A 71,116-nucleotide genomic window follows, 5' to 3' on the forward strand; every position below is an offset into this window, starting at 1 on the left:
CGTTCGTGCACTCATGTACTTGGCTGAGATCAATACAAAAGTGGGTTTCATCATATTCTTGCCTCTTACATTCTGTCATTGTGTTATTGAGATTGAAAGAGTATTTGCTGCTGATATTTCTGCTAGGATCGACATGAAAGAATCACCTAATCATTTGAACTGGAACTGAAAGTGGAATCAACTAATACTTGAACCATATAACAGAGACAAATTCAAGTCCCTTGGGCCGAAACAAGATGACAAAATATAAATCCGTCTACTTTTCTAGTGCCCTGGTGCCTATCAGGTATCAAGTATTACATTAAAGTTGACAAGTTCATACAAAATATTGCATCCAACATCTTCAAACTACGTAAATCATGTCCAAACTCTGGTCCATCATATCATCGAGTTACGTTGTGACGTTTGGCACACCCAAAGCACTCCTACGGTATTCGGGAGTTGCACAATCTCATGGTCTAAGGAAATGATACTTGACATTAGAAAAGCTTTAGCATACGAACTACATGATCTTGTGCTAGGCTTAGGATTGGGTCTTGTCCATCACATCATTCTCCTAATGATGTGATCCCGTTATCAACGACATCCAATGTCCATGGTCAGGAAACCGTAACCATCTATTGATTAACGAGCTAGTCAACTAGAGGCTTACTAGGGACATGGTGTTGTCTATGTATCCACACATGTATCTGAGTTTCCTATCAATACAATTCTAGCATGGATAATAAACGATTATCATGAACAAGGAAATATAATAATAATCAATTTATTATTGCCTCTAGGGCATATTTCCAACAGTCTCCCACTTGCACTAGAGTCAATAATCTAGTTCACATCGATATGTGATTAACACTCAAGGTCACATCCCCATGTGACTAACACCCAAAGAGTTTTGGGTTTGATCATGTTATGCTTGTGAGAGAGGTTATAGTCAACGGGTCTAAACCTTTCAGATCCGTGTGTGCTTTAAATCTCTATGTCATCTCCTAGATGCAGCTACCACGTTCTATTTGGAGCTATTCCAAATAACTGTTCTACTTGGAGCTATTCTAAATTGTTGCTCCATTATACGTATCCGGTATCTCTACTCAGAGCTATCCGGATAGGTGTCAAGCTTGCATCGACATAACCCTTTATGACGAACTCTTTTACCACCTCCATAATTGAGAAAATTCCTTAGTCCACTAGTTACTAAGGATAACTTTGACCGCTGTCCTGTGATCCATTCTTGGATCACTCTTGTACCCCTTGACTGACTCATGGTAAAGCACACTTCAGGTGCGGTACACAGCATAGCATATTATAGAGCCTATGTCTTAAGCATAGGGGACGACCTTCGTCCTTCCTCTTTCTTATGCCATGGTCGAGCTTTAAGTCTTAACTTCATACCTTACAACTCAGGCAAGAACTCCTTCTTTGACTGATCCATCTTGAACACCTTCAAGATCACGTCAAGGCATGTGCTCATTTGAAAGTACTATTAAGCGTTTTGATCTATCCTTATAGATCTTGATGCTCAATGTTCAAGTAGCTTAATCCAGGTTTTCCATTGAAAACACTTTCCAAATAACCCTATATGCTTTCCAGAAATTCTATGTCATTTCTGATCATTAATATGTCAACAACATTTACTCATCAGAAATTGTATAGTGCTCCCACTCACTTCTTTGGAAATACAAGTTTCTCATAAACTTTGTATACACCCAAAATCTTTGATCATCATCAAAGCATACATTCCAACTCCGAGATGCTCACTCCAGTCCTCAGAAGGATTGCTGGAGCTTTGCATACTTATTAGCATATTTCAGGATAGACAAAACCTTCCGGTTGTATCACATACAACCTTTCCTCAAGAATCGTCGAGGAAACAATGTTTTGACATCCTATCTGCAAGATTTCATAAATAATGCAGTAATTGCTAATATAATTCCAACAGACTCTTAGCATCGCTACGAGTGAGAAAGTCTCATCGTAGTCAACTCCTTGAACTTGTCGGAAAATATCTTAACGACAAGTCGAGCTTTCTTAATGGTAATTCTTACCATCATTGTCTGTCTTCCTTTTAAAATCCATCTGTACCCAATGGCCTTACGACCATCAAGTATTTCTTCCAAAGTCATGGATCCGTTCTCGGATTTTATGGCCTCGAGCCATTTATCGGAATCCGGGCCCACCATCGCTTCTCCATAGCTCGTAGGTTCATTGTTGTCTAGCAACATGACTTCCAAGACAGGATTACTGTACCACTCTGAAGTAGTACGTATCCTTGTCACCCTACAAGGTTTGGGAGTGACTTGATCTGAAGTTTCATGATCACTATCATAAGCTTCTACTTCAATTGGTGTAGGTGCCACAGGAACAACTTCATGTGCCCTGCTACACACTGGTTGAAGTGATGGTTCAATAACCTCATCAAGTCTCCACCGTCCTCCCACTCAATTCTTTCGAGAGAAACCTTTCTTCGAGAAAGGACCCAATTCTAGAAACAATTCATATTGCTTTCGGATCTGAATTAGGAGGTATACCCAACTGTTTTTGGGTGTCCTATGAAGATGTACTTTATCCGCTTTGGGTTCGAGCTTAATCCTGAAACTTTTTCACATAAGCGTCGCAGCCCCAAACCTTTAAGAAACGACAACTTAGGTTTCTCTAAACCATAATTCATACGGTGTCATCTCAACGGAATTACGTGGTGCCCTATTTAAAGTGAATGTGGTTGTCTCTAATGCCTAACCCATAAACTATAGTGGTACTTCGATAAGAGACATCATGGTATGCATCATATCCAATAGGGTGCAGTTATGATGTTCGGACACACCATCACACTATGGTGTTCCAGGCTGTATTAGTTGTGAAACTATTTCCACAATGTCTTAATTCTGTGCCAAACTCGTGATTCAGATATTCATCTCTATGATCATATCATAGATCTTTTATCCTCTTGTCACGACGATCTTTCAACTTCACACTGAAATTACTTGAACCTTTCAATAATTCAGACTCGTGATTCATCAAGTAAATATACTCAACATCTACTCGAATCATCTGTGAAGTAAGAACATAACGATATTCACTGCATGCCTCAGCACTCATTGGACTGCACACATCAAAATGTGTTACTTCCAACAAGTTGCTATCTTGTTCCATCTTACTGAAAACGAGGCTTTTCAGTCATCTTGCCCATGTGGTATGATTTGCATGTCCCAAGTGATTCAAAATCAAGTGAGTTAAAACGGTCCATTTGCATGGAGTTTCTTCATGCATATACACCAATAGACATGGTTCGCATGTCTCAAACTTTTCAAAAACGAGTGAGCCCAAAGATCCATCAATATGGAGCTTCTTCATGCGTTTTATACCGATATGACTTACGTGGCAGTGCCACAAGTAGGTGGTACTATCATTACTATCTTTTGGCATGAACATGTGTATCACTACGATCGAGATTTAATAAACCATTCATTTTAGGTGTAAGACCATTGAAGGTATTATTCAAATAAACAGAGTAACAATTATTCTCCTTAAATGAATAACCGTATTGCGATAGACGTAATCCAATCATGTCTATGCTCAACGCAAACACCAAATAACAATTATTTAGGTTTAACACCAATCTCTTTGGTAGAGGGAGCGTGCGATGCTTGATCATATCAAGCTTGGAAAAACTTCCAACACATATCGTCAGCTCACCTTTAGCTAGTCTCCGTTTATTCCGTAGCCTTTTGTTTCGAGTTACTAACACTTAGCAACCGAACCGGTATCTAATACCCTGGTGCTACTAGGAGTACTAGCAAAGTACACATTAACACAATGTATATCCAATATACTTCTATCGACCTTGCCAGCCTTCTTATCTACCAAGTATCTAGGGTAATTCTGCTCTAGTGGTTGTTCCCCTTATTACAGAAGCACTTAGTCTCGGGTTTGGGTTTTACCTTGGGTTTCTTCACTAGAGCAGCAGCTGATTTGCCGTTTCATGAAGTATCCCTTCTTGCCCTTGCCCTTCTTGAAACTAGTGGTTTCACCAACCATCAACAATTGATGCTCCTTCTTGATTTCTACTTTCGCGGTGTCAAACATTGCGAATATCTCAAGGATCATCATATCTATCCCTGATATGTTATAGTTCATCACGAAGCTCTAACAGCTTGGTGGTAATGACTTTGGAGAAACATCACTATCTCATCTGGAAGATCAACTCCCACTCGATTCAAGCGATTGTTGTACTCAGACAATCTGAGCACAAGCTCAACAATTGAGTTTTTCTCCTTAGTTTGCAGGTTAAGAAAGTCATCGGAGGTCTTATACCTCTTGACATGGGCACGAGCCTGAAATCCCAATTTCATCCCTCAAAACATCTCATATGTTTCGCGATGTTTCAAAAAACGTCTTTGGTGCCTCAACTCTAAACCGTTTAACTGAACTATCACGTAGTTATCAAAACGTGTATGTCAGATGTTCGCAACAACCACAGACAACGTTCGAGGTTCAGCACACTGAGCGGTGCATTAAGGACATAAGCCTTCTATGAAGCAATGAGGACAATCCTCAGTTTACGGACCTAGTCCGCATAATTGCTACTATCAACTTTCAACTAATTTTTCTCTAGGAACATATCTAAACAGTAGAACTAAAGCGCGAGCTACGACATAATTTGCAAAGATCTTTTGACTATGTTCAAGATAATTAAGTTCATCTTATGAACTCCCACTCAGATAGACATCCCTCTAGTCATCTAAGTGATCACATGATCCGAGTCAAACTAGGCCGTGTCCGATCATCACGTGAGACGGACTAGTCATCATCGGTGAACATCTTCATGTTGATCATATCTTCTATACGACTCATGTTCGACCTTTCGGTCTCCGTGTTCCGAGGCCATGTCTGTACATGCTAGGCTCGTCAAGTTAACCCTAAGTGTTTTGCATGTGTTCCGAGGCCATGTCTGTACATGCTAGGCTCGTCAACACCCGTTGTATTTGAACGTCTGAATAAAACACCCGATCATCACGTGATGTTTTGAAACAGCAAACTGTCGCAACGGTGCACAGTTAGGGGAGAACACTTCTTGAAATTGTTGTAAGGGATCATCTTATTTACTACCGTCGTTCTAAGCAAATAAGATGTATAAACATGATAAACATCACATGCAATCAAATAGTGACATGATATGGCCATCATCACTTTGCTCCTTTTGATCTCCATCTTCGGGGCTCCATGATCATCATCGTCACCGGCATGACACCATGATCTCCATCATCATGATCTCCATCATCATGATCTCCATCATCGTGTCTTCATGAAGTTGCCTCGCCAACTATTACTTCTACTACTATGGCTAACGGTTAGCAATAAAGTAAAGTAATTACATGACGTTTAAGTTGACACGCAGGTCACAAATAAATAAAGACAACTCCTATGGCTCCTGCCGGTTGTCATACTCATCGACATGCAAGTCGTGATTCCTATTACAAGAACATGATCAATCTCATACATCACATATATCATTCATCACATCCTTTGGCCATATCACATCACATAGCATACCCTGCAAAAACAAGTTAGACGTCCTCTAATTGTTGTTTGCATGTTTTACGTGGCTGCTATGGGTTTCTAGCAAGAACGTTTCTTACCTACGCATTAACCACAACGTGATATGCCAATTGCTATTTACCCTTCATAAGGACCCTTTTCATCGAATCCGATCCGACTAAAGTGGGAGAGACAGACACCCGCCAGCCACCTTATGCAACTAGTGCATGTTTGTCGGTGGAACCGGTCTCACGTAAGCGTACGTGTAAGGTTGGTCCGGGCCGCTTCATCCCACGATGCCGCCGAATCAAGATAAGACTAGTAACGGCAAGCATATTGAACAATATCGACGCCCACAACTACTTTGTGTTCTACTCGTGCAAAGAATCTACGCAATAGACCTAGCTCATGATGCCACTGTTGGGTAACGTAGCAGAAATTCAAAAAATTTCCTACGAAACACCAAGATCTATCTATGGAGAGACCAGCAACGAGTAGAAAGGAGAGTGCATCTACATACCCTTGTAGATCGCTAAGCGGAAGCGTTCAAGTGAACGGGGTTGATGGAGTCGTACTCGTCGTGATTCAGATCACCGATGATCCTAGTGCCGAACGGACGGCACCTCCGCGTTCAACACACGTACAGCTCGACGATGTCTCCCACGCCTTGATCCAGCAAGGAGAGAGGGAGAGGTTGAGGAAGACTCCATCCAGCAGCAGCACAACGGCGTGGTGGTGATGGAGGAGCGTGGCAATCCTGCAGGGCTTCGCCAAGCACCTACGGGAGAGGAGGAGGTGTCACGGGAGGGAGGGAGGCGCCAAGGGCTCAGGTCTGGATGCCCTTCCTCCCCTCCACTATATATAGGGGCAGGGGAGAGGGGGGAGGCGCAGCCTTGCCCCCTACTCCAAGAAAGGGGTGCGGCCAAGAGGGGGGGAGGAGTACATCCTCCCCAAGGCACCTCGGAGGTGCCTTCCCCTTTTAGGACTCTCCCCTTTTTCCTATATCTTGGCGCATGGGCCTCTAGGGGCTGGTGCCCTTGGCCCATGTAGGCCAAGGCGCACCCCCTACAGCCCATGTGGCCCCCCGGGGCAGGTGGCCCCACCCGGTGGGCCCCCGGGACCCTTCCGGTGGTCCCGGTACAATACCGATGACCCCGAAACTTGTCCCGATGGCCGAAACAGGACTTCCTATATATAAATCTTTACCTCCGGACCATTCCGGAACTCCTTGTGACGTCCGGGATCTCATCCGGGACTCCGAACAACATTCGGTAACCACATACAAACTTCCTTTATAACCCTAGCGTCATCGAACCTTAAGTGTGTAGACCCTACGGGTTCGGGAGACATGTAGTCATGACCGAGATGTTCTCCGGTCAATAACCAACAGCGGGATCTGGATACCCATGTTGGCTACCACATGTTCCACGATGATCTCATCGGATGAACCACGATGTCAAGGACTCAATCAATCCCGTATACAATTCCCTTTGTCTAGCGGTATGGTACTTGCCCGAGATTCGATCGTCGGTATACCGATACCTTGTTCAATCTCGTTACCGGCAAGTCTCTTTACTCGTTCCGTAACACATCATCCCGTGATCAACCCCTTGGTCACATTGTGCACATTATGATGATGTCCTACCGAGTGGGCCCAGAGATACCTCTCCGTTTACACGGAGTGACAAAATCCCAATCTCGATTCGTGCCAACCCAACAGACACTTTCAGAGATACCCGTAGTGTACCTTCATAGCCACCCAGTTACGTTGTGACGTTTGGCACACCCAAAGCACTCCTACGGTATCCGGGAGTTGCACAATCTCATGGTCTAAGGAAATGATACTTGACATTAGAAAAGCTTTAGCATACGAACTACATGATCTTGTGCTAGGCTTAGGATTGGGTCTTGTCCATCACATCATTCTCCTAATGATGTGATCCCGTTATCAACGACATCCAATGTCCATGGTCAGGAAACCGTAACCATCTATTGATTAACGAGCTAGTCAACTAGAGGCTTACTAGGGACATGGTGTTGTCTATGTATCCACACATGTATCTGAGTTTCCTATCAATACAATTCTAGCATGGATAATAAACGATTATCATGAACAAGGAAATATAATAATAATCAATTTATTATTGCCTCTAGGGCATATTTCCAACAGTACTACCGCGGCTCCTACAGCGGTAGTACTGCTCCGGACCAAAAACTCGTCCCAAGTCTTGCGGTGGTAGGCCCGGATGTATTTTTTTAGTACCGCTCGCAAGCAGTAGTACCGCTACCATTTGCGATAGTACCGTGAGGTCAAGCGGTACTACCGTGAGGACGAGCGGTAGTACCGCTCCGGCGGTTCTTCTGGCCTTTTGCCTCATCGCTGTTGTTTTCAAAGGGGTACTTCCGCCCTAGCGGTAGTACCGCTCCTTGCAGCGGTAGTACCGCTCTGTGCGGGATATGAGCATAACGGTTGGATTTTTCCCCATCTATAAAAGGGGGTCTTCTTCCTCAATGAACCTAATCCTTTTTAGATCGTGTTCTTCCTCCATTGTTGACCTTCTTCGAGCTTGCTAACTCTCAATCCCTCCAATGATTCTTGCTAGTTCTTGAGGGAAAAGAGAGAGGAGATCTAGATCCACGTTTTCACCAATCATTTTCTCCTCTAAGTGAGGGGAACCCCTTGGATCTAGATCTTGGAGTTCTTCTTTTTCTTCTTTCGTTCTTCCTCTCATTTTCTTCCCTAGCATTAGTTGCTTTGGTGGGATTGGGAGAGAAGGACTTGGGCACTACGTGTGCCCTTGCCATTGCATTTGGTGCATAAGTTTGAGTTTTCCCCAGTGATACGTGGAAGTGAAGTTTGAGAAGCTTATTACTCTTGGGTGTTTGGGAACCCTAGAGCTTGTTCTTCTTGGGTGCCTTGGCGCCCTAGACGGTTGGTGGTGTTCGGAGCTCAATCATTGTGGTGTAAAGCTCCGGGCAAGCGTCGGGGTCTCCAATTAGGTTGTGGAGATCGCCCCGAGCAATTTGACGGGTACCGATGACCGCCCCCAAGGGTTGCCAAAGTGTACGAGTTCGGTGACCGCCCCCAAGGGTTGCCGTTTGTACGGGTTCGATGACCGCCCTCAAGGGTCCCTTAATGGAATCACGGCATCTTGCATTGTGCGAGGGTGTGAGGAGATTACGGTGGCCCTAGTGGCTTCTTGGGGAGCATTGTGCCTCCACACCGCTCCAAACGGAGATTAGCATCCGCAAGGGTGTGAACTTCGGGATACATCGTCGTCTCCGCGTGCCTCGGTTATCTATTACCCGAGCTCTTTACTTATGCGCTTTACCTTGTGATAGCCATATTGTTTCTTGTCATATATCTTACTATCACCTAGTAGTTTATCTTGCTTAGCATAACTTGTTGGTGCACATAGGTGAGCCCAGTTGTTGTAGGTTTTGTGCTTGACAAATTAACCGCTAGGTTTATTCCGCATTTGTTCAAGCCTAAACCGTAATTATTTTTAAAGCGCCTATTCACACCCCCCCCCTCTAGGCGACATCCACGATCTTTCAGCTCCGCCCTTCCGTACTTGGCCAAAATCACTATTTTGACCTTTCGATCAAAGTTTAGCATGATTTAACCTCATTTTAGAAGTTCAAGAATATCTGGTCCTGTTTGGTGATCCGAAGGGGTAATTAGCCAGGGAGGAGGGGTGGACCCATTCACCAAACCAAACCCATTCTGTCTCCTCTAGATCTCTCTACCACGTCAAATCCTCACTAAATCTCCAGGTTTTTTTCATGGATCTGGCTTTCCGAGGCAATCTCCCATGATTCATTTTTTTTTCATTTGAACCATCGTATTTTGTCTAGTTCTATATGTGATTGCCTAGATTTTTTGGTGATCATGATTGACCTTGTGTGGATGAATCCTCTACATCCATTGACTTAGATCCGAGATAGATTTTTTATACGATGGACCTGACATAGGAATCGTTTTCTGTATGGGTTGCAAATACATATGTGTGTATCATTTTGTAATAATGAAGTTGAGGCCATGTAGAAATATAACATTGACCTGTTCATTTTGCTTGTACTCCCTCCAGTCCTTTTTACCTTGTGCATAACTTTTTCAATTTTCCCTGCATTAGTCTACGCATTAGCATTTTTTGGCTGTTTTCCCCGTTTTACCCCTAATTATTCGTTGTGTATGCAACTGCTCACACGCTTGAGAGAGAGAGGCACTCCAGCGTGCGGCCAATCAGTTTACATGCGAAGACTCCGCATGGGAGCTTACGGATGGACTGAGATCCAGTGACTTGATAGAGGCGAGTCACCAGTGAAGAGTACGGTAACTTGCCCCCCTCTCTAACCCGTCCAACCTGGAACCGCGGACAGATCTGCGTGAACAGTACTCGATCCATAGTGACCTCATCTACAACGCTCGTCCACAATACCGTACCTTGAGTACAATACTTAATCATGGTTGCACATCCTTCATCCAATGGCTGGCTGGCCGCCAGGCCAGTAAGCTTGCACACATCAAGTAAAGCTGCTTCCAATCAATGCATGCAGCAATTAAAAGGTTATAGCTTTTCCGTGCGGGTCAACTAGTCCAAAACTGCTCACAAAATTCACTCCTTGTATGCGAGCCAAAGAGTTATACAGAGAGTAAAAAGGACTAGAGGGAGTAATAATGTATGTATGTATGTTTAATGTCCGCCTCATGATTTGTGTCAGATGGTTGATGACAATGTTGATTGTGTCATGTAGGATGGCATTGATCCAACCAATAGGCATAGGTATCTTAAGCTTAACAATGTTTAAACAAGGGGTCTCGTGGACAATATATCGAGAATGGACAAGTGATAAGCAGAATCTTTTTAATGTTACTTTATTGTTTATAATTCGAAGGAAGTGACCACAATTTGTGCAGTTTTGACAGATGGTACCAACTTTACGCATGAGGGGCCACACAAAAGCCACCAACATGCCATACAACGAATACAACTGGTCGTAATTCGATAGAGTGGGCAAACTACCCTTCATCCTCCGGTTCAAGCGTGCCCAACCGAGTATCGACCATGTTGTCCTCACTACCCTGCTGGACTGCTGGAGTCCTGAGACACACAGTTCCAGCCTTCCTTGTGGCGAGACGACAATCATCCTGGAGGGCTTCGCCATGATTGCAGCACTTCCCGATCAATGGCGAGTCTCTCCTTGAAAATGTGGGCAATCGATAGTGGTGTGCAAGGGTTACTACTCTCGTCGGTGCTTGCTCCCCCTCTATTGTCATAGATGGAAAGAAGTACAATAAGACATCTGGTGTCTCGTTCAAGTTCCTACTGGCTAACAAAGGGGTGGTCCCACCAGGACATCCCATCTGTTAGCCAGTACCCACCATTTGAACGGGACATTGAATGTCCTATTTTCCTTCTTTCCATTTGCAACAACAGAGGTGAGGCAATCATCGATGAGAGCAATAATTACCGCACGCCACCCTCGGTTGTCCACATTTCCAGTAAGAGACTCAATGTTAATCGGAAGGGCGATGATCACGGTGAGGTCTTGCAAGGTGAACGTCATCTCGCAACAAGTGAGGTGGAAACTATGTGTTTGTGGTCTCCGACGATTCAGCAATGCAGTGAGGCAACATGGTTAATATTTGACAAGGCACACTTGAACGAAAGGACAAAGGTAGTAGGCCTGCTATCTCGAAGTATGGTTGGCATCTTAGTGGCTTTTGTGTGCCCCTCATGCGAAAAGTTGGTACCATCCATTAAAATTGCACAAATTGTGGTCAGTACCTTCGAATTGCAAACAATTTTGCTTAATACGCATGTGTCCATTCTCGATATACTGCCCATAATGCCTCTTGTTGTAAGCATTGTTAAGCTCACGATACCAACACCCATCGCCTGAATCAGTGGCCACCCTACATCGACATTGTCATCAACTATTTGATAAAAATCACGAGACAAACATTAAACATACACGCATGGCAACATTCATACTTGCAAATAGAATGAACAAGGTAATCTCATATTTCTACATGGCCTCAACTTTGTCATCAGAAAACAATATACACATATCAACACAATTTCCCATGTTAGGTCCCCCCCCCCAATATATATCAAATCCAAGTCAATGTATATAGGATTTATCCACACAAAGTAAATCATTGCCACCTAAATGAAACTAGGTAATCACATAGAACTAAGGATTCAACAAAAACTAGGGTTTTACCTAGTGCTAAATTATTCATTAAAAATAAGAGGATTCAAATGAAAAAAAAAGGTGGAATCGGAAGAGATTACCTACACCAACGTAGGGGTGGGCAGATCCACGAAACCCGAAGATTTAGGATTTGAAACAACAGCACACGCTTATTTGACTTTTTTCCTCTACCAAACGAAATCAAAGTACATTCTGAATGTCAAGAGATCGAGCTAGATTTACTTGTGTAAGTCCTCTAGAACGAGCGACATAAGAGAATGTTTTTTTCGGTGCGTACAAAGTTGGTCCTAAGTGGGATATTGATCCAAATTGTGACGGATTGGAGGAATCAAACCTAAAACTTGAGCAGTTGCGTTGGAAAGGCTTACATGAAAGTTTTCTTAATTTCATAGTTGTTGAAACATCTAAACCACCAAGAAAAATAAATAAATAAAACCTCCAAAAACTAGGATGTGATTGGGAGTAATTTAAACTCTAGAATAAATTGGCTCCTGCGTTTGTTTTTGCTTGAAGGACCTTGGTCATTCACAGTTTGTTTTTTGAGCGTGTTTGTACGTCACATGACCCTCGGTTTGTTTGTTTGGTCGGTACATTAAAATCTAAATTCGTTTCAGGGTCATCAGCCTTCCTTGACCTGGAACCATCATGTCATTTCTGGGTCACCGACCCGAACCGGCAAGGGTTGTGTTCCACGACATACCGTATTGTTTCGGGACCATCAAACCAAATTGGTGTTGGTCAAGTACCTATCTAATCCAAGGTCATTGCCTGAAAGTTGTTAAGATAACATCTCACCTATCAATCTATTCCAAAGAAGTATATACCCTTGTTGTTCTTTAATTTCTGCCACCCAGCGCCGTTCCTATTTTCTACTCCCTTCAACCTTGGTTTAAAATTGCAATACTTGTTATGGACCAGAAGGAGTACCATCCATCCGCCCTCCTTCCAGCCCCTCAAATTGACTGACACGTGAACTTGACACTAATGATTTTGGACGACTGCCCAAGTTGAGGTACGTGTCCCAGAGCACAAATTGGGGGCATAAAAAAATGTCAGACACCACACTATTCTCTACACCTAGCCTAATAGCCGCAGCACACTGAACTCTCTCACACACGATACTTAGATGCCACTACAAATCTACAATGTTAACAAGTCTAGAGCTACAAGTACTGCGATCGAAGCTCGGCCAAGGTCCCAATCATGCAGATAATAACCGAAGCACATGAAAAATTCACGTACCGAGACAGGGAAAGCGGCCGCCGAGGCTCCATCGGCAGAGTACGATCGCGCCATGTGCACGAGACTAGGCTAAAGCACGATCGCTTTTGTTTTGGCAGACAGCCGGATACTGCTCACCATGTGCGACCGGCTAGGAGGTCACATGCCGTCCTCGCGATTCCGGAGCCGGGTGCGTATCGCCGTCGTTCCGATCGATCCGAATGTCGGGCGAGCGAATCAGGGGCCGATCCAAATCGGAAACCTAGCCAAAAAATAAGGATGATCGCGGCAAGCAACGGCAAAATGCAAACCGGATCGGGTCACATCTACGCGAACGCGCCCGGGGATCGACGAGGCGGCGAGCGGGGTCGCGTGGGTTACCTTGATTTCTGAGCGGATGGGTGGCGATTTCGGCGACAGTTTGGCGGTGCTGTCTGGGATTATCTGGGGTCGCGGCGGGGTTGCGGGACCGCGATCGCTGGAGCGCCGCAAGCCCGCGATGATCAGAGGTGGAATGGAATGGAAGTCGAAATCTATTCGTCTCAAATCACCGGTTGGTCTTTATATATGGGCTTCTCATGGGCTTTCCGTGATATTGGGAGCCCATTTTTGACATGTAGTAAGAAATTCCTACGGGATATTCAAGAAGATAGAGTATTTTTGTCTGAAAAAAGATAGAGTATATTTATTCTAAAAAAGAGTATTTGAAATTATCCCACTGGCCGTATTAACAAATTTTGCCCTAATATGTACACGCGACATGAAAGGCAAATGCATGCAACATATTAAAAAAAGGCATCCAACGGCAAAAGAAAAATTGCAACATAAAAGCAACCATTCGTATCAAACATTCAAAATCATTGCAGTAGAACGTGGATTTCTATGTAATAATAAACTACACATGTGAATGCGGTTTGTCGAAGCAACATTCACAATATCATAAAATCCTATAGTCACTAACCTTAAATCATCAACAAAGAGGCACCAAATTCGATGACTCTGGCTCGACGAGCACATATCCACCTTGCCGGAACCCTGTCCAAGCCATATTAGGCAACCTTGGATCCATTCCATGTAGACCCAACGTCTTCCTTGGAGCCCAGGAGTGTGACCTGGCAATCCATCACAAGTTATCCATAGTACTTGGGAGGAGGAGCCATTCATAAAAGAGACACGTGGGGAGGGGGAGATGCTCGTAAGGCTGGTCATAATGAGGAGTAACTTAGACCAGTGTCATGCATATGACACTAACCTAAGTTACTACCTTCACAATGTAAAGTAACATAATAGTAGTATCTTACATGGCTTCATTTATTAGCTTGTAGACTCATTTTGTATTGAAAAACGCTATGTTACAGTAACATATTATGTTACCACCTCTTATTAATTACTTGCCACATAAGCAAAAATTTCCTCAAGTGTGCTATGTTACTAGCTAAGTTACTCACACTATGACTAGCCTAAGGGCATGAGATTTAGAGCCGTGTGGGGGATGGGCCCAGGGAGAGACGCGGACACATACGAGCCTGCATACAAAATAAGTAAAACCCTTTGTTTCTCACATGAGAGTGGTCGGATTTTTCTCTCAGTTGGTTCGGTAGGATCAACACCATCTTTTGAGGGTGTGGTGTGTAATGTAATACAAATTAGATGGTACGCTGCACGTTGCTACGAGAACCGTTTGCAATACATTTTAATGTGTTTTGATTGTGTGGAATATAAAAATTTAGAACAACAACATATGAACCAGCTTAAAAATACATATGATTTATTATATTTGATTATGTATAGTTGTAAAATATTTATTTAATATAATTATAATAATAGAATGAATAATAGTTTTTCCATGCATGATTACATGTGGTGGTGCATCTTTTCAAATGCATGGTTGCATGTTGAGGTGAACCTTATCCAATCCATAATTGTATGGCGATGTGGCATGCCTGCATGTTGAGATAAATAAGTTAATGGACAGACTCCTAGTTTACTAGTCAAGAATATTGAGTAACATTTCCCGAGCAAACAAAATCACAAAGGATTCTAGGCAACCAGTTCGGAGCATTTGATCTGCATGCGCTATATCATTGGAGGTAGGGATGCTTGTGGCAATTGTTTCTTTCCATACTATAGCCTACTGAGAGGCGCGAAAAAAAGGCAAATAAGCTCCCTCATCTCACTATAGGGCAAACATTAGGTTCCCTCCCCATCCACCAACAAGAGGGGTGTGGGAGCCATGGATCTGCAATTCCGCGCTGTAAATAATAGTTTTAGGGTTTTGATTGATAGCGCAACTGCTTGACTACACGTGTGGGAAGGACTTTGCTGTTTCAGCAACGATGTAATTCCATATGCGACAACCATGGACACGCCGTTGTTGCATGGAGGTCTGAAAGGCAGAGGATTCCAATGAAGTTCGATATGCAATTGGTGTTGTTTCTAGTGTTTGTTTGGTAATACTATATCTCTTTTTAACACATAGCTTTCACTCTCTTGCAAAAAAAATTAACAAAAAAGAACATACTGTCCAAATGTTTTTTGGATGATCCCACAAAGCTATATAGCAGGTTCCACCACTAGCGACTAGCTAGTTCATAAAAAAATTGAATATAGTCGCAATAAAGTGCACATACCTTTTTATAGTAGTATTACTACGCTTAGGTTTTAAACCTAATATTATATTTGAGTTTAATGCAACTCTTGGTTTCACATGAAGGACTGTCATGGAACAAAACCCAGAATGTATTTTGAAACCATATGTGAAAGAAAGGTGTATGGACACTTGAATTTGTGGAAATTTACACGTCTACTAGGGGTGCAGACGTCACACTTGGCATAGAGCAATCAAGCGATAACTACTTTGTTTAAACAACAGGGCAGGATGACCGAGACATCGACCAAATTAGGAACTTCAACATCTTGTACACATGGACTAGTCTTGCCCATAAACATATATCGACTTTGACATGGAGAAAGGCCCATTTGAATTAACAAGAGCGTACAGCTACAGCTATTACCCTTTCGAGGTGCACTGGTTTTGTTGAAGCTTTTTTGTGCTCAGACTCTGAACAGCCCTCCCCCAACTCTTGCTCTATTCTTGTGTTTCATGTATCAAATCAAGCAGTGTGCACAGAATGACACAATCACCAAAACCACCCGTTGCCCCACCGACGGCTGTTCCCAGATACACGAACACTCGAACACGACGGTACAAACTGCACGTGCGACCGCCAGCTGGGCTTTGAATCACCCGCGGGCCCAACGCGACAGCGGCTGGAGAAATTATCGTCTATTGCAGCCTTGAAGGCTTGGCCTGGACCAGACTTGCTTGCTCCCCCGGCGTGTGCCCATCCGTACTTTCGCGTAGGTGGCTTGATTTGATTGAAACAAAATAAGACCCGACCCCATCCTCTTAAAATCAGGAGGGGAGATGATTAGATTAGAAAGAAAAAGAAAAAGACAACCGTAGGATAAAGTGGGAACATGGATCAGAGCATGGGGAGGGAGCAGGCAAGCCGGATCCGCTTGACCCCGGGGTCAGCTGCGCATCTGTGCGGGTACACCAGACGGGTGACTGTAGCGGGCCCGCCAGTGCGACCCCGCGACGGCTCACGGACATGTGGGCCGCCACAGCCGCGTGGACCCACCGCCAGTGGGTGACGAGTGAAAAATCACAAAACTGGCCTTTTGGCCGAAGTTCAGCACGAAATGGCCATCTTTTGAAAATATTTCACAAAATGGCCCTACACGCATGACGCCCGCACCTGGGGCATCATGCTAGACAGCATAACACCTCGGTCAAGGGCGCCATACTTGTCAGCGCTGACTTGCCACGTTGGCAGGGCATGCCACCATGGCGCCCCAAGACAGGGCGTCGTGCTTATGTCCATGACGCCCCTGCTCAGGGCGCCATGCCCCTTGCGTGAACAAAACAGAGTCTCCCCTGTTTTCCCCTCCACACACCCTCACTTTCCCCCTTCTCCACCCCGGCCGCCCCACTCAATCCCCTACCTAATGCCCACAAAATTTCGTGGATCGGAACTCCAAATCGGTGATTTATCCTTCCCTTCAACCTCAACAAAAGCTTTAAGCTTATTGTACGACTCTTCACCAGGAGGGTACTTGAGTGCCTCACCGGCGTCGTTCACATGCTTCGAGAGCTCGTTTTGCTGTTGGACACAATAGGACAAATCATTTTGGCACAATGTAGGCAAGCATATAGATATAATGGTAACGTACCACAAAGCGGATAGTTGGCGCCGATTCATATCGTCTTCCATCTCTAATAAGCGTGTTGTACTCCATATTGGCCATACGATCAAAACCTGGATTGGGTTCATGTAATATGTCCCCTGGCTGAAATGCGGGTGCGTTAAGTTGAGTACGGGCAACGGAACGAAACCATACAAGATAATTATTGAATGCTTCTGTATCAAAAGGCCGTGGGGGAGGCTTAGAAGTCGGTTGACGCAATGAAAGCTCAATCTTATTGAGCTTGTGCTTGAACTCCTGAATATACATGTCATACTCTCAATCCCATTTTTTTATACTCTTCTGCTTCATCTTGTCAAGACTGCATAGCATTTGACAATTGCATTTTTGTTAGTATTTTGAAAACAATGGAGAAAGCATTAGTCGCCGCTAAGCACTTACCTATGCAAATGTAGCAAAGTGTCCTTGTACTTCGGCGGGGTCTCTTGAAATAAGCCAAATTGTGTCATAACTCGTTGTGGCTGATAAAACTCAACAGCATAATAACAAATCAACGAGCAACGCATCCGCCATAAGTGTGCTTCCTGTAGACACTTTGGGTTAAGTCTGAAAGTAATAAAACCAGCTCCCTACCAATATTGCCCTTCGTTCCGTATGGTTCCCAGGTAACCTATAAACAAAGAGAACATTGTTAGTATGAATTTTGGAAAACCGAACAAACCGAAGAGACAAAGCAAGAGGCTACTAAGATACCTGCTCCGGGGTCATGATGTCAAGCTCGTTGCAGTAGTGCAAATACATGGTCTTTGAACTGCCAACAAAACCTTCAACCTTGTCCCACTTATACGCCCATGTAGGCATACGGTCCGGGTCATGATGATCATCCCACCAGTCGTAACCCTTTGCTGTCGGCCGCCCCACTGGCAAGTGCTCCCAACTCCAGATCGATAATAGAAGCATCGGACCACCGATGTTGGCTTCCTTTGACTCTACGATGTTTCTTGGATTCGCCCCCCTACGGCATGCCTTGTCCAGCTACACACAAACAAGAAATATGTCACTACAAACTAGAGAAAATTTCTACATGGTGAACACAATATTATTAGCAAAACTACTTACCTGACGATACAAATAAGCCAACGCCGCCGTACCCCAACTGAGTCCATGCTCCCACCCAGCAAATAGCTTAAGCCACATAAAGGAAGCGTTCACGCCAGTGCCGTCAGAGAAAAGAGTCCGGCTGACTACATACCACAAGTATGCCCTGGTATACTGCTGCACTGTTTCATCGTCCGCATCAGCCGGGCATTCCCCAAAGTGTTCAACAATCCAATGATAACTTGCACCGGCGGACTTCCCTTGTACCCCTGGCTCCCTCCCTATGAGTCCAACCATAATCTCACGCCATCCATCTGAATTTGTACTAAAACAAATAGGCTCTCCTTTGATGGGAAGTGCAGTGATCAGAGAAACATCCTGCAAAGTGACAGTCATCTCCCCAGCATAGAAGTGAAAAGTATGTGTCTCAGGGCGCCATCGGTCAACGAGTGCCGTGATCGCATAAGGGTTCATCTTCGGCATCGAACGAGACACGAGTGAGATGAAAGGGAGAAGCCCGGTCTTCCGGATATACTCCGTGTATCGCTCGTCATACTTCATCTTGTCATGAACCGAACCGGACCTCAGGTGAAGCTGATCAAAAACCCTTCCTTCATCTGCCATGAACCGTCCACGATGCAATTGATCATATGATGGATGGATAAGAGAAGCCATCCTGCAAATTACAAATGTATATGGTAAGCCCCTTTGTCATTTGCAAATATCCGCAGTAGTGCAAAAACATACATACATGTGCAACATTTCTACATTAATTCTTCTTCCATACACCATATATGTGCATATAATTTTCTACAACATAATACACCATATATTTGCACTAATTCTTTCATACACCATATATATGTGCGTACATATCCTAACCAAATTCATAGCATTTTCATAATAATCCTATATCATACATATTGTAAGCCATACATATCCTAAATCACACTAATCCCTACATTATCACACCAAAATCCACTATACATTTCAACAAAAAGATGAACTAGGGTTTCACCCAAATCAATCAAATGAAGAGATTTCAACCAATAGAAAGAGGGGAAAGGGAGGAGAATACCTTCAGAATTCGAAGGGCAACCAGATCCACCAATCTCCGGCTCAGATCCGCAGCTCTAGAATGGGGAGAGGGAGGGGCGATTTGAGGGGCGCCATGGAGTGGGAAAGAACAGAGAGGAAAGACAGAGCGAACAGAGAGGAGGCTCAGGCGGCGATGTAGTGAAGGGGTATGGCGCCCCGGGCCGGAGCGTCGTGGTACAGCCCATGGCGCCCTGGGCCAAGGCGTCATGGGCCCAAGGCCAGGCCGACGTGGCAGTCAGCGCTGACCAGTATGGCGCCCTTGACCGAGGCGTTATGCTGTCTAGCATGGCGCCCCGGATGCGGGCGTCATGCGTGTAGGGCCATTTTGTGAAATATTTTCAAAAGAGAGCCATTTTGTGCTGAACTTCGGCCAAAGGACCAGTTTTATGATTTTTCACGGGTGACGAGGACTACAGCCTTTTTGCTCTGGCCGGACGCCCGCGCCGGTCCGAGCTCTCCGCCCACTCCCAGCCCCACTCGCCTTGTCTCAAAAAAAAAAAGCCCCACTCGCCACGTCATGGCTCTCCAAAACGCACCCAGCCCACCCATCCCAATCACGCCGGCACGTGGGTCCCGCAAAGAGCGCGGCCCCGCACGGCAGAGAGCGCGTAGCGTTTTAAAGGACCGAGGTACGTGCGGCAATGAGTGACTGTAACGCACCATCCCCGCTGGCGCAAAACCTCCGGCGGCACCGAGGAATCTAGCACCAGCTCACTGGCGCGCGGGACCCGCGCCGCACCGGGCCCGCGCGGCAGGGAGACGGCCGCATATACCCGCACACCTGGGCGGAGACTCCCCAGCCCTGCGCCCCATGCCGCATCGAGACAGACGAAGCCCAGCAAGCAGCGGCAATAGCCGAGTAGATTATTCTCTCCAAAGTCTCTCTCGCGATCGAACCCTCGCCCCCCCGTCTCGTCTAGCCTCCCCACACCCACACACCCCGTCCCCTCCTCCCCCCGCTCCTCATCCCGCGATTGGCGAATTCGATCGAGGGTTTCCCCGCCCCAGGCGCCCCCGGATCCAGCTCCACGGCGCCAGCTCTCCAGAAGGGCCCCGTGATCGCGTGAGAGGGCTGCCCACCCGCTGCTGCTGGTTTCCCCCTCTCGTCAGCCGCCGCCGCCGCCACGACGACCACCAGCTGGACCTCTCCGCTGCGCCTCCGCTGGCGTCCGGTGAGAAACTCCGCTCCTCCCCCCTCCTGTTGAGCTCCCGGCCGCTGCTGGCTCTGTAGTCTGTATCTACCCAGTTTCGTGTCGCGCCGGGCGGTGCTTGTGATGTGTTTGGCCGCGGGCTTCGATTCGATGCGTCGGAGATGGGGGATGACAGCGGGTTTGGTTTGCGTAACTGGAAGCTAGTTGGGGGATGACAGCGGTTTGCGTTTGTGCGCTTACTTTATTGCGTGTCCGAGTTGAGTGGGTGGGGGCGGCTGTGGCGTTGTTGTTCGCTTTAGCGGTTTCGCTTTCGGGGATTGGTGCTTGCGGTGCTGGATGCTCGTAGGATTCCCCTGCCTTTTTTAAGCGGCCCAGCTTTGGAGTTCGGAGATGCGGAGTGGGGAGTTTGGGGGCATGGTATCTGTTTTAGCTGAGTTGATTGATGCGCTTTTGTGCTTCGCTTACCAAGTTGATGCGATCAGTCCCAGGTTCCGTAGTTTGTTGCCTTCGCCCTTTCTGCTTCGAGGAGACCATGGTGGGTTGGCTGTGGCTCTAGGCGCACTTGTGTGAGGATTTGGAGTCTGGGCATTTGGGGAATGCATTTTTGCTGTGAGTTGGGTGTTTGTGAGTAGGAGGTGCTGGTTAATACAACGCGGTTACCATTTTGGGGGAACTTTCTGCTCTTCACTTCTTAAGGGTTTTCAGTTTTGCTGGTATTTGTGGCTGTGCTTGCAGGGGGTCTGTTTGGCCTCTTTGGTCCATGTTCTGATTTTAGGTTTTTCCCATTTAGTGTCTATCGAAATATCTTGAGGTATAAATACCAAAATACAGACAATGGGTCGATTGTAGTGTGTGAAGGATATGCATGATTACTACCGAAGCTGACTCGTCGTCATCAATTGAAGTATTGAACTTATTACTCCGTCTCATTTCACAATCAACTATTTCAGGGTCTATTCTGAACTGGACATGAATCAGCTTACAAAGTGGACATCTGAGCATTAAATCTGCTTGGTTTGTGAGACTGTGAGGGAGCTGGATTCCGACATAATTTGTTATTGTACAAGATGTTTTGGCATGTACCTGGACTTTCTGCCGCATCACCGGTGAGTGCTTGCACTTTTGGTTATATCTTGTGTAGGGAACAATTTGGAGTTTTTATTTAATGGACATTTTTCTAATTCTTTCAGGTGGATACTATTTTAGACAAGGAAAATTTTAAGTTGGAAGACCTTCTTGACGAGGATGAAATAATCCAGGAGTGCAAAGCACTGAACACCCGCCTAATTAATTTGTACGGTTTCTCTTAACACTGTTTCTTTGTGTTGTTTTTTCGTTTTCCGAGCTGTATTTTAACATTTATATTTTATTTGAATCTCTTCATTTGCTGACATTGTTTTAAGTTTTTGCTTATGTATGATTATCTATATATAGGTACTTAGTATGATTGCTATGCATGTTTCTGTGCTCAAATACTAATATCTGTGTTAAATTTGGCCTAAAGTTACTACTTGAGCTTTGACTTGAAGTCGACTGCTTATATGATTATCTCTAAATCTTATTTAATCAACCAAATGGAGTTTCACCCTTTTAACTCACTGTTCACTGTTTTGTTACCTGGACTGGTCAATGTTTATGATCCAGAAGATGAAAAGCCATGTATCTTTAGCAGGAAATAATGTTAATATGTATTTAAGATACTATAACTATGAGAGCACTGTACGATTATTTACAATATACTATCTGTTCATTCTGGATGTTGTAGTTTGCGAGACAAAGTTCAAGTCGAGTTACTGCTCCGCTACATTGTGGAGGAGACACCTGAAGATGCTGAAAAGAAGAGGATATTTAGGTATAGCAAGGCTAATTTATAACACCATCTCATCCTTTGTCCTAACATGAACTTCGCTCACTATGATTAGTGCCTGGTTTGCAGATTTCCTTTTATAGCTTGTGAAATATTCATATGTGAAGTGGATGTCATCTTGAAGACATTAGTGGAGGATGAAGATGTATGTCTTGCATTTAGCTTTCCATTCGTCTTGATGCAAAAATGTTCTCTTAGCATGGTGTAATTCCTTTCTTCTGCAACTGATTAGTTGTGCTATCTGTGCAGCTTATGAATTTACTTTTCTCCTTCCTGAAACCTGACCATCCTCATGGGACTTTATTGGCTGGCTACTTTGGCAAGGTATTTATATGCAATCATTGACTAGACTGCTGGGCAATTTTGGTCTCTCTCTCTCGCTGATTAAATGGCAATGCCCTCACTTTTATCCTGACATTTTAAGTGGACATCACTGTACTGCTTTGCAGGTTGTTATTTGCTTGATGATGCGGAAGACACTCCCACTTATGAATTATGTGAAGGTTTGTATAGTGTCATCTGTTCTTTTGTTCGTCCATAAGTTATCACCCATGTCAGCCATTTGTGTACCTTAATTATGCATTAGTACGTATCATTTTGAATAGTGGTTGTTGTATGTTTAGCATACAATTGAATTATGTGGGAGTTTATGCTGATGCTGCAGCAGCTTCTCTAGAGTAGCCAGCTTATACCAGAATCAGTGACTTAGCATGTAGTAATAGAGCCAAACACTAGTCAATTACTGGAAACGGTAAGTATATTTGTACGCCCATCTTAGTTTTACAGCTATTCGAGGCTTAAACATCTGTAAAGCCATTTCTGGCATCTCCGTTTTACGTGTGTATTTTATTTATATTTGTGGAGGAGTATCCATATAATTTGTTTTCTCTTTATGTGCATTTCATTCTAGCATTTAAAATTTTGTGTGCTGTTGTTTTTCTCCTGCAGAGCCATCCTGAAATAGTTAGTCAACTTGTTGATCTTATTGGGATTACTTCTATCATGGAGGTTAGTTTACTACAATCATATTTGCCCCATCTATCAGTGGTTCCAACACTGAAAAAGCATCCCCTGGGCCTACATGCCAGTGATACACTCAGTATACTTTGTATTTTGAGTAAGATTAATTAAATCCTCCCAGAAAATTTGATAGTTTGTTGGTCCGTATTGCAGGTGTTGATTCGCTTAATCGGCGCTGATGAAACTATGTATTCAAGTTATGCGGATTCAATGCAATGGTTAGATGACATACAAGTCCTTGAGATGATTGTTGACAAGTTCAGCTCATCCGTAAGAACTAAAGATTACTTTAGCATCCAACCATGTCAATTGTTCACCTGTACTGTTTATTGGATTTTCAAACTATTTCAAAATTGTCCCTGCTGATGTTTGTCTGCACCATGCTACTCCTTAAGAAATGATGTGCCCTGAAAGGCTAGCCTTCTGCATATAATTTGATTAGCCAAAGTGCCATTGTTCTCCAAAAGCACCATTTGTGAGTTAGCTGAAAATTGAATAATCTTTTCTAGCAGAAACTTGCTCAAAATTCAATGTATCACTAACATATGTTATGTATATCTGATGCCTAAGGATTGATTTGACTTGGGTTTATCTATGCTTATCCGTTACTTTGGATTGGCTACAGCTCTCCAGTCTGAACTTTAATGACTGTTAACTCTTCTTTTGAAATAAATAATCACCTTCAGATGTTAGCATATTCTGTCCAGTTTCTGGTTTACATCTGCACGGTAGTTGTTGTATAGTTCTTGCTCTGCACCCATACCAATGTAAGGTCAAACAAGCGGGCTATGCCCATGTATGTTTCACCATTCTATAGCTACACCATGTCAAGTTTTAAGGTGGCTATATGTTTTCACAAGTTATGTATGAATAGCGGTCATTCTCCACTGTTGAAATTCCTCTCATTGTTTCTAGGGGATTTGCGGTTCATGCTTTTATTGTCAACTTGACTCCTTTTAATTTCCATTGCAGGATTCTGCTGAGGTTCATGCAAATGCTGCTGAAATCCTATGTGCAGTGACTAGATATGCCCCTCCAGCACTTGCTACAAAAATTTCCAGTCCTAGGTGCTTAATATTTGTGCTCTCTTACATTGTAGTGCTAAACATGCTATCTTGTCTTGGGATTTTTATAGTTTCATTTTGGTATTGAGCACACCTCTGTGTATTCTTTTCTTTTTTACTTCGCATTTGCAGTTTTGTGGGGAGATTGTTTCATCATGCTTTTGAAGATTCAAGACCTAAATCAGTGCTGGTCCACTCACTGTCAGTGTGCATATCTTTGTTAGATCCTAAGAGACTTGTATCTGCGTCCTACCAAGCTTTCCGTAGTCAGTTAAGTCATGGAACATTGGTCACTGCAAGTCCAGAAACAGTTAACGGCATGCTGGATAGCCTTGGTTAGTGGTTGCTTTAGCTATTAAGTTTTTATATCTTTTCACATGGAGAGACACCAGCTACAGTGCTTAAATGTTCATGATCTGCTGCTAGTTTTATATTATGTATCTTTCATAATCCATACTGAAATACAAATAGCAAATGATACACATAATGAAGGACTAATATAATGTGGAAAAATAAAATTGAAGGACTAGTAATTTGGCATGTGCAATGCATGTTTTACAAATATCAAGAACACGGACAATCTAAGTATCCACGAAAGCGCAATGTCTTTGTTAGTTATTGACCTGGGCAATTTGTTGAGAGAAAAAATGATTAAAGGATTAATTTCTTCTCAAGTGAAGATTAACTCTTAGCCCTCATTATGAGATAATTTGCAAAGGTCAAATTTAATTCATGAGCTATTAGATATGATTGTATTGTATGGTTGAGATCATTTGGATTCTACCGAAGTTGTACCTTTTATAGTAGCACAGATATATATTATATTTCTCTTTAGAGAACATGTTTTATATACATCTCAGAAATAACATGAATACTTTGTTAGTTATCTTTCAGTTTTAAATCCCACACAATTATTTGTGCCCATTCTTTCTACACTTGGTTCTGTTAAGTACTAAATATGAAGTGCGGACGCTGCCTATATTCATTACTCCTTCTGATCCAAAATAAGTGTCGCAGTTTTGACCTAAGATTAGTTCAACCTTAGTTCAAAAGTGTGACACTTATTTTGGATCGGAGGGAGTAGTTGTTAAAAAACTAATGTTCAAAGAATAATATCCTTAAAGTTTCCAAATTCCTGTCCATCACTTTCAGGTGATTTGTTGAAGCTGCTTGATGTTTCATCAGCTGAAAATATTCTGCCGACAACATATGGCAGCTTACAGCCTCCTCTTGGAAAGCATCGCTTGAAGGTATGTGCTGCTTAATTTGTTTAGATGTACTGCTTTGAACTAGTCATAAAACGAGCACTGCTTTGTAGACATTTGAGCTATTATTAGTCATATGACTACTTATATGTTTCTTTACTCCGCAAGGTAATTGCTATGCTTTCCATGTTATTATTGATGGTGGTTATTTTCCCTTTTCAGATTGTTGAGTTCATCTCTGTCCTACTGTCTATTGGTAGTGAAGTTGCTGAAATGCGTTTGATCGACCTAGGAGCAATCAAGCATGTTATAAATCTATTCTTTGAGTAAGTTACACACTGCAATCTGCTTCACATAATCTTGTTAAAGAGCTGACAAAGAATTCACCATCAGGTACCCTTTCAACAATTTTTTGCACCATCATGTGGAGAACATCATCGTTTCCTGTTTAGAGAGTAAACAGGATCATCTGATTGCGCATGTTCTTGATGAATGTGAACTTGTTACAAGAATTTTAGAAGCTGAGAAGAACTCTGCTCTGTCAATAGATTTAACTAAGGTACAAAATAGTACGTCACTGTTGATTTCTTACTCTGAACCAGTTGATGGTTCTATTACTTTTCCTGCTGAAATACTCATTTATTACTCTCCTTGCAGCGTACCCTATCTTCAGAGGGAAGAACTCCACCAAGGGTTGGATTTGTTGGTCATATTACACGCATAGCCAACAAGCTCATTCAGCTGGCCAACAGCAACAGCACAATACAGTCACATTTGCAGGTTTAAATTTAATTGTGGATGGAAATTTTGCTACTATTTCCCTTGCTAGTAATGGATCCCTTGTGTGATGGGCACTATAGTAGACATGCAATGACATCTTGCCATATCTTGCCAAAATTTCTTTGTGTATTTACCTTGCCGCTATTATATGGCCTGCACTGAGCTTTGGTTGAGCCCATTACATTGAACTTTGTTACACTTAATTGGATTGCAGCAAAATTCTGGTTGGACTGAGTGGCATGCTAGTATCCTAACAAAGCGTAACACGGTAGAAAATGTTTACCAATGGGCTTGTGGGTAAGTGACACCTGACTTCTGTTTTATGTAACCATCTTCTGTAGCTCTGTATTTGCATGTGATTTTTTATTGAATCGTACGTTCTGTGTTGAGTTCTCCTTTTTTCATGGCTTCTATATGAATCATAATGCTGCTCTGTTAAATGAAAATGATACACACCAGTATGATTTGTCTTAAGAATGTGATGCGTTTAAGTGCATCAGTGCTGCTCTGATCTCCAAAAGTGTATTATGCATATTTATTGACTTGTCAGTCACTCACTTGTCAGAGGAACTTTTATCGGTAATGTTGTGTTTCTGCTCAATTGGGCTGCCTGAATTGTTGATTTTGGTTGCAAACAGTTGTCATAATTTTTTGCTCCATAGCTACTGCCTACTGCCCTGTTGTTCTGCTTTTTTATTTAGATGGACATATGACTATTCTTTATGATCAAATTGCACATCGAAGCTTGTGTGAATGACACTGCTTCAACAAAACTTTCGCTTCGACACAATTGCACGAAAGAAAAATACTATGATGTTTCACTTTTAATAATAATCAGTTGAAGGTGACCGAGTTTTCCTCAAATAGAGGAATCACTATTCTGGTCACCCATGCCTTGCATGCCCATATGACCTTAAGAACTTCAAAAAGGGCAAGAAAATATGCATGCATTTCATCTACTCCTTCCGTTCCTAAATACTTGTCTTTCTAGGCATTTCAACAAGTGACTACATACGGAGCAAAATGAGTGAATCTACACTCTAAAATATGTCTACATACATCCGTATGTAGTAGTCATTTGAAATGTCTAGAAAGACAAATATTTAGGAACGGAGGGAGTATGTTTTTTGGGTGTTATTCCAGTGTCCAGACTTCATGTATGTGCTTAACTTGCTTTGTTAAATGTCCTGCATTATATGGGGAAAGTCATCTGCTGAAATATTTCTTTGGTCAGCCGGCCGACGTCAATGCAGGATCGAGGTAGGGACAGCGACGATGAAGACTTCCGAGATAGGGACTATGATGTGGCTGCACTTGCTAGCAATCTGAGCCAGGCATTCAAATATGGTATTTACCCTAGTGAAGATGTTGATGAGGTCAGTATTTTCTTCTTATATACCACTAGTTCTGTCAAGTATAGCTAATCACTTAGTATAGAACAGTCGTATTTGATCCCTTGATTTGGCATGTGTTTTTTAGTTCTTTCATACTCATCTAATTTGTATAATGGGTCAGTTTTTGTGAGTACTTCTTTAGATAATACTCCCTCCGTTTCTCAATATAAGTATTTTTAGAGATTTCAATATGAACTACATACGGATGTATATAGACATACTTTAGAGTGTAGATTCACCGAAAATGCATAGGAGCTCTCGGGTGCTACGCCCCCCTATATTCAAAAATAATTTAGTAATTCAAAAGAAGTCAAAAAATCCCGGTTTATAGAATCAAACATGACCAGGTATTGCACTTGTATAAAAAGATTTAAATAGGAAATGACTTTTATTGTATCCGGGGTCAAAGATTTCCCAAAAAATGCTAGATACAAGTACTATTCATGCTATATTGTCATCATAAATTTGTTTTTTTTTGTCCTGAAGTCAACGAGAATTATTCCTTGGCCAAACATTTTATATGAGTACAATACCTAGTCATATTTGGTTCAAAAATATATCCAAGATTTTTTTGGCTTTTTTTGAATTATTAAATTATTTTTGAAATATAGGGGGGTGGAGCACCCGAGTGCTCCTAATCCGCTTCCGTAGATTCACTCATTTTGCTCTGTATGTGGTCCATATTGGAATCTCTAAAAATACTTGTATTTAGGAACGGAGGGAGTACTCGAATAGTATATATGCAGACTTATTGCTGTTTAATAATGTAGTATATGGACCTGTGTTTGTTCCAAATTCTAACATTTCCTACAACGTGTAAAGCTAAATTTATGTATTAGATCTTCAGCGTATAGTGATATTCTATCGATTATGAGCTTTACACAGTACATGCTATGTTCAGATTCATCTGATGAATAACTCTTTTGTGGGTATGTATGCAGGCTCAAGCATCACAAGAGCGGGATGACGAGGTATGCTCACCTTTGCTTGCTTAAGTTCATGTACCATTATGTACAGTATCTGATAACATGACAATATCACATTTTGCTTGCTTAAGTTCATGCACTATTATATACTAGTATCTGATAGCATGACAGTATTTATATTTCCTGGTACATGTAATGTGATTGTCTGTTTTGGTTGTTACTATCTGCTGTAGGATGTGTATTTTGATGATGAAGCTGCTGAAGTAGTTATTAACTCTCTTCGTCTTGGTGACGATCCTGATAGGTATTTTCTTGTCCATGCAAATTGGCCATATCTTTTCGCAAGTACATTCCATTTGGTGTCGGCAAAATGAACTGGCTGATGAAAAATATGCTTTGCAGTGGCTCCCTGTTTACAAACTCCAATTGGTTTGCGTTTGATGAGGATAAAGCACTGAATGATGGCCCAGAAGCTTCCCTTTCAGCAAATTTGGAGTCGCCTTCACCAAATGTGGATGATGATGATATGGATGAAGTCGTTCTTGGTGACCCTATAGATGACACAAAAGGCTCGGATTCACTTTTAGCAACCTCTGACAGGGACTTAAATGAAGGGTCTGGTCAAACAGTACTGTCAAATGGCCCTGTTGATAAATTGGAAAATGACATCAGACCATCAACTCCTGATGTAAAAGAGAGTCCAGCTGAGTGTGTTGAATGGACGGAGGAAGATGCTGAACCTGGCGAGGTATCAGAGAATACTGCCGTTCCATGTAGTGAGATTGGAAGTGAGAAGGTGATGGATGCCACTGATGGCGTTATGCCTGGTACAGGACAAGTAGGAGAAGAACAAGGAAGTGAGAATTTGGTTGAATCCTTGGCTCCTGATACCACAGTAGAAAAGACATTACCACATTCGCCGGATGTCAATTCAACTGGCCATTCTGAACCAGCTGATGGAAGCGCTAATGTGGAATCTCCCCTGGGTGAACAGAAGCAGGAAAAGGAGGAAAGTCAGGAGAAATAAAGTGGATCCGGGGGTAGCTGTATATTCACAGTTCTGTTCACCATGGTGCTCGATGCCGGGATGGCTTGTGATTTCATGGAGGTGCAGTGCAGGTGCTTGGGGAACCGGCGAGACCATTCTTGTCTAAATAGCTCAGGGGCTGATGTATTGATATTCTGCTGTACAATATGCATTAGATTGCCCTGCCTTGCGCCCAAGATGCAAAAGTGGTCGCTTGAATTGAACATGGTCTAGTCGAGCTGCTCGAGCTTGTCTTACCTCAGAATTTTTTTGGAGGTCTGTTGTTATGGTGTCACCGTACTCGGTCTGTTGGGGGCATATGGCGCAGCATGTTGATAAAGTAGACATATCTATCTTTCTGCAATCACGGTGCTGGGTTGTACTGTGTCGTGTCCGGTAAATAACTGATTATTGGTGATATCCGGTTCTGATACTTGTTCATTATTCCTCTAGGTGGTGCTATTATTTTAGTAGTACTAAAATTTTGACTGGAATTCAGACATCAGATTATTATTCTCGTATGCACAATATGTAATACTTTGGATACCGTTTTTGTTTTTCTAAGTGCTTTTTACTCGCTGTGTCTGTTCAAGCTATTGATTTTTTTTTATAATTGCTTTCAAATCAAATGTCTGCCAGGCCACATGAATCGAACTTGTGATTGTGGTGATGAAGCGAACAGTTCGTGTTTATGGCATGATTAGCATGAACATTTGCAAAACAATAGGGTAACAAGTCACAGGTCGTTTTACATAACTAGCCACTTCCCCCCTTTTATTGGACACAAATTATTCATACAGATCAACGGGAGACATCACTCATGGATGATGTTCTGCACGTGAGATGCGGCGACCGAGCAGGGTCAGAAGCACCACGATCGCCAAAAGTTCCACCGTCGCCTCCCGCCGAGTACGTGCTTCTGGTCGTGGCGCGGCGAAGTATCGGATCTCTCTCACCAACGACGGCAAGCAGCTACGGCATCAGAATCGGCAACTGGTGCAGGAGAACCAGCTCTTCTTCTGCGGACAAAAAGTTGGTGGCGTCAATGCACGCGATAAACCAAGGCACGCCCGTTGCGCGCGCAGAGAACGCACGCACGTACCTTGGACCGTTTGGGTGTAGCCACCCTGGCGTACGGGTAGCCGTTGCCGGTTTTGATGGTGCCGTTGCCGCCGTCGGCGTTCCTGAAGGCCGGCGGGATGCCCGGCCTCCCGGGGCCAGCGGTCGTCTTCTTGTCGTCGCGGGCTCGCTGGAATATGACGGTGAAGCCGTCGGCCGTGGCCGGGTTCTTCACGTCCCACTCCCCGAACTTGGGCAGCGACCGGCCCTTGTTCTGCGCGTAGTGTCCGGATTTCTTGCCCACACACACGACAGGGGAACCAACCACGTCAACCACAGGTCAATTGTATGTACCGCCCGAACCAGCGATACAGTATAACGTGCACGCACCGTGGGGTTGTTCGCCATGGCCATCGAGCTAGACCGCGCGAGTAGGAAGGATTCAGACGACCGCCCGACCGGCCGCCGGGCACGAGGCGAAGGAGATCGAAGGCGAGGAGGAAGCCGCGACCACCAGGAGAGAATTGGAGGTGGAAATGGACGGGAGGGTGGTGATCGAAGGTGGAGGGGAGGCCCCTCGTTTTATACTGCGGCCGTGCTTGGAGCGGGGGAACCTCGTCCGTTCCTTTCCCACGCAAAAAATAGGCTGGCGGTGTCTCCCTCGGAACCGGGCTTCGGGGCCTTCCTCACCGGCCGTCCAGGAGCGCCGTGCAAATGGACGATGCGCTGCAAACTGCATGTGACACGTTGTTTTTCCCACCTCTAATAATGGACGCGACGAGGCAGGCCTCTTTTCATTGGGGAAATTGACGATTTGCCCCTTTTAACCAGTTACACTATTTTTTTTCATAAATAATTTGGATTGCTTACCACATGTGTCATGTGGTAACCAATTTACACTATTTTTCATAGAGAAAAGTATACTTTTCATCCCTCAATTCTTGGCGGAGTTTAGATTTGGTCCCTCAACTTCAAACTGGACAACTTGCACCCTTAACTTCTCAAACCAGACAAGATTCATCCCTGGTCACGGTTTTGACCGGTTTTGGTGCTGTCCCACCCCTGTTTTGACCGTTCCGACTCAAATTTGCCTACCTTTTCCAAGTCTACGTACTGTTTTCAAATTCGGTTACTTTTTTTAAATACGTGAACCATTTTAAAATGTGTGTACTTTTTTTAAATCGGCGTACTTTTTTCCAAGTTCATGTACTTTTTCAAATATGCATATTTTTTAAAGTTCATTTATTTTTTAAGTTCATTTAATTTTTTAAAATTGATGCACCTTTCATATTCGAGTACATTTTTTCTGAAAGAGTTCATGAATTTGAAAATTTTATGCGAATTTGAAAAAAGTACGTGGATATGGACTTCTTTTGCGCAAAAATATGTGGATTTCAAAAATTATTTCAACTTGAAAGAAGTACGTGAATTTCATACAAAGTTCATGGATTATAAAAGCAACACGGATTTGAAAAAAATGCAGACTTTGGAAAGCATGTGGATTTGAAATAAGTATGCAAATTTCAGAAACAATTCATGGCTTTGAAAAATACTTGGATTTGATAAAGTTACACAAACTTGGGAAAATACGGGGATTTGGAAAAAGTACGTAAATGTTAAAAAATCATGGATTTGAAAAAAGTACGCGAATTTCAGAATAGTTCGCTGATTTGAAAAAAGGTATGTTTATTTTTAAAAAAATACGCGACCTTGAAAAAACTACGCGGAGTTGAAAAGTGTATGTGAATTTCAAAAAGTTCACGGATATAAAAAAATTACAGGAATATGAATGAGCACCGGTCAAAACCGGGGTGAGTCAACACCAAAAACCGGTCAAAACCGAGTCCAGGGATGAACCTTATCCGGTTTCGGTAGTTGAGGGTGCAAGTTGTCCGGTTTTAAAGTTGAGGGACCAAATCTAGACTTCACCAAGAGTTGAGAGACGAAAAGTATACTTTTCTCTTTTTCATAAATACAGCTGAACTGATTACCCAAATACCCATTGAATAAAAGCTGTCCAAATTGGTTGAACTGAATCGATTTTCGATTCACAAGAACTAGCTTTGTCCGTTCCTTGCACTTCTCCGTTTGTCCCCAACCCCGGCGGCTCGCTGTCCTGCTCCTCCTGCCCTCGCCTGTTGGACGCCCGACCTGTCATGTTGTGCTCACTCTCCCCGTGATGTGCAGTGATGGCTACGGCCCTCTCCTAAGTTGTGTTGCTGCTGGATCGTCGCCGGGTGCCATAGTCGCATCATGCCATAGCCGTTGATGTTGTTGCAAACGCGAGTGAGGCGTCGGGCGTCGTTGTCCTCGATACAACAAGTTGACTCCGGCTCAGGTAGTACTATCCTTCTCCATCCATGATTTTTCGGTGACCAAGTGCTCAAGCGGCCAAGAACACAAAGCTTGCTTTGAAGGCCAAGAAAGTGGTTTTTGCGCTCGTCTAGGGAACAATATAAGGTTGAAGAAAGTGTTGAGGAAGAAGTCGACACATCGTGAATGGTAAATGACTTTGAAGAAGACTTGACCTTCTTGGTCAAAAAGTATCCGGGCACCATGGCAAACGAGGGGAATAATATCAAGGGAAGATCCTTTGTGAGAAGAGAGTGGTACAATTATGATAGCCCGATACACTTTGTTCATGACTGTTCCTGACAGCTACTCCCTTATACGTTCTCCAAACTTGAAATACTATGGCACAAAAATTGGAAATCCAAACTAGAGACACCACAAGAACACACAGATGACTAATCCCACCACGAGTGGTTGGTTCAAATGGAGTTGTAAATTTTGTCCATGATCACTATCAACATGGACTTGTCCTTCTTTTTGTTTTCTTTTCAAAAAAGCTTACGGTTCCTCTGCCTCCCGCCGGTCTGTCTTATCTCTGGTGGCCCTAGGTCCATGGAGGCACGATGGATTGTGGCCCTTGCTGCCAGGAGGGATATTGCACCGTTTTTAGGCGTTTTTGTGGGTTCGCTTACGTTTTATATCCTATTCAGGAAGACGAGATGGTGGCAGCTCCCTAAAGATGGAATAAGGTTCTCCCTGTCTAGCCCCCAATACTGTAATGCATCTAGAGTTGTTAGAGGGCATGTGAAGGTGGGTATTCGACAGATCTCGCGAGATTTAATCGATGCTAGTCTTAGGTGGATCTGTTTGGATCCAGTCTTTATTCGTCTTCGTTCATGTGTCTACATGTTGGATCCTTTTGATCCACACTTCTCTTCAATGGCGCTAGTTGTTGTTATGGCGCGCTGATCCTGTGGGGCCTTAGCACGATGATTTCCCGATCGTCTATTAAAATAATTTGTCACGATGATTTCCTGACAGTCTACCAAAACAAGTTTGTCCCGACTTCGGTGAGGGAAGGTGATGACGGAGTCACGCGTTCGGCTAGCTCCCGTGCTTGTAGTCGTCAGTAGGTGGTCTGGGACATGGATGCAATTTTTGTTATTTCTGTCATTCTGTGTTCTTTGTAGTGCCATGACATGATTAGTACTCCCTCCGTTCCTAAATATTTATCTTTCTAGCCATCTCAAATGAACTACAACATATGGATGTATGTAGACATTTTTAGAGTGTAGATTAACTCATTTTGCTCCGTATGTAGTCACTTATTGAAATCTCTAGAAAGACAATTATTTGGGAACGGAGGGAGTAGATCGGAAGTTTCCTCACAAAAAAAAAATTGTCCTTTTTCCCCCTTGAGCTATCGTTATTAATGTGCCCCGCAAAAAACAATTTTGATTTTTTTAGAATACAAAAAAAACTATTTTGAATGTGACGGACCCTTTTTTTAGAACAATGTGATGGACTTTGATTTTTCCTTTTTGAGGTTTTTTTTTAAGAACATTTTGATGCTAGACGGAAATGTTGGGCCTACGGATGTGATGGATTTTGATGCTAGACGGAAACGTTGGGCCGGCGCTGCACAAGGCCCACGCACGCGGTGCCCAGCAAGCTCGGACGGACCAAGGCCCGCAGGCGGAGGAAAAAAAAACCTTGGCACATTTACAGACACACCCCAGCAATTCACTATTTCCAATATCGCACCCCAAGCCGAGCATTCGCGCGGGCCAAGAAAAAACACGAAAGCAGGCGAGGGGAAAGAAACGCAAAAATCGCATATCTGGCGGCCGGAGGGCGTGGCCCTCAATCAATCGGGAGACCCGGTGCGGTGCCTCGCCCTTCCTATAAACACCGAGCCGCCGCCGTCTGCCTCGCCCAAACCCTCCCCAAAACCCTAGCTGATTCGGGGAACTAGGGTTCCTCCCCGCCTCCACCGCCGCCGCCGCCAAGCTTCCGCCGGTGAGTCGCCCCTCTCCCCCCGTCGACCGTTTATTTCGCTGTTCCGTGCTCCCCTGCGTCGATCGTACCCGCGCTGATCGGTGGACTTCGGGCGCTCGTGATTCGGCGACCTGAATTCCGAGGAGTGGCCGCTCCTCCGACAGCGCCGTGGCGTGGTCGAGTTCGCAGCTGCGTCGCCCGTAGCTGGTAGCGCTGATTTTGTGTTCGCTGCGAGGCTGGTCGGTTCGAATCGTTTGTACCTGTAGGATGCTCTCTGATTTTTTCGGTTTAAGCCTCTACGAGACAAAATCCTTTGCAATTGTCGAGCGGGTAGGATTCAGCCCGAGATATGCCCTGATTATGCTTAGCCATAGATTTTTTTGTAGTACACGTTGGTAGTCCTGTGCTGCTTCGTTATGCTGTTCCGTGTTTATGTCTAGTTGCTGGTATTAACGAGCTGCCCATGATTCGATGAAAACTTACCCTGAGAAATTCTGTAGCTTGCGTAGATGGGTAGATGAATTGTTTTCCCATACCAGGGTAGATGAATTGTGCGATGTTTGTGTTTGTTGCTCCTAAGTTGACGCCCATCTCCTTGTGCAGAGCTCAGAAAATACATACCATGGGTAAGTCGAGCAAGAAGTCTGCTGTTGCGGTTGCACCTGCCGCTGGGCTGGTCCCAGATGGAAAATCTGGAAAGAAAGGTTTATATTTGAGTAACCATATGTCTCCTTGTTTCTATTTAGTAATATGATTCTGTGGCATAACTCTTGTGATCTCAATTTGCAGGCAAGAGGAATGCGGAAGATGACATCGAGAAGGCTGCCAGTGGCAAGAAGCAGAAAACTGCACCTGAGAAGGCCGTGCCTGTGAAGAATTATCTTAAAGTCAAGAAGGTTTCTCCAAAGAAGGTCAAGAGCAGCAGTTCTGATGAGGATTCTTCAGAATCCGAGGACGAGGTGCTTCACCTGTTGTTCTCTTTGCCTTTTTTGTTAAATAGTAACATGCATTGTGTATTTGAAGTTTATTATTTTAAACATGATACTGCATAGAATTATTCTGCATGAAGATAATTTGCATTCATTGCTTGTGTCATCGTTGTCACCTAGGTGTATATTTTCACTACTCTCTGAAATCAATTTTCTAAATAAATCTTCCCCAGGTGATGGTTCAACCAAAGAAGGCTGCACCGTCTGCTAAACAGGAGTCCAGCTCTGATAGCAGCGATGAGAGCAGTTCTGATGACGAACCTGCAAAAAAGCCTGCTACTGCTTCAAAGAAACCTGCTGCACTTGCTAGCAATGGTTCAAAGAAAGTCAAGTCTGACAGCAGCAGCTCTGACAGCAGCTCCGATGAGGATGTGAGTGTTTTAGTGAAATGTTCATAATTATTCTTTCTCCTTTTCTATCTACTAATCTGTATGTGATTTCCTCTTAATTTTCACTTATTTCTGTATCATCTTTCCCAGGTGATGGTCCCACCCAAGAAGGCTGCACAATCTGCTAAACAGGAGTCCAGCTCTGATGGTAGTGACGAGAGCAGCTCCGATGATGAACCTGCAAAGAAACCTGCTGCCGCTTCAAAGAAACCTGCTGCAAAGACTGAAGATTCAGATAGCAGCAGCTCTGATGAGGATGAAGTGAGTATTTGTTTCCATAACATCTTCATAATTATTCTTTCCCTTCTATTGCCTAATATGAGTTGTTACATAGTCCTCAAATTTTCTTTCTTGTCTCATTGTATGTTAAACTTCAAGCTTATGCTATTAGCTAGATATGTTCGTTGTTTTATTTCCCTTGATGGACCTCTTGCTGATGCAATATGAAAATAGGTTCCGTTTTTGCTCCAGATTTTTAATTTGTATGTTTTTCCACAACAACACATCTTAGTTGAGACCTTGAACTGCTAAATTTCTTCTGAGCTGTGTCTTGTGTGCTGAAGGAAAAATGTATGTCGAGTTTATTTTGTATTGAAGTAATGAATATGGTGCATGACTATTGTATATCTAAATCAATAAATTTGTGAATGCTTACAAAAGGTATTGTGATGATTATTGGCATATAATGAATGAACTTGAGCTGATTTTATTTTCCAAAAATACTAACATAACACATGGGTACACTCAATTCTGAACTCAACCACTAGCACTGTTATATGAATAATGAATCAGACAGTGAGTACTCTATGTGCTTGGTCTCATACTTCCCGTTGTTGCTATCATGGTTATTTTGCGGAGTATGCACAAAGTGCCAGTCTTCACCAGCAATATTTTGTTAGTCCTGAGTGTAACAATGTATGCAGGATATGCTTCCCGCTAAAGCACCAGCAACAGCCAAGAAGATTGAAGAATCCAGTGAAAGTTCTGATTCTGAAAGCTCTGACTCTGAGGTAGTCATTTAACTACTGATTTCGAAGTGGAAGCTTCATCTTTAAATAGCACTTTTAAATATTATTTTGCCTGATTTCACCATGTTTCACTTAATTGGTTTTCAGAAGCCAGCTACTGAAGTGAAGAATTCTGCGGTTGCCACTGCACAAAAGAAAAACCAGGACGGCTCTGACAGTGATTCTGATGAATCATCAGATGAGGTAAGATCATATTTCTAGCAATGTATCTCTATGTGAGATAATTGAGTACAAAAGCATAAAACGTATTCTTGCACTTGCCATTCCTCTTATCTTGTCGTTTAATTCTCAGATTTGTTGGTCCTAACTGGATAAACATTTTCAGGATATGGTCACTAAAAAACCAGTAGCCAAGAAAGTGGTAGAATCCAGTGAAAGTTCTGATTCTGACTCTGAGGAGGAGGTAATCAGCCTACTAGTTATATGAAAACTAAGGCTTCATCATTCTTTCTAAATAATGTGATACTAACATTTTCAATATATTTCCAGGATACCACTGCTAAACCAGTTCAATCTTCCAAGGCTGTTGCTGTTAAGAAGGGCAAAGAATCTAGTGATAGCTCAGATTCTGACTCAGATTCAGATTCTGAAGAAGTAAGTTCTCTGTTGTACTCCCTCCGTTCGGAATTACTTGTCTCGGAAATGGATGTATCTATAACTAAAATACGTCTAGATACATCCACTTCTGCGACAAGTAATTCCGAACGGAGGAAGTACTTGTTTACTCTTGGTAACTTCTCTTGTGATATTTGTCTTTCACATTGTTTCGCTGCAAGCAAAATCTTCTGTCTGTGCCATCTTTCTAATGCGGTTACTTTCTGTGTCCAGGATACCACCGCTAAAACAGTTTCTGTGAAGAAAGAAGAATCTAGTGGCAGCTCAGATAGTGACTCGGATTCAGATTCTGATGAAGTAAGTGTTCTGTTACTTGCTTACTCCTGGTCACTTTTTTGTTGTGCAGGGTTTAAAATTCCTTCCAATGTTTTGCAGCCAGCAAAATCTACTATTCCTGCGAAGAGGCCTCTGACAACAGAGAAAAAGAGTGAACATGTACGCATAATTTTTAAAATTTTATTTTCTTGAAAGCATTGTCTTCTGTGATATTTGTTGTACATTAAATGATCTTGTTGTAATTCAATATTTGCAGTCCAAGGATGATTCTGATGATAGTTCTGATGAGAGTGATGAGGAAGAGCCTCCACAAAAGAAGCCTAAGGTGCTTATTTTTGGTGTTTGCTTTTCCGTCTGAACATTTTGATCCATATTGCATTTCTTACTCTATTTCAGGATTCATCTTCTGGTGCTGCCAAGCCAGTCTCTAAGGCTGCCAAGAAAGAAAGCAGTGATGATGATGACAGTTCTGAAGAGAGCTCTGACAGTGATGAGGAAAAGAGTAAATCGGTGTTGGTGGCAAAATCCAAGCAGAACGAAGTATGGTTGGAGTATATTTATGCTGTTCTAATTTTTCCTCTTATGTTTGATGGATGCTTGACTTCAGCCAACTTTGTTTGTTGCAGCCAAAAACTCCTGCCAGCAGTGGTCAAGCTACTACTGGGTCAAAGACCCTTTTTGTTGGGAATCTGTCATACAATGTGGAGACTGAACAAGTGTAAGTTTGTGAGATGTGCTATTATTGCATCTTTTCTGAAAGATGTTCTTAACTTCATTTGTTCCACATCCTGTAGGAAGCAATTTTTTGGGGAGGCTGGTGAGGTTATGGATATTCGTTTTGCTACCGCTGATGATGGGAGCTTCAAGGGTTTTGCACATGTTGAATTTGCTACAACTGAAGCTGCTCAAAAGGTACTTCACTATGTTTCTTTGTGATCCATGTAGTCTCATCAGCTGATCTGTGAAGTAAGCTTTTAATTGCCATCTAATTCTATTTGGTTATCCATGTTCCGACCCTGTTAGGCATACGAATTAAATGGAGGAGATTTGGCGGGGAGGCCTGTCAGGCTTGATTTTGCTCGTGAGCGAGGCGCGATCACTCCTGGCAGCGGGTGATTTTCTATCTCACTGATAATCTTCCTAGAAATTGCCTGGGCACGCTAACCATTGATGCGCCTTAATTTTCTGTTTTCAGGAGGGATAATAGTTCTTTCAAGAAGCCTGGTCAAAGCAGTACTGCCTTTGTTAGAGGGTTTGATTCATCTCTTGGGGAGGATGAGGTAATTCAAAGAGTTAAATGTGTCTTTTTGTGGTAAAAATCTGATTGATTTGATCGAGTGAAAAGTTTTGAGTCTTGTGTTATATCTCAATGTTTACTGTCACCAGATCCGAAGCTCGCTTCAAGATCATTTTAGCTCATGTGGAGATATTAGAAGAGTTTCAATCCCAAAGGATTATGATACTGGCGCAAGCAAAGGGTAAGTTCTTTGCCCAAAGCGCTCTGGCATATAGAATGCATCTGCTCCTAGGTCAACCCGTATCCTCGTTTCTTGTAACTGACTCTTGGCTGCTTGGTTTGGTCCTGCAGGATAGCGTACATAGAATTTGATGACATCAGTTCTTTGCCCAAAGCGCTCGAGCTGAACGGGTCTAACATTGGAGAAGGCTTGAGCCTGTTTGTTGATGAAGCCAAGCCTAGGGCAGATAACAGAGATGGCGCTGATAGTGGTAACAGGAGCGCAGGAAGATTTAACGGGGGTGGGGGCCGCAGAGGAAGATTTGACGGGGGCGGGGGCCGCAGAGGTGGAAGGTTTGACGGGGGCTCGGGCCGCAGAGGTGGTGGAAGATTCGGCCGGGGTGACAGAGGCGGCCGGAGTGACAGGGGCCGTGGTCGGGGTGGTGCACCCCCCAGGCAGAGTGCTGGCACACCTAGTGCAGGTAACGTCCCGCCTACATGAACACCAGTCTGCTCTAGTTTCATTTGCTTTCTGGCAGAGAAGTACAGTACTGGTTTTGACATTTGTTTGTTGTTTCTTTGGCAGGGAAGAAGATAACTTTCGGTGATGACTGAGCGATGACTGAGCTTGGTGATTCGCGAGAAACTACAACCCGCTCCTAGTGAAACGCCAAACTAGTGAAATGTCGACCATTTTCGTTTTTGCCTGGAGACTCATACTTGCTGTTTTTATATTATCTTATTATTATTATTATTGTGGACCGTGGTGGTTATCTGCCAGACTATGTCGGCTGTTTGGGAGATTTATACTCGTGATGAATTTTGGTCAGATATATATATTACCTCCTGGCTTGCCTTGTTTGACCTTTTAATATGCATATTTCATTTGTTTGCTTGGGGTATCCAACTTAGCTTAACAGTAGTGAGAAGCACTTAACATGTTAAAGAAATGTCTTAGAGGGAGTAAGATTTAACCAGGGAGAACTCATCCCTGCACTTTTGCAGCTAATGCAACGGGAAAAATCATTGTAGATGCTTATACAACATCAAATATTACTGAATATCGTTGGCCCCTGAAACCCAAAAGATTTTCGCTTATGGTTTTCACCTTTAACCTACCCCAACTTGTTTGGGACTAAAAGGCTTTGTTGTTGATTGTTGGCCCTGCAACGTGTTTGATCTTTTGTATAAAGATAGGCTGGGCCATGAGTGGTTGCAGCATCGCCCATGTTGTGAAGCCTTTGCAATGCTAGCCCGCAACATCGATGGCCACGCTGTTCAGTCTCATGGCACGGCTAGCAGCCCGCCTCGGCACCTCCGCTTGCCGCAACACTGTGAGCAGCCACGTTACTCCATTTTGCGGGGGAGATTGTAGCAGCTGAGGTGCCTGCGAGGAAACGTGGCGTACCTACATGCTGCGATCCTGATTCCATCAGGCTGTCGCACGCATGGCAGAATTTCCATCAGCCGCGCAGGTAAGCAAAGAAAAGAAACCAAATGCCAACAGAAACTGTTTTTCCCCATGGAAGTGTTCTTGTGCATATGTAGAAAAAATCAGATAGTTTCTGTTTTTCCCCATGAAAGTGTTCTTGTGCATATGTAAAAAAAGTCAGATTTTTTTGGCCAGATTTCCTAAATATTTCGTAGTTGTTTCCTGAAAGACCAAATTCTCATGTAGACTGTAGAGGCGCGCTGTCTTGTAAACGGCCGCTACCGGAGAGCAGTTCATCACGGCCTCGGCACCACTCTCTTCCCCCTCGACCTCGAGCAGACGCCTATAGCGCGCATTTCGGCGCCGCTCGTGACCGCACCAGAATCCACCACCCGACCACATCTCGCGCCACCCATGGGCGAGCCCGTCTACCGCGGCGTGCGCGCCTGCCCGCATCCCGGCCACGGTCGCGGCTGTCCACCCCGTTCGCGCCCTCGACGTGTTCGAGGAAATGCCTCACCGGAGAATCTGCGCCGGGTCCACGCGCGGGTGGTGGCCCTAGCAAGCGCAGCCATCAACGTCGGCGATCTCCATCCCAGCGTCCCGTCGAGCGGTGGAGGATCGATGTCGTGGGCTCATCGTGCCCATGGCCCTCCCCTGGCCCTGGTGGCTCACCCTCGCAGCCTCGCTGGTCCGCAGCACGAGGGTAAGAAAAGTCTCTGTTTTTTTTTTGGTACCATACGCTGCTTCCTTGGCCAGATTACCCATGTCCTCATACCAAGCGGATGTGCAGTCTGGTTATCTGCTATGCTAACTGAACATACAAAGCCGCTTCAAAAATAAATAAAATGGTTTTGCTATGGTTCCTACTGCCTTTAGAATTTAGGAACGTGTCCTACACATGATAGCCATTTGGGATCTCTAGGGACACCGCGTTCGAGGAATCAACCCGTGCAGTCGTTGGCCCGGCTCTGTCATAGATAGCTGCGCGTGTTCTACATACCAAAATTTTGTCGATGGATACAAGGTTGTATAGAAACCCTCAAGATCAAGCATCTCATTACTTGGTTGATGGGTGCAAGGTTGTGGAAACCATTGACATCAAGCATCTCATTAATTTGTCGCTAGGTACGACGTTGCGCATACTTATCAGAAACCATCAACGTCAAAGTATCTAATGAGGATTCAATTTAAGCCTAGTGATAGCGTGAGCCCTTGTGATGTTTTGTCCCCTACTGCTTGTACCATTTGTTCAGTATGCATATGCGTCCACAGATTTCAGGCTGCTATAGGACCACTGCTTATCCTTTATTCTCTTCTCTAGGCTCAGCTTCCACGAAAATACTCTGTAATTGTCATGTAACATCATAAGCTCGTCTTTTCCACATGGCTGACAGCTAAGTCATGTTTATCAGTAAAGAGGAGTCTATTTCACAGTCATACAATATTGTGCGACTGTGGAGCCAAGACTTGATCAAGGACTTCCACAGTTCCACGGCCGTGCGGACCCCACCTCGAGCTTGCCATGAGGGGCCTGTGCGTCAGTTGAAGGGATGCTAGTGTTACCTGGTAAAGTTAGCTGTTTTTTGGTGCATTGTTAGACTCTTCTCATTTGCTGAATTGCTGCCTGCCTTTTGGTTCACTAAAACTCTCCTTTCCTCTGAGACCATCTGTTTGGTTTCTCCGCTGTGCAAGGCCTACCTTTGCTCCTGCTGTTGCTGTGCTGCCATAGGTGTGCCGGGAGAGATGTCGGGGTTGCTTGGCACGGTGGTTGATGCAACAATAGGATGGCTGGTGCAAAGCATCCTTGACAGCTTCTTTACTGGACGTATGGAAGCCTGGACTCGTGAAATCGGGCTTGCTGAAGATGTGGAGAAGCTCAAATTTCAGATGAGGGACGTGCAGATGGTTCTTGCTGCTGCCGAGGGAAGGAGGATTGACAATATGCCTCTGGCCCTGTCACTGGATGGTCTCAGAGAGCTACTTTATGATTCAGAGGACGTGATGGATGAGCTTGACTACTACCGACTTGAGCAATAGATCACAGAAGGTGCTTCATATTTCTCTACTGTTCCATTTTTATTGCTTTCAGTTTTTTTTATGTAGGCGTAATATGTAACCAAGAGTAGCTTAATTGTTATCTTTTTGAATTCAGCTTTTGTTAAATTTTGGAACTTTTATTAATTATTAGCACTTGCATGATAATATTTGCTTTGCTTAAGTGGCTTTCGTTTGCTTGTCGCCAAATAACTGAGAGTTTTCTTATGCAGGGAAAGGTTGTAGTGCTCCTACTGGTACTAATCTTGAGGGAAGCTATGTGTCTTCATCCACTCTATCTTCTGTTGTTAAATCAGTATGCAGCGCCACAAGCCAAATAACTGACTGGATCTCACGTGGCAGAAAAAGGAAACGTGAAGAAGAGGGGCCTGCTCATTGTAACATGCTGCCTTTTGAGATTAAAGATAGCATTTCCAAGAGGATCAATGTAATAGTGAATCTTCTATGCAGTAGTAGCAATTCTGTAAAGGGGGTTCTTCAGCTTGAGAACTTGCGCACCATGGCAACATCAAGTAAGAGTCAGAATATTGCCAGGGATCATCGCATGACAACTTCTGTTCCGATTGAGTATAAGGTGTACGGAAGAGATGCAGAGAGAGACGAGATAATAGATCTGTTGATAAAGGGGGGATCTAGTGATCTGAATGTTCTGCCAGTGGTTGGCAGTGGTGGTATTGGGAAGACGACGCTTGTTAGATATGTATACCATGCTAAAAGAATTAAAGATCATTTTGATTTGCTAATATGGGTCTGTGTATCCACTAACTTCGATGTAGTGGGGCTAACACTTCAGATCCTAGATCATGTATGTGAAGATAGACCATATGAAAAAAAAAGCAGTTTGAATAAATTGCAGGAGATACTTCAAGAAAATATTAGAAACAAAAGATTTCTGCTTGTAATGGATGATATGTGGGAAGAGAAGGACAGGGGTGGATGGATTAAACTTTTGGCTCCATTGAAAAGTAATAAAGTAAAAAGGTTGCATGGTACTAGCAACAACCAGAACAAAATCAGTGGCAAAAATGATAGGAACTATGGATGAAATCACATTGAGTGGTCTGGATGAGAAGGAGTTTTGGCTGTTTTTCAAGGCATGTGCATTTCGCAATGACAACTGCGAGCACCATCCTAGTTTGCAATATATTGGGAAACAAATTGCTAAAGCACTAAAAGGCTTCCCACTAGCTGCACAAAGTGTTGGTGCACTTCTGAGCACAGAAGTTAGCTATCAGCATTGGACGACAGTTCGGGACAAACGGAAATCTCTTCAAGGATATGATGATGATATTTTACCCATCTTGAAGCTCAGTTATGATTATCTACCAGTCTACCTTCAGCGGTGTTTCTCATACTGCTCTTTGTATCCAGAGGACTACGGATTTGATGGGAAAGAATTGGTCCATGCCTGGATATCACAAAATTTTGTGCAGTGCAAAGATCCTACCATAAGACTGGAGGAAACAGGGCATGAATATTTGGAAAAATTAGTGGATTTGGGCTTCTTCCAAAAGGATGGCTCACACTATGTTATGCATGACCTAATGCATGTATTGGCAGGGATGGTTTCATCAAATGAGTGTGCTACTATAGATGGATTGAAATCCGGGGCAATTCGAGCAAGTGTTCGGCATTTGTCGATCATAATTGCTGATTATGATAAAGATGAACATGTCAGCAATTCTAGTGAGAAGTTTGACAAAATACTTCAGAAGGTGTCTTGGCACAAATTGAGGACATTGATGTTGTTTGGGCGAAGCAGCATACATTTATCAGGGCCATTGCGTACTTTATGCAATGAGGCAAAATGTTTACGGTTGCTAAGTGTGACAGGTGCTGACATCAGCTCTATATACAATTCGTCAAATCTATTCCATCTTCGCTATATATCAGCATACAGAGTCAGCAACCCTGCGTTTCGTCAAGCTTTGACAAGATGTTATCACCTTCAAGTACTGGATGTGGGCATTTCGGGCAATCTTGATGTACCTACTGACATGAATAATCTTGTGAATCTGCGTCATCTTATTGCTCATGAGAAAGTGCACCACGCAATAGATTGTGTCAGCAACATGACCTCTCTTCAGGAATTAAAATTCAAGGTTCAAAATGTTGGCAGTTTTGAGATAGGACAACTTCAGTCCATGAATGAGCTTGTATCACTAGGAGTTTCTCAACTTGAAAATGTGAAGACTAAAGAAGAGGCGTGGGCAGCCATGCTGACACACAAAGAGTATCTAGAAACAATGTTCTTGTCATGGGAGAATAGCAGCATGAGCCTTCAACCTGAGGCTGCAGAGGATGTGCTTGATGGTCTTCAACCACATCAGAACCTCAAAACTCTAGAAATAACTGGATATGGTGGTGCTATCTCCCCAACCTGGCTTTCCAGTGCCTTTTCAGTTACCTCACTGCAGATACTTCATCTGGAGGAGTGTAGGGAATGGCAAATTCTATCTACTCATGGAATGCATTCCCTTAGGAAGCTGACATTGATCAGGATGTTGAATTTAATGGAACTCTCAGTGTTAGACCTTTCAACCTGAGCATTGATAGTTGTGGATGACACTAGGAGAGTTGGGACAATTTTCGTTGGTTTATTTCTCACACAATGCCATGCCAACCTGAGGGGTTGGGGATACATATTTATAGGCTGCTAGCCAGCCAGGGCATATGCTAAGATGCCAGTCTAAGATGCTAGTCTAAGATGCTAACTGACAGTCCTTGATGGTCAAGAACAGAACTCTATCCTAACAGCCAGTCCTTGATGGTCCAGGACTTTATCCTCCTAACTGCCACAAGGACCATGTGCTGCAGCCCCACAAGGACCCTAGTACACAGACTTATCCATCATTCTCCCCCTAAGTCTTGTACGTCGTCTTGTGGGAGAGTTGAATCATCCCAATCCTGGAGCAAAGTTCGAGGAACTTGACCCTCCCAAGGGGCTTGGTGAGCAGGTCTGCGAGCTGATCCTTGGTGTTGATGTAGCTCGCCTCGATGCTCCCTTCTTCCACACAGCTGCGGATGAAGTGATACCTCAGTCGGATGTGCTTGCTCCGTTCGTGGAACACGGGGTTCTTTGCCAGGGCCAGGGCGGACTTGCTGTCCACCAGGAGCTGCACCGTTCTGGTGTCTTGAACGAGAAGATCACCAAGCAGTCGAGCAAGCCAGAGCGCCTGAGTACAGGCGGTGGAGGCCGCTATGTACTCAGCCTCACAGCTGGACAGGGCCACCACCTGCTGCTTGACTGATTGCCAGCTCACGAGACACTTGCCGAGGAAGAGGAGGATCCCGCTCGTGCTCTTGCTGGTGTCGATGTCGCCGGCGTGGTTGCTGTCGCTGTACCCGACGAAGTGTGCCGCCCCAGGGCACCTAGGGTAATGGAGGCCGTGGTCGAGGGTCCCTGCTATGTAGCGGACGATCCTCTTTACTGCCTGCTGGTGTTCCGACGTTGGTCGCTCCATGAACCGACTGACATAGCCGACGGAGAATGCCAAGTCCGGCCGTGTGTGAGTGAGGTAGCGAAGGCTCCCCACAAGGCGTCGGTACTGCGTAGTATCCACTTCCTCCGTCGTGCTGTCGCGACTTAGTTTCAGCCTCTCCTCCATCGGAGTGAGAGCTGGATGGCAGTCGGTGAGCCCAGCTAGCTCAACGATGCGCTTGGCGTAGGCGGACTGTCGAAGCGCGATCCCGGAGTGGTCCTGGTGCACCTCAATCCCTAGATAGAAGGAGAGGAGCCCCAGGTCACTCATCTGGAACGTGGCCTTCATGTCTTCCTTGAACGCCGCCACCTCTGCATCTTTGGTGCCGGTGATCACCAGGTCGTCAACGTAGACGCCCACCAGCAGGGCATTTCCTCCACTCCCCCGTCGGTAGACGGCAGCCTCATGCGGGCTCTGCTCGAAACCCATCTTCTTCAGCGTGGAGTCCAGCTTGGCGTTCCACGCCCTGGGTGCCTGCCGCAGGCCATAGAGAGCCTTGCGCAGGCGGAGCACCTTGCCCTCCTGGCCGGGAATCGTAAACCCCGGTGGCTGATGCACGTAGACTTCCTCCTTCAAGTCGCCATTGAGGAATGCCGACTTAACGTCCATGTGGTGGACACGCCAGCCCTCCTGGGCAGCCAGCGCAAGGAGAAGTCGCACGGACTCCATCCGTGCCACAGGAGCGAAAGCGTCGTCGAAGTCGACTCCTTCCTGCTGCAAGAAGCCTCGGGCCACCAAACGAGCCTTGTGCTTGATGATGGCGCCGGCTCCATCCCTCTTCAGCTTGAACACCCACTTAAGGGTGATTGCGCGGTGACCTCGAGGGAGATCAGCAAGCTCCCAGGTGCGGTTTTGCTCGACCGCATCCATCTCCAACTTCATCGCGGCGCGCCATGCCGCGTCTCTTTCGGCCTCTGCAAAGGACCGTGGTTCGCCGTCTTCACACACGAGCTGTAGCTGCGCCTCCAGGTCACGTGGCACCAGTCCTGGCACCGGCTGGTCGCCGAGCACATTATCCATCGTACGGTACCGCAGCGGTTCGCCTCCATACCATGCGTCGACCCGCTCCTCGTCGTGAGTGAGCGGGGAAGCGAACTTCATCGGGTTGTGCTCTGCGTGAGCTGGTGCTGATGAAGACGAGCCCGGAGTGGCGACCGCCGGGGCTGGAGTATGCGGCGTCGCCGGTTGTGGTGTCGTCGGTGTAGCAGGCGCCGGAGTCGATGTAGTTTTGGGGGCCGGGGTAGACGTGCCCGGTGAAGAGGAGCTGCTTGCTCCCCCAGCTTCCTTGAAGTGAGCGTACTCGACAATGAAGTCGTCATACGTCGGCGTCGAGCCGTCGTCCACCGCCTTGTCCCATTGCCACCCTCGCCCTTCGTTGAACACGACGTCTCGCGCTGTGCGCACACGTTGTGTCTTTGGGTCGAGGATGCGGTAGGCCTTTGAGCCCTCCGCGTAGCCGATGAAGACTCCCGGAGTGCTCCTGTCGTCGAGCTTGCCGATGTGGCCGAGCTCCTTGGCGAACGCAAGGCAGCCAAAGACCCGCAAATGAGAGACCGCCGGCTTCCGCCCATGCCAGGCCTCGTACGGAGTTCTGCCGTTGAGTGCCTTAGTAGGAGAGCGGTTGAGGATGTAGACGGCCGTTAGCACCGCCTCTCCCCAGAAGACAGCCGGCATCCCTCTCTGCTTGAGGAGAGCCCGAGCCATCCCCACAACCGTCTGGTTGCGCCGCTCGACGACGCCGTTTTGCTGCGGGCTGTACGGCGCGGAGTAGTGGCGCTGGATGCCCTCATCGGCGCAGTACGACGCGAATTCAGCCGCCGTGAACTCGCCGCCGTTGTCAGTGCGCAACACGCGCAATTTGCGGCCGCTCTCCGCCTCCACACCAACCCGCGCGCGCCTGATGGCGTCCGCCGCTTCTCCCTTACTGCCGAGGATCATCACCCACATGTAGCGGGAGAGATCGTCGACGAGCAGCAGGAAGTAGCGTCGACCTCCTGGTGTGGCTGGCGTCACCGGGCCGCACAGGTCTCCGTGCACGAGCTCCAGCTTTTCCTTAGCCCGAAAACTCGCCTGTTGGGGAAAGGGGAGTCGTCTCTGCTTTGTCAGTACGCAGATGTCGCAGAACTGCTCCACATGGTCGAGGCATGGCAGGCCTCACACCATCTCCTTGGCACTTAGACGCTTCAGGGCCTCAAAGTGAAGGTGCCCAAAGCGCTCATGCCACTGCCACGCCTCGTTGTCTCGACGGACAGCGAGACAGACCGGTTGTGCCACCTGCACATCAAGGACGTAGAGTCGATTTTCACCTCTGGGCACCTTGGCGAGAAGGCGACGCTGGCGATCCCAGATGCGTAGGACCCCATGCTCAATCAGCACGCGTGAGCCGTTCTCATCCAGCTGTCCCAAGCTGATGATGGAATTCCTTAGCGCGGGGATGTAGTAGACACCGGTGAGCAGCCGGTGCTCTCCCATCTTGGTGGTGAAGATGACGGAGCCGACGCCCTTTATCTCCACAGCGGAGGCATCCCCGAACTTGATGGAGCCTCGCGCATCGGAGTCGAGCTTGGCGAAGAATTCCCTTCGACCGGTCATGTGGTGGGTGGCGCCGGTGTCGAGGCACCACCCCGTAGCCTTGTCCTTCCCGGAGCCATCGCCGAGAAGAGCGTGTGCTTTTGGCTCATCGAGGTGGATGAAAGCCTTTGCGACTGGAGTCGCCGAGGGTAGCTCAATGCTTGCATGCGCCATGAACAGAGCCGTCTCCTCCTCCTTCGCCTGTGCGACGTGAGCCTGGCCTTGTCGTGGTTGCCGACACTCATTGGCCCAATGGCCAAACCGGCCACAGTTGTGGCAACTGTTGTCTTGTGCCGGCCTGGGCTTGCCAGCGGCGCCGTCCTTGGCGCCTCCGCGGGCGTCACCTTCGGCACGTCCTTGTGCCCTGCCCGGGGGGCCTCTTCGCGCCTTACGCTGCTTGCCACGCTTGCGGCCGCCCGTCGAGGAGGAAGGCTCCCCCTTCTTCCTGTCACCAAGGCTGGGATCCCACTGCTCCCGAGTTAGGAGCAGCTTCCCGCCGGTGGTGACGGGCCCCGAGGGGGGCTGTGGCTCGTCGGTGTCGACGACCTTGAGTCGACCTATCGCCTCCTCGATCGTCATCGTGGAGAGGTCCAGCAACGACTCGATCGAGCGAGCCATCTGTTTGTACTTCTCGGGAATGCACCGAAAAAGCTTCTCGACAGCTCTCTCCTCGGTGTAGGTGGCATCGCCAAACTTCACCATCTTCTGCAGCAGAGTGTTGAGACGGAGAGCAAAGTCATCAACGTCCTCACCTGGCTTGAAGCCCAGGTTCTCCCACTCCTTACGAAGTGCCTGCAGGGTGGACTTGCGAGCACGGTCGCTGCCGATGCGTGCTGCGGCGATGGCGTCCCAAGCCTCCTTGGCAGTCCGCTTGTTGGAAAGCGAGAACTGCATCTCGGGCGGAACTGCGGCGATGAGGGCGTCCAGTGCCCGTCGATCCTCTAGGTGGTCGATGTTGCTGTCCTGGACTGCCTCCCACATGCGCCGCACCTGGAGCCTGACCTTCATGATCCCGGCCCACTCGACGTAGTTGGTTTTAGTGAGGGTAGGCCACCCAACACTGGAACCAACATCCCTGACCACAGTCCGGACCTCGTAGAGGCCGCGGTCCTGGTCGTTGCAGCCGCCGTCGCGGTGCGCGCCTCCACCTGGAGCGCGGGCGTGCTCGGCTGCCCACTGCGCCGTCCGCTCCTGCGCCACTTTGGCGCGATCTGCGTCGGCGCCGTCGTCCGCAGGCGCGGAGCTGCTGGAGCTGCCGGGGCTGCCGCGGAGTGCCTTGGCATCCGCCGTAGCCTCACGGGCTGCTTCTGCTGCTGCTGCTGCTTCTACCTCCGCCCTGGCTGCTTCTACCTCCGCTCTGGCTGCTGCCAGCTCCGCTGCAGCCAGCCTCGACACTCTTGCCGCCGCAGCAGCCGCTGCTACAGCCGCTCGCTCACGCTCCTCTGCCACGGCGCGCTCGGCCTCTTGCCGGCGCCGCATGCTCGAGGTAGCCGTGTGCTGAGAGCGACCTGCAGACATGGCTCGCTGCAGGGGGGCTGTTGCGTGAAGAGGAGGCTGATGAAGACGAGCTGCTGCTCGACAGTCTGGAGGGAGGAAGGTAACCAGAGGCAGACGGAGCAGCTGCTGCTACCGACTTGGGCTGCTCACAGGAAATGCTCAGGGTACAGGTTAACGAGGCTCTGATACCACTTGTTAGACCTTTCAACCTGAGCATTGATAGTTGTGGATGACACTAGGAGAGTTGGGACAATTTTCGTTGGTTTATTTCTCACACAATGCCATGCCAACCTGAGGGGTTGGGGATACATATTTATAGGCTGCTAGCCAGCCAGGGCATATGCTAAGATGCCAGTCTAAGATGCTAGTCTAAGATGCTAACTGACAGTCCTTGATGGTCAAGAACAGAACTCTATCCTAACAGCCAGTCCTTGATGGTCCAGGACTTTATCCTCCTAACTGCCACAAGGACCATGTGCTGCAGCCCCACAAGGACCCTAGTACACAGACTTATCCATCACTCAGTTCCTTCCTTGGTAGAGTTGATCCTGATTGGCATACCAAAATTGAAAAAATGTACCGGTTCTTATGGAATGGATTTGACTTCCCATTTAAGTGTTTTGATGATCAAGAACTGCCCTCAACTGAATGAGCTCACTCTTTTCCAGAGTTACTCTTCTTTCGACGCTGAGCAGAAATCCTGGTTTCCATCTCTCAGCAAACTGTCCATCGGGCAGTGTCCTCATATAATCAAGTAATTCCCTTCTCTCTAATTTTTCATGTTCATTTGCAAATTGTTGGACACTTACTTTGATAAATGATGTTGCAGCAACTGGCCAATCCTTCCACTAAGAGAAATGGGGGCACTCAAGGAGTTGGAGTTGATGGATCTGCATGTTGTCAGAGTGTCAGTTCCTTCTCTGGAGAAGTTGGCGTTGACTAAAATGCCAATCCTGGAATATTGCAGCAGTCTAACGACTTTTCCACCTCTCCAATCTTCACCTCCTGAAGGAGATCAGAATGAATTGGTGTCTAATCTCCGTAGACTCACCATCCATGATTGCCCATGTTTGATAGTGTCACATCCTCTTCCGCCTTCTGCTCTAATTTCTGAGTTGTCCATCAGTGGGGTTTCGACACTTCCAACAATGAGGATAAACTGGAGACGTTTCACTATCGAATCTAATGAGTTGTGTATGCTGGATGAGAGTATCTTGGCATTTCATAATCTGAGGGGCATAACATTGTTTCGAATAAGAAGCTGTCCAAATCTGATCTCTCTTTCAAGTGAATCTTTCAGCCAGCTCATTGCTTTAGAGACTTTATCTATACATGAATGCCCTAATCTTACTATGTCAAACATTATGCCAGAGGTTGTCCAGGAAAACAGCACATCTACAAGCAGCCTTGTCCCCCCATCTCTCAAACGTGTCAACATTAGCACATGTGGCGTAACTGGGAGGTGGCTATCTCAACTGCTTTCACATTCGCAGTCCCTTGAGGAGTTGCTGTTAACTGGCTGTCCGCAGATAAAGTTTCTATCAATCAGTCAACCTAGAGAAACGGAAGGGACCAGCAGTTTGGTTTCAGCAGTGACGACCTCGGCCCAAGATGAACATGAATTGAAACTGCCATATAATCTCCTATGTTCTCTCAAGGCGCTATGCATTCAGCAAAGCCTGGATCTGAAGTTCATTGGGGGTAATACAGGCTCTACAAGATTCAGCTCTCTTACGCAGCTTTTCCTTCATGGTTGCCCCAAGCTACTCTCATTGTTGGTGGGTGAAACAAAAGATGATGGTACCATGGATGTTGGATTACTCCCACCATCACTTGAAGACCTTAGTATCGGTCCTCTCCCAGAAAACTTGCAGTCATTCACTCCTGAAGGCCTTTTGTACCTCAAAAAGTTACGTCTATCTTATGGCCCATGTTTGAAGTCTGTACAGCTGCATTCCTGTACGGCCTTAGAGGAGCTGGATATCATGGGGTGTGTCCAGCTGACTGTACTGGAGGGCTTGCAGTTTCTCAGCTCCCTTCGAAGCTTGAAGATGGAGATGAATTCCGAGCTGTCTTGTGCATGGGATCTCAAACTGCAGGAACAAGAGCAGGGTGGGAATCAAATTCAGTTATTTCCTCGGTCACTTGATAAACTTGAGATCACGGCCGTCACGGACAGGGTCCAATCCCGTCTTCTGTCCTGCCTTCCTGCCATGACCAAATTAGCAGTACAGAGAAGTCCGGAACTGACGTCTCTACAGTTGGCATGCTGCACGGCACTGAAAGAGTTGGAAATTGGAGACTGCGACTTGCTTGCGTCGATCGAGGGCCTCCAGTTCTGTAGAAACCTGACATCCTTGAAAGTATTTAACTCCCCCGGCCTACCTTCCTGTTTTCAACTTTTGTCCGACCAGCAAGGTGTCTGTGAAGTATGGTCTGGATTGAAAACTCTTGTGGCTAGTGACGCATCTATCCTGTCCAGGCCGTTCTGCAAACAGCTGACTTCCCTAAGACGTCTACAGTTTGGCTCTGCGTATAGTGCAAGCTTGGTGAACCTAACAGACGAACAAGAGAGAGCTTTACAGCTTCTAACCTCACTCCAAGAACTTCAATTCCTGAGATGCCCGAATCTCTTATCACTTCCTGCAATCCTATATAGCCTGACCTCCCTCGGAACATTATCTATCGTACATTGTAGGAGCATCACAAGGTTGCCAGACATGGGCTTTGCACCTTCGCTCAGTCACCTTGAGGTAGCCTATTGCAGTGAGGAGCTAGGTATGGAGTGCAGAATTGCAGCAACTGAAAAGCTAAGAGTCACAATTGATTATGTGGATGTGAATTAATTCAACAATATCTACTTCTGAGGTACACATTCGGAACATTTTTCCTACAGTGTTAGTCTACATGCTCACCCTCTTCTTGCTAAATGTAATTCATCTCTATCCAGGCTGCAGCCACCCGAGATGTTGTACACATTTCTGCACTCACTGTCACCAGCACATTTTGTGCAAGTGCCATTCACCCCTTTGGCTTTCCACAAGCTGCTTTAGTCGCATGTGGGATGGATGCAGAAACCATGGTTGCAATAGGCGTCTTTTTGTTTATCAGGGGCATTGTGACCAGTTGCTCATCGCCATGAGCTTCCGCTATAGCAAGCCTTACCATGGTATGCTTCTTTGTACTTCTATTTTTATCCTGATTAGCTTTGTTAGTGGATCAGTGCTGTAGACATGCAAAACTTGGCATATTAATCCTTCTTGGTTACTTTTTGATTAACAGATGTACACATTTGAGTATGTTTTTCTGCTACCTAATTACGCATCCCATCTTGTCCAATACTGTTAATCACCCTTCTGATCAGCACATGTCGATGCTGTTAGCTAGGCTCTTCTGCATGGTTTGATACAAAAAATGTTGTTAACTAGAAACATCATTGTGCACTCTCAGACAATTTATTATTGTATAATTTCTTCTGTGAAGCATTAAATTGGCTCGTACTTCCTATTTGTAGTTGACTTTCAGCATGAGGCATGATTTAAAATTGTAGGAGAAACATAAAGTTTATTAGTTACCACCATCTGTCTCATGATGCAATTTCGCTGTGAAAAAAGGATGATACTTAGCAATAGGTTTGTTGCTGAAGTGTTGTTATTTTGCTCTAGGTTTGCTGCTTCAGCAATATACATCACGGCATTGGAATCTGCGGTCAACCAGGACTACCTGTTGAGTGATGAGTACACATTAACTTGACGATTCCATGGCTCAACCATTGCAGGTACATTCTGTTTATTGTTTGATTGTCGTCAGGCCTTCATCGCTAGGCACCCTGTCTGATTCATCTGTTGCACCTTATCTGACATTCATGTATATTTGCCTGCTTTTATATGGTGGGCATTTGTTTCAGATTTTGGCCAAGTAATATCATAGTATCCAAAGAAAGTGAAGTCCAAAAAATAAGTTTGCTCGTAAAAATGAAAAAAAAACTATGCCTCTGTAGCCAACTGTATAAAATTTTATGTTATGAATATGAAATCACTCCAGGGCTCCTGTTAGCATCTTCATCATCCTATAAGCAGAATGAATTAGGAGCTTGTTTGATAGCTACTCACCTTTGCTAGTCTGGAGCCTGCAACATGCATATCTATTCTAAGTAGGCCTGAATTTACTGATGAATAACTTTGATGGTGTCAGGTGTGTATTGGCAGTTGGGCCATGCCCATGAAAAACTGAAGAAGGTACAGCAAATCAGTCGGTGACAATCTCTCCTACGAGGACTCGAGGTCGAAGTCAGTCGAGGGGGCAGCAGTGGAAGCAACTCGTATGGAATATGGGACTTTTATATATGAACCTGCCGGGAACTAAACGAGTCGTACCACCAACATACCGCCTCGTTTCGCTTCCTCCATCGTCTGCTCATCTCACGACCTCCTCTACCACCTTCTCTCTTCTCAGCAGCGCAGTGGATAGTTAAAATAATGTTTCAAAAAATTAGCGCAGTGGGTGACACTCAACCCGTGTTACCCATCAAGGTTGGGTCATCACTAAATTTGAAGTTCCTGGAGATGCTCTCATCGAGCTCGGCAAAGAGAGCTTTCTGGCCGCCCATTTAGTTTGAGGCACCTGTGTTCAGAACTTCAGATACTAGGCCTCGTAGAAAGCTTTGTATAAGATGATAGGAAAAGAAGCCACCCTGTTTGTATTCTACTGTATAACGAGGCAACAAATATTTCCAAAGCCGAAGTGCTACCATTTGTGGAACAGAGGGAGACCACACCCGGATTAAAGATGGAAAGTAGAAATACAGTAGAATGACGACACCACTCAGTAAGAATTGAATTTGTACTTTGCTATGCGACCTTCTGTGCCGAGATTCCATTCTCTGCATTGCATCTGATTGGGCACTGGAGGGTATGGCTTGCAAGTGTAGGTGATCTGCTCCAATAACCTGTGCCTTGTAGAGACAAAACTTCTATATATGTTTTTTGGTATATTATCTCCATGCACACTTGATCATCGACAGAGCTTAGTCTAACCACCGAATGCTCGAAAAGATTGTTGTTTGCAGAACATGATAAGATCAAGACAAGGACATCATTTTTTTTTGGCGAAATAGTACAAGGACATCAACCTAACTAGTACTCACATTATCTTACCCTTCATTGTACTCCCTCCGTCCCATAATGTAAGATGTTTTTTGACACTATACATTATGAGACGGAGGACGGAGGGAGTACTATCTAATAATAATAGTGCGTCGTCGATACTATAAAACTCCCATGATAGACCGTCACCTGTGAAAACCGTTATCAATTAGATGATGTGAGACAGTACACTCGTGGTTTGTTTTTCTTCTTGAAAGCCTCCTATGGTAATTAAGTTACCTAAGATAATTTTTGTAATTTAAACTGACAAGGTTTTATGCTCTCAACCGAGAATCTCCACCCTCTTCCTAGGACCGAAAGCCTACTTTTCCCCTAGAGCATCTCTAGCAGATCCGGTAAAGCTGCTTCCCGCAAAATACGTTTACGAGCGGCCTGCAAAAAAGTTTACGGTGTCGCGGGGCCTCTGGCGGAACAAATCCCATAAACTCGTCCTGCAAATGTTTTGCGGCACGAGTTTACTAGATCTGACCCGCGCCGGAGGCCTCGTGGTACCGCAATCTTTTCATAGCATTTTAAATTCTAGATTTTCAATGATATGAACCAAATAGAATCATAATACAAATTAACATATGAATATAAATGATCGGAAAGGTAATTCACAATACAACAATCTTCTTCATTACAAAAAATATTCAAATTTGAATAATTATTACAACACCAAATTATTCAAATCACACACAAATACATATGTATAAAAATGGGAATCTATCTCCCATAGAGTTGCCAGTGATGGTCAATAAGATCATCCCAGAGTTGGTAGTGTGAGGCACTGTTCTCGATCTTCTGGTAGGTGGCAAGAAATGCAGTGATCTCATCCGCCTCCCTGGCAGGCTTCACACCGGCTACCAACATTGTCATAATAAAACTCTAAGCCCAAATCCCTTTCATCCTCGATGATCATGTTGTGCAAAACTACACATGCAGTCATGATATTTCTGAGGGATTTCTTATCCCAAAAATGAGCGGGACGTCGAACAATGGCAAACCGAGCTTGCAACACACCAAATGCCTCTCAATATCCTTTCGGCAGGCTTCTTGTGCTTCGGCAAATCTTTTGTGTTTCTTGGTTTTGGGGTCATTAATGGTCTTCACAAATGTTGACCATGGAGGATAAATACCCTCGGCCACATAGTACCCCCATGGTATAGTCATGGCCATTGACGGTATAGTTACAAGCTGGAGCTTTGCCACTAGCTAGCTGAGAAAATAGATGAGATCGTTGCATGACATTGATATCATTGAGAGACCCTGGCAAACCAAAGAAACAATGCCAAATCCATAGATCGCGTGAAGCCACGACTTCAAGCACAATGGTGGATTTACGTTTGTGGCTGGTGTATTGCCCTGCGCAAGCCACCGGGCAGTTCTTTCACCTTCAATGCATGCAATCAATACTACCTAGCATGCCCAACCATCCCCTTTCTTCGTTCATCGCCATGATCTTCTTTGTGTCTCCCTCGTTTGGAGCTTGAAGGTACTCCGGGCCAAAAACCCAGATCATTGTCTTCACAAAGACCGGGGCGCACTTGATGGTGGCACCTTCTCCAATGCAAAGATATTCACGACGTAGTCGGCGGGAACACCATATGCAATCACTCTCATTGCCCCGATATTTTTTGATATGCACTAAACCCAAGCAAACTGGCGGCATTCCTACGCCGAGTAAAAAAACGGCAATTTTGCCCGCAAGCTTCAACGATGCGCACGAAAAGAGGCCTATGCATTCGGTATCGCCTATGAAATAGGTGAGCCGGATATGTCGTTCCCTCGGCGAAGTAGTCCTTCATGAGCATCTTGTCGCCGAGAGCTTGATTGCGAGGAATGCATAGCCGACCAACTATGGATCCGCTGCGCTTTTTTTTGGGCCCTTCTCAAATTTGTCCACAAGATGCAACAGCACTAGGTTGTTGACATTGTGATCCAGGATAATCTCTTCTATGTTTGAATCATCCGACGAAGATGACGAGGACGAACTCCAATCCATCTAAAAAATGCAAGCCCGCGAATTTCTCCCGGATCTCACCGGTCGAAGTTGAATCAAAATAGTTGGCAGGCATTGAACATACCTTCCCTCGAGGCAAAGCCATCTGCCCCTTTCTTCTCCCACGCCGACCGAAGCAAAGCCGGCCGCCCCTTTCTTCTTCCCCTCCGGCCGAAGCAAAGTCGGCTGAAACCCCTTCCTCCGGCTTGCGCTGCTATCCCTCGAGCGATTCCTAGGCTCGCCTGCACCGAAAACAAACGGAATCCGCCGGCTACAAGGCCGCACACCAAGCTCCAGGGTGGATCCATGGCACCGGCGGCGGCCACTACCCCGCGGAGACAAATGGGCACACTGGCCTCCAAATTTGGTGGAATAGATGTGGCGCGGGGCCGCGGAGCTAATGGACGGCACGGGGCAAGCCGAGGGCACTAGGAACTGGCGGGGAGATGCGGTGGTGGCGAGTGAGGCACGAACGGAAGTGGGCGGAAATGGCTTCATGCCAAGGAAACGGGAAACTACAAAAAGAGGGGCGGCTCTCGTAGATATGGCGAAAATGGCCCATACTTTGTAGGATCCCGTAAAAAAAATACGGGATGGCCGATTTAGTGGGATCTATCCGGGGCCGAAAAAACGACCTCATCCGCTAAATCAATGGTTATTATTCCGGTTGGCCCATTTTACGGGATCTGGTAGAGATGTTCTTAGATGTCCTTATCGTCGTCCATCATTGGTGCCATCTTGGTAGCCACATCGGTATTGTGGCGGCTGGTGGTAGGAAAGTAGTACCACCTCTTTAACAAAACGACTTCATTGACGGCATTGAGTGGTACTCAGGGAACCTCTTGTCCCTTCGGCGGGTCACAGTGGGAATCGATCGTCATGGTCACACACTTGCGAACGCACAGGAGGCGGTGGCTGCACTGAGGCCGGCAGTCGATTTTCATACCCATCTTCCCATCATCACCTTTGATATTAGGCCGCTTATACAACAAGGCGAGGTACAAGCACCTCATGAATGCTTTCTTTTCTACACGCTTATTTGGTTTTAAATCCTAGCTCATGTGTTAATTTCATGATGATGTATCTCTTTTTTTCTGCTCATCTTAAATGCTCAGGCACAAAGGGCAAACGAAATGAATAAGGAGTTCATCCACGTGGAACTGATCGGGGAGCAAAGGAAACTCCCTGAGAATTTTTTGAAATTTCATGCAGAAACTACTAGTTCCGATTCAACGTCCAAAATTTGAATTCCGAGACCCGACTCTCAAAACAAGCTGAAGCGACAAGGAGGGATCAACACACAACATTTCAAACAAAGGGTTCTTTTGTAATTTTTAAAAGTTTCACATGGGGTTCACCTGAATTGAGCTGTTGAGTGTTCATCAGTTCAGTTTCCTCTGTCTTTTTTTTAGTAATGGGAGAGGCAACTTATGGGCCTCTCGGCCTGTATTACAAAGTGTTTAAAAAGAGGGACCGCCTATACATCTAGTCACTTTCATAGGAACCGTCAGATCTTGATCCAATGGTCCAAAATAGATCATGGCATTGTTCATCGTCTTCCTCCTCCCGATCCCCCAGCCTACCCCGTCCCATCCGCCGACCTGCACCCCCCGCGGCCGGCGGACGCTATCGCGTGTCGTCTCGCTGCCCCGCCTTTCCCTCGACCTCCCCCCACCATCGTTGCCGGCTGCCGCCCCCGGCCATCCCTCTGAGCCCGAACGAACCAATGGAGAACTCCGGCGATCCCCTGCACCCCCACCCCTAAGATACATAATTGGGTCGTTACTTCACCCTAAGATAGATGGTGAGTTCTTCTCCGGTGAGGTCCGGCCAAGAGGGAAGGAAGAAGAAGGAAGGAGGAAGGAAAAAAAGTGACTGATGCGAGAAGAAATTTCAAGCACTTGAGAAATAGCAAATCCGTTAAAAAAGAATGCAAATGGCTGCAAGGTGTGATAGAGGCTGAATAAGAAACAAGTTCAACTACTACTGCACTTGAGAAATAGCAAATCCGTTAAAACTATTATGGGACAGAGGGAGTAGAGGTTTAAAATCGATCACACGTAAGTGGACAATACTATAGCGGATATGCAGCTACTCCCTTCGTTTCAAAATATTTGAACCTCTAGGTTTGTCCTAAGTCAAATTTCTTTAAGTTTGACCGAATTTGTAGAAAAATATAGAAGTATCTACAACACCAAATTAGCTTCATCCTAGGATACATTTTCATACCATGTATATTTAATGAGCTCCTTTACGGTGATTGGGGCGGTAATGGGAGTACTTTCGAGTACTTACCCCTCCGATTTTTATTAGCCGTCCGATCTGGTGGGGGATTAAAAATGAATTAACTTAATTAGTTTAATCAGAGACGGGCATAATGGTCCAGGGTATTTTTTTTCAGCCGATCACGTCCACGACCAGAACCACGTCTAGATCTAGTATCTCGGTCAAGTCCTCCTTCTCGTCCTCTTCCTTCTGTCCGACGAGCCCGATGAGAGGAACCAATTCACCATCGTCGGCGTCGTTCTCGTCCTCCTCCTGGTCCCCTTCACTATAAAAGACGTGGTCGGCGGCAGGAAGAAGAATAAGGCGTGACATCTGCGGCGGCAGTGTTGGCGGCGGCGGCGGCGGTATAGGAGAAAGCCCCCCGCTGATCCCATCGCTTTCGGACTTGCATCTTAAGGTATGAATCGCCCAAATCTCAACTTACTTTGATTCGTAGCCTGCACTTCCTACTTAGATTTGTTTAGTCATCATCGATTTAGGTTTCCCTAGTGCATGCAATTCAATTTAGAATTTTTCATCATCCATGGTCACTTCACTAGTTTACGGGGACCCAGTTTATGGACGTTTATGATCGCTTGCCATAACATGTACAAGGAGCAAAGTTTAAAATTTCATGCAAGATTTCGTACTGGGTTTTGCATGCATTTATGTTTGTCCTTTCAGATTTTTATTTGTCCGAATTGTGATGCAGGAAGACATGGCGGATGTAAGTTACAAGTCAATGATGGAGTACTATCATATTACCAACAAGATGTTTAATAGTGAGGATGAAGGTTATACATTCTATAACAAATATGGTCTTGAGAAAGGTTTTAGTGTCCGGAGAAGCTATGTCGAGTGGGATGGATCCAACTGCCATATAATTTGAAGGAAATTTGTGTGTAGTCGTGAAGGGGTTCATGAAAAGAAGCACATGAAGAGGAAGATGGAAAATAGAAAGAGGAGGCCACGGAGTATAACTCGTGTATGGTGTAAAGCTAAATTGGTGATTGCAAGACAGGAGGAAACAAGTCAGTGGTTTGTCAAGGATTTCATCGATGAACACAACCATCCTCTAGCCCCACGGGATCTGTCGTGTCTTTTGCGTTCACACAGAAGAATTAGCGATGAGCAGAAAGCGGACATTGCAGACATGGAAAATCTAGGATCAGAAAACACCATATTATGGATATTATGTGCATGCAATACGGTGGATATGATGAGGTTGGATGCATTATGAGGGACATTTACAATTTCTGCCATGCTAACAAGCAGGAAACAATTTCTTCCGGGGATGCTCAAACGGTGATCAATCACATGGTGGCGAGGCAAGAGCAAGATTCAGATTTTTTCTTAAGGTACTTGGTTGATGAAGCTGACCATCTGAAGGGACTGTTCTGGTGTGATAGTCAATCCCGACTTGACTACGAGGCTTTCGGAGACGTTATTGTTTTTGATAGCACATACAGAACCAATAAGTACAATCTGCCATTTGTGCCGTTTGTCGGGTTGAATCACCACCGCAGCACCGTTATTTTTGCATGTGGTATCATTTCACATGAAACAAGCCAGGCATACGAGTGGATGTTACGGACCTTTTCTGATGCTATGGGACAGAAACATCCTGAAGGAAATATGCCCTAGAGGCAATAACAAAGTTATTATTTATTTCCTTATATCATGATAAAAGTTTATTATTCATGCTAGAATTGTATTAACCGGAAACATAATACATGTGTGAATACATAGACAAACAGAGTGTCACTAGTATGCCTCTACTTGACTAGCTTGTTAATCAAAGATGGTTAAGTTTCCTAACCATGGACAAAGAGTTGTCATTTGATTAACGGGATCACATCATTAGTTGAATGATCTGATTGACATGACCCATTCCATTAGCTTAGCACCCGATCGTTTAGTATGTTGCTATTGCTTTCTTCATGACTTATACATGTTCCTATGACTATGAGATTATGTAACTCCCGTGTGCCGGAGGAACACTTTGTGTGCTACCAAATGTCACAACATAATTGGGTGATTATAAAGGTACTCTACAGGTGTCTCCAAAGGTACATGTTGGGTTGACGTAGTTCGAGATTAGGATTTGTCACTCCGATCGTCGGAGAGGTATCTCAGGGCCTTCTCGGTAATGCACATCACTTAAGCCTTGCAAGCATTGCAACTAATGAGTTAGTTGCGGGATGATGTATTACGGAACGAGTAAAGAGACTTGCCGGTAACGAGATTGAACTAGGTATTGGATACCGACGATCGAATCTCGGGCAAGTAACATACCGATGACAAAGGGAACAACGTATGTTGTTATGCGGTCTGACCGATAAAGATCTTCGTAGAATATGTAGGAGCCAATATGGGCATCCAGGTCTCGCTATTGGTTATTGACCGGAGACATGTCTCGGTCATGTCTACATTGTTCTCGAACCCGTAGGGTCCGCACGCTTAAGGTTACGATGACAGTTATATTATGAGTTTATGCATTTTGATGTACCGAAGGTTGTTCGGAGTCCCGGATGTGATCACGGACATGACGAGGAGTCTCGAAATGGTCGAGACATAAAGATTGATATATTGGAAGCCTATGTTTGGATATCGGAAGTGTTCCGGGCGAAATCGGGATTTTACCGGAGTACCGGGAGGTTACCGGAACCCCCCGGGAGGTACATGGGCCTTAATGGGCCTTAGTGGAAGAAGAGGAGAGGCAGCCAGGGCTGGGCCGCGCGCCCCTCTCCCCTAATCCGAATAGGACAAGGAGAGAGGGGGCCGGCGCCCCCTTCCTTCTCTCTCTCTCCGTTCCCACCTCGCGAATCCTATTCCAACTAGGATTGGGGGAGAAGTCCTACTCCCGGAGGGAGTAGGACTCCTCCTGGTGCGTCCTATGGTGGCCGGCCGGTCTCCCCCTCTTGAACCTTTATATACGGAGGCAGGGGCACCCCAAGAGACACAAGTTGATCCACGTGATCATATTCTTAGCCGTGTGCGGCGCCCCCTGCCACCATAGTCCTCGATAATATTGTAGCGGTGCTTAGGCGAAGCCCTGCGACAGTAGTGCATCAAGATCGTCACCACGCCGTCGTGCTGACGGAACTCTTCCCCGACACTTTGCTGGATCGGAGTTCGGGGATCGTCGTCGAGCTGAACGTGTGCTAAAACTCAGAGGTGCCGTAGTTTCGGTGCTTGATCGGTCGGGCCGTGAAGACGTACGACTACATCAACCAAACGCTTCCGTTGTCGATCTACAAGGGTACGTAGATCGCACTCTTCCCTCTCGTTGCTATGCATCACCATGATCTTGCGTGTGCGTAGGAATTTTTTTGAAATTACTACGTTCCCAACAGTGGCATCCGAGCCTAGGTTTTATGTGTTGATGTTATATGCACGAGTAGAACACAAGTGAGTTGTGGGCGATATAAGTCATACTGCTTACCAGCATATCATACTTTGGTTCGGCGGTATTGTTGGATGAAGCGGCCCGGACCGACATTACGCGTACGCTTACGCGAGACCGGTTCTCCCGACGTGCTTTTCACATAGGTGGCTTGCGGGTGACAGTTTCTCCAACTTCAGTTGAACCGAGTGTGGCTACGCCCGGTCCTTGCAAAGGTTAAAACAGCACCAACTTGACAAACTATCGTTGTGGTTTTGATGCGTAGGTAAGATTGGTTCTTGCTTAAGCCCGTAGCAGCCACGTAAAACTTGCAACAACAAAGTAGAGGACGTCTAACTTGTTTTTGCAGGGCATGTTGTGATGTGATATGGTCAAGACATGATGCTGAATTTTATTGTATGAGATGATCATGTTTTGTAACCGAGTTATCGGCAACTGGCAGGAGCCATATGGTTGTCGCTTTATTGTATGCAATGCAATCGCGCTGTAATGCTTTACTTTATCACTAAGCGGTAGCGATAGTCGTGGAAGCATAAGATTGGTGTGACGACAACGATGCTACGATGGAGATCAAGGTTTCGCGCCGGTGACGATGGTGATCATGACGGTGCTTCGGAGATGGAGATCACAGGCACAAGATGATGATGGCCATATCATATCACTTATATTGATTGCATGTGATGTTTATCTTTTATGCATCTTATCTTGCTTTGATTGACGGTAGCATTATAAGATGATCTCTCACTAAATTATCAAGAAGTGTTCTCCCTGAGTATGCACCGTTGCAAAAGTTCTTCGTGCTGAGACACCACGTGATGATCGGGTGTGATAGGCTCTACGTTCAAATACAACGGGTGCAAAACAGTTGCACACGCAGAATACGCAGGTTATACTTGACGAGCCAAGCATATGCAGATATGGCCTCGGAACACGGAGACCGAAAGGTCGAGCGTGAATCATATAGTAGATATAATCAACATAGTGATGTTCACCAATGAAACTACTCCATCTCACGTGATGATCGGACATGGTTTTGTTGATTTGGATCACGTGATCACTTAGAGGATTAGAGGGATGTCTATCTAAGTGGGAGTTCTTTAAGTAATTTGATTAATTGAACTTAAATTTATCATGAACTTAGTACCTGATAGTATCTTGCTTATGTATGTTTGATTGTAGATAGATGGCCCGTGCTGTTGTTCCATTGAATTTTAATGCGTTCCTTGAGAAAGCAAAGTTGAAAGATGATGGTAGCAATTACATGGACTGGGTCCGTAACTTGAGGATTATCCTCATTGCTGCACAGAAGAATTACGTCCTGGAAGCACCGCTGGGTGCCAGGCCTGCTGCTGGAGAAACACCAGATGTTATGAACGTCTGGCAGAGCAAAGCTGATGACTACTCGATAGTTCAGTGTGCCATGCTTTACGGCTTAGAATCGGGACTTCAACGACGTTTTGAACGTCATGGAGCATATGAGATGTTCCAGGAGTTGAAGTTAATATTTCAAGCAAATGCCCGGATTGAGAGATATGAAGTCTCCAATAAGTTCTATAGCTGCAAGATGGAGGAGAACAGTTCTGTCAGTGAGCATATACTCAAAATGTCTGGGTATAATAATCACTTGATTCAGATGGGAGTTAATCTTCCAGATGATTGCGTCATTGACAGAATTCTCCAATCACTGCCACCAAGCTACAAGAGCTTCATGATGAACTATAATATGCAAGGGATGAATAATACTATTCCCGAGCTCTTCGCAATGCTGAAAGCTGCGGAGGTAGAAATCAAGAAGGAGCATCAAGTGTTGATGGTCAATAAGACCACTAGTTTCAAGAAAAAGGGCAAAGGGAAGAAGAAGGGGAACTTCAAGAAGAACAGCAAGCACGTTGCTGCTCAAGAGAAGAAACCCAAGTCTGGACCTAAGCCTGAAACTGAGTGCTTCTACTGCAAGCAGACTGGTCACTGGAAGCGGAACTGCCCCAAGTATTTGGCGGATAAGAAGGATGGCAAGGTGAACAAAGGTATATGTGATATACATGTTATTGATGTGTACCTTACTAATGCTCGCAGTAGCACCTGGGTATTTGATACTGGTTCTGTTGCTAATATTTGCAACTCGAAATAGGGACTATGGATTAAGCGAAGATTGGCTAAGGACGAGGTGACGATGCGCGTGGGAAACGGTTCCAAAGTCGATGTGATCGCGGTCGGCACGCTACCTCTACATCTACCTTCGGGATTAGTATTAGACCTAAATAATTGTTATTTGGTGCCAGCGTTGAGCATGAACATTATATCTGGATCTTGTTTAATGCGAGACGGTTATTCATTTAAATGAGAGAATAATGGTTGTTCTATTTATATGAGTAAAATCTTTTATGGTCATGCACCCTTGAAAAGTGGTCTATTCTTATTGAATCTCGATAGTAGTGACACACATATTCATAATGTTGAAGCCAAAAGATGCAGAGTTGATAATGATGGTGCAACTTATTTGTGGGACTGCCGTTTAGGTCATATCGGTGTAAAGCGCATGAAGAAACTCCATACTGATGGACTTTTGGAACCACTTGATTATGAATCATTTGGTACTTGCGAACCGTGCCTCATGGGCAAGATGACTAAAACACCGTTCTCCGGTACTATGGAGAGAGCAACAGATTTGTTGGAAATCATACATACAGATGTATGTGGTCCGATGAATATTGAGGCTCGTGGCGGATATCGTTATTTTCTCACCTTCACAAATGACTTAAGCAGATATGGGTATATCTACTTAATGAAACATAAGTCTGAAACATTTGAAAAGTTCAAAGAATTTCAGAGTGAAGTTGAAAATCATCGTAACAAGAAAATAAAGTTTCTACGATCTGATCATGGAGGAGAATATTTGAGTTACGAGTTTGGTGTACATTTGAAACAATGCGGAATAGTTTCGCAACTCACGCCACCCGGAACACCACAGCGTAATGGTGTGTCCGAACGTCGTAATCGTACTTTACTAGATATGGTGCGATCTATGATGTCTCTTACTGATTTACCGCTATCGTTTTGGGGTTATGCTTTAGAGATGGCCGCATTCACGTTAAATAGGGCACCATCAAAATCCGTTGAGACGATGCCTTATGAACTATGGTTTGGCAAGAAACCAAAGTTGTCGTTTCTGAAAGTTTGGGGCTGCGATGCTTATGTGAAAAAGCTTCAACCTGATAAGCTCGAACCCAAATCGGAGAAATGTGTCTTCATAGGATATCCAAAGGAGACTATTGGATACACCTTCTATCACAGATCCGAAGGCAAGACTTTTGTTGCTAAGTTCGGAAACTTTCTGGAGAAGGAGTTTCTCTCGAAAGATGTGAGTGGGAGGAAAGTAGAACTTGACGAGGAAACCTGTTTCTGCGACACCTACACCAATTAGTGAGGAAGCTAATGATAATGATCATGAAACTTCAGGACAAGATACTACTGAACCTCGTAGATCAACCAGATTAAGATCCGCGCCAGAGTGCTACGGTAATCCTGTTCTGGAAGTCATGCTGCTAGATCATGATGAACCTACGAACTATGAAGAAGCGATGGTGAGCCCAGATTCCGCAAAATGGCTTGAAGCCATGAAGTCTGAGATGGGACCCATGTATGAGAACAAAGTATGGACTTTGGTTGACTTGCCTGATGATCGGCAAGCAATTGAGAATAAATGGATTTTCAAGAAGAAGACTGACGCTGACGGTAATATTACTGTCTACAAAGCTCGACTTGTCGCAAAAGGTTTTCAACAAGTTCAAGGGGTTGACTACGATGAGACTTTCTCACCCGTAGCGATGCTTAAGTCTGTCCGAATCATGTTAGCAATTGCCGCATTTTATGATTATGAAATTTGGCAGATGGATGTCAAAACTGCATTCCTGAATGGATTTCTGGAAGAAGAGTTGTATATGATGCAACCGGAAGGTTTTGTCAATCCAAAGGGAGCTAACAAAGTGTGCAAGCTCCAGCGATCCATTTATGGACTGGTGCAAGCCTCTCGGAGTTGGAATAAACGCTTTGATAGTATGATCAAAGCATTTGGTTTTATACAGACTTTCGGAGAAGCCTGTATTTACAAGAAAGTAAGTGGGAGCTCTGTAGCATTTCTGATATTATATGTGGATGACATATTACTGATTGGAAATGATATAGAATTTCTGGATAGCATAAAGGGATACTTGAATAAGAGTTTTTCAATGAAAGACCTCGGTGAAGCTGCTTACATATTAGGCATAAAGATCTATAGAGATAGATCAAGACGCTTAATTGGACTTTCACAAAGCACATACCTTGACAAGATTTTGAAGAAGTTCAAAATGGATCAAGCAAAGAAAGGGTTCTTGCCTGTGTTACAAGGTGTGAAGTTGAGTCAGACTCAATGCCCGACCACTGCAGAAGATAGAGAGAAAATGAAAGATGTTCCCTATGCTTCAGCCATAGGCTCTATCATGTATGCAATGCTGTGTACCAGACCTGATGTGTGCCTTGCTATAAGTTTAGCAGGGAGGTACCAAAGTAATCCAGGAGTGGATCACTGGACAGCGGTCAAGAACATCCTGAAATACCTGAAAAGGACTAAGGATATGTTTCTCGTATATGGAGGTGACAAAGAGCTCATTGTAAACGGTTACGTTGATGCAAGCTTTGACACTGATCCGGACGATTCTAAATCACAAACCGGATACGTGTTTACATTAAACGGTGGAGCTGTCAGTTGGTGCAATTCTAAACAAAGCGTCGTGGCGGGATCTACATGTGAAGCGGAGTACATAGCTGCTTCAGAAGCAGTAAATGAAGGAGTCTGGATGAAGGAGTTCATATCCGATCTAGGTGTCATACCTAGTGCATCGGGTCCAATGAAAATCTTTTGTGACAATACTGGTGCAATTGCCTTGGCAAAGGAATCCAGATTTCACAAGAGAACCAAGCACATCAAGAGACGCTTCAATTCCATCCGGGATCTAGTCCAGGTGGGAGACAAAGAAATTTGCAAGATACATACGGAGCTGAATGTAGCAGACCCATTGACTAAGCCTCTTCCACGAGCAAAACATGATCAGCACCAAAGCTCCATGGGTGTTAGAATCATTACTGTGTAAATCTAGATTATTGACTCTAGTGCAAGTGGGAGACTGAAGGAAATATGCCCTCGAGGCAATAATAAAGTTATTATTTATTTCCTTATATCATGATAAAAGTTTATTATTCATGCTAGAATTGTATTAACCGGAAACATAATACATGTGTGAATACATAGACAAACAGAGTGTCACCAGTATGCCTCTACTTGACTAGCTCGTTAATCAAAGATGGTTAAGTTTCCTAACCATGGACAAAGAGTTGTCATTTGATTAACGGGATCACATCATTAGTTGAATGATCTGATTGACATGACCCATTCCATTAGCTTAGCACCCGATCGTTTAGTATGTTGCTATTGCTTTCTTCATGACTTATACATGTTCCTATGACTATGAGATTATGTAACTCCCGTGTGCCGGAGGAACACTTTGTGTGCTACCAAATGTCACAACATAACTGGGTGATTATAAAGGTACTCTACAGGTGTCTCCAAAGGTACATGTTGGGTTGACGTATTTCGAGATTAGGATTTGTCACTCCGATCGTCGGAGAGGTATCTCAGGGCCTTCTCGGTAATGCACATCACTTAAGCCTTGCAAGCATTGCAACTAATGAGTTAGTTGCGGGATGATGTATTACGGAACGAGTAAAGAGACTTGCCGGTAACGAGATTGAACTAGGTATTGGATACCGACGATCGAATCTCGGGCAAGTAACATACCGATGACAAAGGGAACAACGTATGTTGTTATGCGGTCTGACCGATAAAGATCTTCGTAGAATATGTAGGAGCCAATATGGGCATCCAGGTCCCGCTATTGGTTATTGACCGGAGACATGTCTCGGTCATGTCTACATTGTTCTCGAACCCGTAGGGTCCGCACGCTTAAGGTTACGATGACAGTTATATTATGAGTTTATGCATTTTGATGTACCGAAGGTTGTTCGGAGTCCCGGATGTGATCACAGACATGACGAGAAGTCTCAAAATGGTCGAGACATAAAGATTGATATATTGGAAGCCTATGTTTGGATATCGGAAGTGTTACGGGCGAAATCGGGATTTTACCGGAGTACCGAGAGGTTACCGGAACCCCCCGGGAGGTACATGGGCCTTAATGGGCCTTAGTGGAAGAAGAGGAGAGGCAGCCAGGGCTGGGCCGCGCGCCCCTCCCCCCTAGTCCGAATAGGACAAGGAGAGAGGGGGCCGGCGCCCCCTTCCTTCTCTCTCTCTCCGTTCCCACCTCGCGAATCCTATTCCAACTAGGATTGGGGGAGAAGTCCTACTCCCGGAGGGAGTAGGACTCCTCCTGGCGCGCCCTATGGTGGCCGGCCGGCCTCCCCCTCTTGAACCTTTATATACGGAGGCAGGGGCACCCCAAGAGACACAAGTTGATCCACGTGATCATATTCTTAGCCGTGTGCGGCGCCCCCTGCCACCATAGTCCTCGATAATATTGTAGCGGTGCTTAGGCGAAGCCCTGCGACAGTAGTGCATCAAGATCGTCACCACGCCGTCGTGCTGACGGAACTCTTCCCCGACACTTTGCTGGATCGGAGTTCAGGGATCGTCGTCGAGCTGAACGTGTGCTAAAACTCGGAGGTGCCGTAGTTTCGGTGCTTGATCGGTCGGGCCGTGAAGACGTACGACTACATCAACCAAACGCTTCCGTTGTCGATCTACAAGGGTACGTAGATCGCACTCTTCCCTCTCGTTGCTATGCATCACCATGATCTTGCGTGTGCGTAGGAATTTTTTTGAAATTACTACGTTCCCAACACATCCTATATCTGTGATCACGGATGGGGACCTTGCAATGCAGAGAGCAATCAGAGTGGTGTGGCCTGACTCAAACCATAGGCTCTGTATATGGCACATTCAGTAGAACATTGTACGCCATCTGCATGATGACGCAATAAAGGAGGAATTCCGATCTTTCATATATGATACATCTTCCATTGAAGAGCATGAGAGAAAATGGTTACACTTCTTACAATGGAATAAAGTAACAAGAGAGGACTCCTGGCTGCATCAGATGTATAAGATGAGAAAACTGTGGTGTGCTCCATATCTTGAGGGCCGTTGTTTCCTAGGATTGAGCAGCAATCAGCGGAGTGAGAGTTTAAACGCGGTGCTACATACGCATCTTGAGGCTAAGATGACATTGTTTCAAATGCTAGAGCACTATGAGCGTTGCCTTGCGTCGCGACGCTTGAACGAGGCTCTCCAA

The 71,116-nt window shown here is 45.2% G+C and overlaps 3 protein-coding genes, 1 long non-coding RNA gene and 1 pseudogene across 5 annotated transcripts; 3 read left to right on the forward strand and 2 right to left on the reverse strand.

The window, feature by feature from the left end:
• Nucleotides 1–14,664: 14,664 nt before the first annotated feature.
• LOC123186112 (uncharacterized) lies at nt 14,665–18,150 on the reverse strand. Its single transcript, XR_006493557.1, has 4 exons — nt 17,938–18,150; nt 17,626–17,854; nt 17,212–17,545; nt 14,665–14,918 (listed from the first exon to the last, which is right to left on the reverse strand). It is a non-coding gene; the product is annotated as an uncharacterized lncRNA (long non-coding RNA).
• A 2,096-nt stretch (nt 18,151–20,246) lies between these two features.
• On the forward strand, nt 20,247–30,393 carry LOC123190461 (serine/threonine-protein phosphatase 6 regulatory subunit 3). The gene is made up of 20 exons (XM_044603106.1): nt 20,247–20,552; nt 21,482–21,637; nt 21,722–21,825; nt 22,297–22,383; nt 22,468–22,543; nt 22,648–22,722; nt 22,848–22,901; nt 23,347–23,406; nt 23,572–23,688; nt 24,391–24,485; nt 24,615–24,817; nt 25,635–25,732; nt 25,910–26,013; nt 26,081–26,246; nt 26,345–26,467; nt 26,682–26,764; nt 27,702–27,843; nt 28,803–28,832; nt 29,021–29,091; nt 29,190–30,393. Exons 2-20 carry the CDS (start codon nt 21,599–21,601, stop codon nt 29,812–29,814), a joined length of 2,352 nt encoding a protein of 783 aa, XP_044459041.1. The 5' UTR covers nt 20,247–20,552; nt 21,482–21,598; the 3' UTR covers nt 29,815–30,393.
• Nucleotides 30,383–31,419, reverse strand: LOC123190463 (protein NOI4). Its single transcript, XM_044603108.1, has 3 exons — nt 31,264–31,419; nt 30,917–31,168; nt 30,383–30,833 (listed from the first exon to the last, which is right to left on the reverse strand). The coding sequence occupies exons 1-3, from the start codon at nt 31,285–31,287 to the stop codon at nt 30,795–30,797; spliced, it is 315 nt and encodes a 104-aa protein (XP_044459043.1). The 5' UTR covers nt 31,288–31,419; the 3' UTR covers nt 30,383–30,794.
• A 3,542-nt stretch (nt 31,420–34,961) lies between these two features.
• LOC123190462 (nucleolin 2) lies at nt 34,962–40,788 on the forward strand. Its single transcript, XM_044603107.1, has 20 exons — nt 34,962–35,184; nt 35,767–35,867; nt 35,953–36,122; nt 36,326–36,523; nt 36,632–36,802; nt 37,465–37,551; nt 37,657–37,752; nt 37,895–37,972; nt 38,059–38,163; nt 38,398–38,481; nt 38,560–38,619; nt 38,717–38,785; nt 38,857–39,000; nt 39,087–39,178; nt 39,255–39,372; nt 39,484–39,572; nt 39,656–39,740; nt 39,847–39,938; nt 40,049–40,398; nt 40,503–40,788. Exons 2-20 carry the CDS (start codon nt 35,786–35,788, stop codon nt 40,529–40,531), a joined length of 2,199 nt encoding a protein of 732 aa, XP_044459042.1. The 5' UTR covers nt 34,962–35,184; nt 35,767–35,785; the 3' UTR covers nt 40,532–40,788.
• A 1,206-nt stretch (nt 40,789–41,994) lies between these two features.
• LOC123190464 (disease resistance protein RGA2-like) lies at nt 41,995–55,809 on the forward strand (annotated as a pseudogene). The gene is made up of 9 exons (XR_006496354.1): nt 41,995–42,054; nt 43,081–43,398; nt 43,619–45,931; nt 46,783; nt 51,482–51,710; nt 51,786–53,709; nt 54,068–54,125; nt 55,151–55,194; nt 55,452–55,809. The product of XR_006496354.1 is annotated as a disease resistance protein RGA2-like (transcript).
• Nucleotides 55,810–71,116: the final 15,307 nt, after the last annotated feature.

The sequence above is a fragment of the Triticum aestivum genome, chromosome 2A, assembly GCF_018294505.1.
Source record: "Triticum aestivum cultivar Chinese Spring chromosome 2A, IWGSC CS RefSeq v2.1, whole genome shotgun sequence".
Taxonomy (NCBI): Eukaryota; Viridiplantae; Streptophyta; class Magnoliopsida; order Poales; family Poaceae; genus Triticum; species Triticum aestivum.

Coding starts and splice junctions, on each gene's coding strand:
- LOC123190462 (XM_044603107.1), top strand. CDS start 35,786: ATGGGTAAGTCGAGCAAGAAGTCTGCTGTTGCGGTTGCACCTGCCGCT. Junction 36,524..36,631: donor ACAGCAGCTCCGATGAGGAT/GTGAGTGTTTTA, acceptor CATCTTTCCCAG/GTGATGGTCCCACCCAAGAA. Junction 39,179..39,254: donor AATGTGGAGACTGAACAAGT/GTAAGTTTGTGA, acceptor CACATCCTGTAG/GAAGCAATTTTTTGGGGAGG.
- LOC123190461 (XM_044603106.1), top strand. CDS start 21,599: ATGTTTTGGCATGTACCTGGACTTTCTGCCGCATCACCG. Junction 21,826..22,296: donor AACACCCGCCTAATTAATTT/GTACGGTTTCTC, acceptor TGGATGTTGTAG/TTTGCGAGACAAAGTTCAAG. Junction 22,723..22,847: donor TGGCTGGCTACTTTGGCAAG/GTATTTATATGC, acceptor ACTGCTTTGCAG/GTTGTTATTTGCTTGATGAT.
- LOC123190463 (XM_044603108.1), bottom strand. CDS start 31,287: ATGGCCATGGCGAACAACCCCACG. Junction 31,169..31,263: donor CCATGGCGAACAACCCCACG/GTGCGTGCACGT, acceptor TGTGTGGGCAAG/AAATCCGGACACTACGCGCA. Junction 30,834..30,916: donor CTACACCCAAACGGTCCAAG/GTACGTGCGTGC, acceptor TTTTGTCCGCAG/AAGAAGAGCTGGTTCTCCTG.